The sequence below is a fragment of the Ursus maritimus genome, unplaced genomic scaffold, assembly GCF_017311325.1.
Source record: "Ursus maritimus isolate PB19 unplaced genomic scaffold, ASM1731132v1 scaffold_12, whole genome shotgun sequence".
Taxonomy (NCBI): Eukaryota; Metazoa; Chordata; class Mammalia; order Carnivora; family Ursidae; genus Ursus; species Ursus maritimus.
The window spans coordinates 54,792,443-54,864,531 of NW_024423564.1; the positions used below are offsets into that span (position 1 = coordinate 54,792,443).

Consider the following 72,089-nt stretch of genomic DNA (forward strand, 5'->3'; position numbering starts at 1 on the left):
GGAGGCAACATGACAAAGTTTCTTATTTTGTAGACTAAGAAAATGAGGCACAACAGAGAGAATTACCTGGAATTACCCAGCTAGTTCTGAGTTCTCCAACCCAGAGATCCAAATATTCAGTGCCTCTATTTGTCGCTGTATCGCCTGTTTCCCAATGTTTGCAGAACTGTGTTCTGAATTCTGTAATCAGATGGATTCAGATGCACGTGAGACCCTGCCGTGGCCGCCTCTGCTGATTGTGTTATATACCTGGCAGTTATGTCATTGTGCTTTACTCACAATGTTTTACAGACAGAAATGGAGGCATCTAGCAAAGCCCTTGTCTTGGATCAATGGGAAAGCTAGGGACCAGTGTCCCGGGTAGGGTCCCCCCAAACAAACTTTGATTCTCATGTGAGACTTGTGGAGATTTGTGTGTAAGAATTTTATTAGGGTGGCTGTCAAGATCAATGCCTACAGAGAAGTAAAAGAAGGAGAAGCTACAAATCCATGCAGTCCCCACAGAGGTCTAGGTAATCCTACAGGGAACCCAGAAGCTGGAATGGCCCTGCAGAACCGTTCCAAACTGGACAAGGGGGCCACGCCTTTGTACTCATGCAATGACTAACTGGTTGTTGAATGTGAGCCATCTCAGGCAAAAAGAAGGGACTTTCAGCTAGACGGACCTTTCAGCCAAAGACAAAATCCAGAGGGTTTTGCAGCTGAGAGCTGTCAGGCTCCAATATTCCTGATAGCCAGAGGGCATCTAGACGGTGTGCCACAGGATCCATAGGTACCCAGAGAAATCAAACAGCTTGTGTAAGGACACCTACCAAGGTAGTGGCAGGCTTGGGCCTGGAATTAATGGGTACCAGTCCATAGCTCTATTAATTTCTCAAATGACCAGGAGAAGACTTCATGTCCTATTAGAGCAGAATCTACACAGTATATCCAGGAGCACCCCTTCTCATTGAGACACAATAGGGGGCAGGGAAAGAAAGCCAAGACAATGAGGATAATGTTGGGCATATCTTGGCTTTTTCTCCAGTTGCCCAGTGGCAGGTACATTCCTTGTCATATATAAGAGTTCAGGGAATGAATGAAGGAGAGATTTGGAGTGTAACTCTATACCCGTGCAGTCAGGTCTCTGTATGAACCACCAAAAAGTGTCTTGGTAGAAGTATGTGTTGGCAGCTCCCTGGGGCACTGTTTCAGTGGAGAAGAGAATTTGGGTGAGAATCTGGAAGCAAAAGGTAGCAGTGGAGTGAAAAACTGGTATTTCTTAGTCCCTATATTTTCATCCCAAAGTAGCTCTTCCATAGAACACCTAGTCAAGAGAAGAAAAAAAAACCCCAAATCTTAAGCATTATGATGTGGGATAATTAAATTCTTTGCTTCAGAGGAGAGTGTTGGAGAATAAATCCAAGCTCCCATAATCTTTTAAAAAGAACGAATTTGCAAATGGCAAGATTTCATTCTTTTTGATGGCTGAGTAATATTCCATATTATTCCATATATATAGTGACTTAGTAATATTATATATATAATATTGTATATATATATTATATATACTTTCCATATTTTGGCTATTGTGAACATTGCTGCTATAAACACTGGGGTGCGTGTGCCCCTTTGAATCACTGTTTTTGTATCCTTTGGATAAGTGCCTAGAAATACAATTGCTGGGTTGTAGGGTAGTTCCATTTTTAACTTTTTGAGGAACCTCTATACTATTTTCCATTTGCAATGATGTGGGTGGAACTTGAGGGTATTATGCTAAGTGAAATAAATCAGTGAGAGAAAGACAAATACCATATGATTTCACTCATATATGGAATTTAAGAACATAGGGGAAGGGAAGGAAAAATAAAATAAGATAAAAACAGAGAAGGAGGCAAACCATAAGAGATTCTTAACTATAGGGAACAAACTGAGGGTTGCTGGAGGGAAGGTGGGTAGGGAGAAGGGGTAATTGGGTGATGGGCATTAAGGAGTGCACTTGATGGAATGAGCACTGGGTGTTATATGCAACTGATGAATCACTAAATTCTATCTCTGAAAATAATAATACACTATATGTTAACTAAATTAAATTTAAATTTAAAAAACACCTCTCCAAAACCCCCCCAAATTAAAATGAAGTACAAATGCAATCCACTGGGAAAAAAATGAAAAAAAAATAAGAAGAATAAATTTGTTTAGAGCTGAAAGAAGGCTTTTAGCTATCTTCTACTCCATCTAATCCTGACTCTTTAATTTCTTTTTCCTTTACACCTTCAGTTGGATTCTTTATTTGCTGTAACATTTAAAATATATATATAAGAATATAACATATTTGAAAGAAACCATCTCGATTTTTGAGACATTGTCCTTTCTATGTTCCACTGACAGAGAATATGATGTAAATGACTTGGAAACCCACAGGGCACAGAAAATCTCTAAGCTGGTACCTTTTCCCTGGACCCTGATGGGACCAATCTGAGAGACTTATTTCTGCCTTGTTTTTCACTGTCCCAACACAATGGTCAACCATTTCTACAGGGGATCATGGACTGCCCCTCATGAGAAGCAGAAATGGTATTTCCACATGCACTTGGGGCACTTTTCCTTCCACTTCTCTCCTGATGGTTTGGTGTAGGCTCTTTCCCTCCTCTCCTGCCTTTCCATGTTCCATCACAGAGCCTGTGTTTATAGTTGAGAATTTCTTTCATTTGTCTGTCCTCCCTCCCTTCCTCTTGTCCTTCCTTCCAACATTTATTGAGCTCCTCTTATATTCCAAACACTGTGCTAGTTACTTGGCAGTTTCAATTATAATCAAGACAGGAACCTGCTTTCACGGCACTTGCCCTCAGAGCAGGTAAGCAAGCCATCCCAATCCAGTGTAATAGCCACTATGATGGGAACCTACAAGGTGCTCAGGGAGGACAGGAAAAGGGTACCAAACTTATCATAGGGCTGGTGGTAGGGGTGGGTTGGTTGCATTTCCTGCAAGAAGTGACAGTGACGTTTGGCTTGCAGAATGAAAAAGTATGGCAGACAAAGGCAGATGTTGAGAAGGAGGGTGGTGGCAGGAGTTTTGTACTGCAAAAGAATAACACAGCAAAGGCCTGAGGGAAAGCCTGGTAAACCAAAAATAGCCTACTGTGCCTGGAGAGTTTCACATTACCTGATCTTCACATTCTCTCTGTAGATGGATCTACAGCTCACCATCTGTTTTTATATGGTCCATAAGCTAAGAATAATTCTTACTTTTTAAATGTTTGGGGAAAAAAATGAAAAGAAGAATAATATAGTGTAACATATGAAAATGATATGAAATTGAAATTTCAGTGTCCATAATAGAGTTTTATTGGATGTAGGCATGCTCATTTGGTTGCATGTTGCTTATGGCTGCTTTCACACTACGGTTGCGGAGTAGAGTAGTTATGATGTAGACCATATGGCCCAAAAAACCTAAAATATTTACTATCTGGCCCTTACAGAAGAAGGTTTGCTGACTCCCGGCGTCGTGGTTGGGGGGTAGGGCTTGTAGTCCAGTGGGCTTGGATTCAGACCTGAGTCTTCAACTTCTAGTGATGTGACCTTTGGCAAATTTCTTAAACTGTCTATATGCCAGTTTGCTCACTTGAAAACTGGTAATAATAATACTTCACAGGCTTGTGAAAATGGAAAGAGATATTGCCGTGTAAAATTTCTGAGAATAGGAAATGCAGGAAAATAATTAAAAATAGTTAATGACAATTTCAACCACTTTAAGATATTAATAACATTTGTGATAAAATAAATATGATAACATTGTGAACTGCCATATTCATTGCCAGAATGATTGCTTTGGGAATTATCAGTTAAAAATAAATATTTTCTGTTAATAGATAAATGGGGAAAGAGAAAGTTACATTTGTGAGTGAGAAGAAGGAGCTGCGAGTTGCTAGAACTCCTCAAATAATTATAGCTAAAATTGATTGAGAGCCTGCTATGACGTGTTGCTAAGTACTCTACATGCATTGTCTCATCTGATCATCATTTCAGACATATGAGGTAGCAACTCTTGTCAGCCAGTTTTGCAGATGAGAAGACCAAGGCTTAGAGCAATTAAGTTAATCCAAGTCACACAGCCCGTAGGAGGGAGTCATGACTTGAACCTGAAGTGGTCTGATGTCAAAGTTTTTGTCTGAACCACTGTGCTTTTGGACTAATCTTCTGATGAGAACCAGTGACCTACATTTCAGGACCCAGAGCTGTGCCTGTGGCTGGCATGTTGGAGCATCGCTCTGAGCTGAACTCTGCAGAAATGCCAATTGTGGTTGCTACTGCCTAGGGTCCATTCTAAGGGTCAATTTCTCAGACGTCCCATGAGAACTACAACCAAGATTACTCATTGAGGATTGTCCTATTAGGACTGATCCCACATATAATCTCTCTGTTACTTGGGTATGGGGATATGGGTATGGCTGCACTTGGCATAGACAAACGAGAGTGAGTTTGCCTGTGTGATGGGGATAAAATGTTATGAATAACAAAGAAAATCTATTTGGCCTTCAACTATTATTTATTGACATGGGAATATGCTTACAAACTCTTCTACCAAAAACCAAACCCGTCAATGGTCTCAGTTTGGTAATAATGTGTGTGTGTGTATATATATATATATATTTTTTTTTTTTTTCAAAAAGATAGGGAAGGAATATGCCAGGATAATCAGTAGTTTCTCCCTGTGGGTCAAGGGAATAATGGTGAGTACTATTATTATTATTATTATTACTATTATTATTAATTATTTATCTATACTTTCCTTTTCTGGAATTCTAAAACAATGTCTGTGTAATTGTGCATAAATAATAAAATATATATTATAAATGATGTGGAACTATTTACCAAAAAACTTAAAAATCTTTGAATTCTTTAACGCCATAATTTTACTTTGGTACACTCCCACAAACATGGATCGCCTATTCTATATACAGATATATGTTCATTTTAGCATTATTTGAAATAGTAAAAAAGTTTTTAAAAAATGTTCTGCATGGCACAACTACTTTGAAGCATATTATGTAGCCATGAAAGAAAATATTTACAAATGGAAAACGCTTATGCTATTATATCGTAAATAAAGCAGGGTACAAAACTGAACATACAGTAGAGCACAGTTCAGTGACAGCTCAATGATCTATTCACTAAAAGACAGAAAGAAAACACATTCAAGTGTTAATGGTTGTGTATATAATTGGTGGGATTATATATTTTTCTCCTTTTCTTGCTTCTCTGCAATTTCAAAATCTCCTTTGATAAATGGATATTATTTCTATAATGAAAACAAATAGGCATTAAAAAAACTGTTGAAATTAGAAATCTGTTGACTGGTGCTTAGTTTTAAAAATGTCCCCCTCCCTCCGTGCCCCACTATTTGACCATTTATCTCTGGATATTTTCCAGGTTAATTTCAAGAGGCTTAATGAGAATGCAAAGAACATCAAGTTGGGAGCAGGGAGATTCTAGCTGGGGCCATGCCACTAACTCACTGCATACTCTGGGGTGAGTCTCTTTTCCTTTTGGGGTTGCAGGTTCTTCCTCTATAAAATGAGACGAGCTTAGAGTACATCAGGGTTTCCTAAGGGATTGGGCTCAGGGGGAGTGAGAGGTCTCAGTGACAGTGTGTGCTGTCTGAAATCTGGATTCCTCTCCTCCAACCCAATTCAATACAAGTGGTTCTACTTCTATCGTTTCCTTATTGAGTTTACTGGAAAAGTTTAAGTGAAGAATGATTCCAATGTTAATTGAAGTTTCAAAACCATTGTACTGGACAATCTAGACTGTTGATATCTAGATCATTGACTACTAACAGAGCATAGCTGCTGTTCATGTCTCTTTCATTTAAAATTTTTTTTATTGTGGTAAAAAATATATAACATGAAATGTATATTCTCAACAGTTTTATAAGTGTAGTCAGTACTGTGACTTGTACGTACACTGTTACACAGCAGATCTCTAGCACTTTTTCATCTTGCATGACTGAAACTCTATACTCATTAAATAACAACTTCCCATTTCCCCCTTCCCACAGCCTCTGGCAACTACCACTCTGCTTTCTGGTTCTAAGAGTATGACTACTTTCAATATTTCACATAAGTGAGATCATGCAGTATGTATCTTTCATAATGTCCCCAAGTTTCATCCGTGCTGTAACAAATGACAAGAGTTTCTTTCTTTTTAAGGGTTGAGTAATATTTCATTTTATGTATACATTTTCTTTATCCTCTGTCGTGCTGATGGGCATTGAGATTGTTTATACTTTTTGGCTATTATGAATATTGTTACCATGAACATGGGAATGCAAATATCTCTTCAGGATCCTGATTTCAATTCTTTTGGATACATATTCAGAAGTAGGATTGCTGTATCATGTGGTAGTCCTATTTTTAATTTTGTGGGGGTAACTCCATTCTGTTTTCTACAGCAACTGTGTCATGTTACATTCCTACCAACAGGGCACAGGGTTCCAGTTTCTCCCTATCTGCACCAGCACTTGTTATTTTCTGTTTTTTCTCTTTCCTTTCTCCTTTTTTTTTCTTTTAAAGAATGGCCATCCTAACAAGCATGAAGTGATATTTCATTGTGGTTTTGATTTTCATTTCCCTGATAATGAGTGATGTTGAACATCTTTTCATATTCGTGTTTGTCATTTATGTGTCTTTGTTTATTCAAGTTCTTTGCCCATTTTTTAAATCAGGCTACTTGTTTTTTGTTATTATGTTGTATGATATAATTGGATCTATTTTGGATATTAATCTCTTATAAGATATATGGCTTGCAAATATTTTCTCCTATTCTGCCAATGCCTTTCACCCTGTAGCTTATTTCCTTTGTAGCACAAAAAGATTTTGGTTTGATGTGGTTCCACTTGTCTATTTCTGCTTTTGTTGCTTGTGCTTTTTGCATCGTATTTAAAAAATTATTGCCAAGACTGCTGTTATAAAGCTGTCTCCTAAGTTTTCTTTTAGGGGTTTTATAGTAGGTCTTATTTAGGTCTTTAATCCAATTTGAGTTGATTTTCGTATATAGTGTAAGGTAGAAGTCCAGTTCCGTTCTTTTGCATGTAAGATGTCCAGTTACCCCAACACCATTTGTTGAAGAGACTATCCTTTCCCCATTGTGTAGTTTTGGCATCTTTGTCAAAGACCATTTGACCATATTTTCAAGGGTTTATTTCCTGGCTCTCTGTTCTGTTCCATCGATCTGTATGTCTGTCATTATGCAAGTACCATAGTATTTTGATTACTATCGCTTTGTAATATGTTTTGAGGTGAAAACATGTGAAGCCTCAAGCCTTGCTCTGTTTTCTCAAGAATATTTTGGCTATTTGGGATCTTTTGTGATTCCATATGAATTCCAGGATTGTTTTTCCCTATTTTTGAAAAAAATTTGGATTTTAATGGTGCTTGCCTTGAATCTATAGATTGCTTTGGGCAGTATGGATGTTTTAGCAATATTAAGCCTCCAATTTATGAACTTGGGATCTCTTTCTGGTTAATTATGTCTTCTTTAGTTTCTTTTAGCAATATTTTGTAGTTTTTAGAGTATGAATTTTTCATCTCCTTCGTTAAATTTATGTGTAAGTATTTTATTCTTATTAATGCTATTGTAAATGGGATTGTTTATTTAATTTCCTTTTCAGGTTGTTTGTTGTTAGTACATAAGCACAGAACCTATTTTTGTATGTTGATTTTGTATCCTGCAACTTTGCTGAATTTATTACTTTAACAGTTGTGTGTGTGTGTGTGTGTGTGTGTAATCTTTGGGGTTTTCTACATATAAGATTATGCCATCTGCACACAGAGACAATTTTACTTCTTCCTTCCTAACTTGGATGTCTATTATTCCTTTTTCTTTTCTAGCAGCTCTGGCTAGGATTTCCAGTACTATGTCAAGTAGAAGTGGTGAGATTGAGTTTTTTTGTCTTGTTCCTGATCTTAGATTAAAAGTTTTGGTTTTTTTTTGTTGTTGTTTGTTTGTTTTTGTTTTTCACCATTGAGTTTTTCACTATAGGCTTTTCATATATGGCTTTATTATGTTGAGGTAATTTGTTTCTGTATTTAGTTTGTTGGCTGTTTTTATCATGAAAGGATGTTGATGTTTGTCAAATGCTTTTTCTTCACCTATTGAGATGGCCATGTGATTTTTATCCTCGTTATAGTAAGTGTTGTGTCATGTTGGTTGATTTTTGTATGTCGAACCATCCTTGTGTCCAGGGATAAATCCCATTTGGTCATGGAGCATTATTCCTTTAATATACTGTTGAATTTTATTTGCTACTAGTTTGTAGAGGATTTTTGCATCTATATTCAATAGAGATATTGGCCTATAGTTTTCTTTTCTTTTAATGTCTGTCTGTCTTCACTATCAACATACTTCTGGCCTTATAAAATGAGTTTGGGAGTGTTCTCTCTTCTTCAAGTTTTGGAAGAGTTTGAGGAGGGTTGGTGCTAATTATTCCTTGAATGTTCTCTGTGGTCCCCAGGTATCCAAGGTCTGCAAGTTCCATAAGCACTCTAAGTCAGGCAAAACAGAAACCAATCCTTCCAACAGCCCCTGAAAAACTGTCTTGTTGGATGGACATTTCACTCTTTTCTTTCCCTCTCAAGGGAGATGCTGCAAGAGTGCTTACTTCTGATCATGGTGAACGGTGCTTGTTCTGTCTGTTCCGTGGAGTTCCATAAACTGCTGAGCTCTCTTTTGTTCTCTGTGGCCCCCAGGCATCCAAGGTATGCTGGTTTCCCATCAGCATTCCACATCAGGCAAGACAGAAACCAGTCCCTCAGGCAGCCCTGTGAAAAGCTGACACATTGGACATACATTCTACTCTTATTTTTCCTTTCTAAAGGAGAAACTGTGAGTTGGACTTTTCATCTTAATTGCAAACTGTCCTGGCCTGGGGAGGGGCAGATGTGGTTCCAATGAAATGGCTTTACATACCCACTGCAATGTAACTGTTCCTGGCTTTGAGATAGCCTGGGGGTATTGTGACTTCCTAACTGATTTCTAGAGCTCTCATAGAGGCTTTTTTGGATCATATATATTATTGTTAAGACAAGAAATGAGGTCTGGGGCTTTCTATTCTGCCATCTTGCTGATGTTGCTTTCTCACGTGAGAAGTGAAAGCTTGCTCACACTACACTCATATGTGCAAAGACACACACCTCCCACCCCAATTCTCCTACCTCTGGCCCCCCTCTCATTTCTATAATCCTTCCACCAAAGTACGCTTTCCCCCAAGATTGCCTAGCCAGTTACCTCTGAGGGCTCATGAATAGATTTTAGTGCTACCTGTAGACCCAAGTCATAGGGAACCCCTCTCTGAACTTTGCTTTGGAGGGCTGTGCATATCACAAATGAAAAAGACAGATATGTTCTAGAACACATGGGTACCCCTGTAGCTCAGGATCTGTTGTTGAGGGCTGACACCCACAACCTTTAATTCTATATATCTGCTCTCATAGCTAATACTTTTCAAACCTCAAAGAAAAGCTCCTCTACATCTCTTGCTGTATGTCTTCTTTAAAGACTTGCGGTTTGCGCCATTGCAATATCTCAGATAATCTTCATTTCAGAATGTGGGCATATTTATTTTTTCCCAGTTTTATTGAGATATAATTGACATATAACATTGTTAAGTTTAGGGTGTGTAACATAATGATTTGATATATGTATATATTGGGAAAAGATCACTGCAATAAGTTCAGTTAACATCCATCACCTCACATAGTAATTAAGTTTTTCTTTTTTCTTTGTGGTAAGAACTTTTAAGATCTATTGTCTTAATTGCACCAAAACCCATAAGATATCTAGGAAGAAACATAACCAAAGAGGTAGGGGATCTGTACTCAGAAAACTATACAACACTCATGAAAGCAATTGAGGAAGACACAAAGAAATCGAAAAATGTTCCATGCTCATAGATTGGAAGAACAAATATTGTTAAAATATCTATGCTACCTAGAGCAATCTAAACATTCAATGCAATCTCTATCAAAATACCATCAGCTTTTTTCACAGAGCTGGAACAAATAATCCTAAAATTTGTATGGAACCAGAAAAAACTTTGAATAGCCAAAGGAATGTTGAAAAAGAAAACCAAAGCTGGTGGCATCACAATTCTGGATGTCAAACTATATTACAAAAGTATAATCATCAAGGCAATATGGTACTGGAGCAAAAACAGACACATAGATCAATGGAACAGAATAGAGAACCCAGAAATTGACCCTCAATCCTATGGTCACCTAATCTTTGAAAAAGCAGGAAAGAATATCCAATGGAAAAAAAAAGACAGTCTCTTCAACAAACAGTGTTGGAAAAATTGGACATCCACATGCAGAAGAATGAAACTGGACATTTTCTTATACCATACACAAAAATGAACACAAAATGGATGAAAGACCTAAATGTGAGATAGGAATCCATCAAAATCTTAGAGGAAAACACAGGCAGCAACCTCTGTGACCTCAGCCACAGAAACTTCGCTAGACACAGCTCCAAAGGCAAAGGAAACAAAGGCAAAAATGAACTATTGGGACTTCATCAAGATAAAAAGCTTTGCACAGCAAACAGTCGACAAAACCAAAAGACAACTGACAGAATGGGAGAAGATATTTGCAAATGTCTTATCAGATAAAGGGCTAGTATCAAAAATCTACACAGAACTTATCAAACTCAATACCCAAGGAACAAATAATCCAACCAAGAATTGGGCAGAAGACATGAATAGACATTTCTCCAAAGAAGACATACAAATGGCCAACAGACACATGAAAAAATGCTCAACATCACTCAGCATCAGGGAAATACAAATCAAAACCACAATGCGATACCACCTCACATCAATCAGAATGGCTAAAATTAACAAGTCAGGAAATGACAGATGTTGGCAAGGATGGCGCAGCCACTTTGGAAAACAGTATGGAGGTTCCTCAAAAAAGTTGAAAATAGAGCTACCCTACAACCCAGCAATTGCACTACTAGGTATCTACCCCAAAGATACAAACGTAGTGATCTGAAGGGGCACCTGAACCCCACAGCAATGTTCACAATAGCCAAATCATGGAAAGAGCCCAAATGTCCATCAACAGATGAATGGATAAAGAAGATGTGATACACACACACACACACACACACACACACACACACACAATGGAATACTACTCAGCCATCAGAAAAAAAGAAAATCTTGCCATTTACAGCAATGTGGATGGAACTAGAGGGTATTAAGCTAAGCGAAATAAGTTGATCAGAGAAAGACAATTATATGATTTCACTCATGTGGAATTTAAGAAACAAAGCAGAGGAACATAGGGGAAGGGAGGGAAAATTAAAGCAAGATGAAATCAGAGAGTGAGACAAACGATAAGAGACTCTTTTCTTTTTTTTAAGATTTATTTACTTATTTATTAGACAGAGAGAGACAGCCAGCGAAAGAGGGAACACAAGCAGGGGGAGTGGGAGAGGAAGAAGCAGGGTCCTAGTGAAGGAGCCTGATGTGGGGCTCAATCCTGGAACACCAGGATCACGCCCTGAGCCGAAGGCAGACGCTTAACGACTGAGCCACCCAGGCGCCCCAAGAGACTCTTAATCATAGGAAACAAACTGAGGGTTGATGGAGGGGAGGTGGGTGGGGGGATGGGGTAACTGGGTGATGGACAATGAGGAGAACATGGGATGTAATGAGCACTGGGTATTGTATGAGACTGATGAATCACTGAACTCTACCTCTGAAACTAATAATACACTATAGGTTAATTAATTGAATTTAAATTAAAAAAATTAAAGAAAATTAAAAAAGATATATTGTCTCACCAACTTTCAAATATACAATACAGTATTGTTAACCATATTCATCGTGCTGTACATTATATTCCCAGAACTTATTCATGTTATAACTGGTTGTTTGTACCTTTTGACTATATCTACCAATTTCTCCTACCACCACCACCTGCATTGGGAAACTACCAATTTGCTGTTTCTATGAGGTTTGTTTGTTTGTTTTTTGTTTTTATATTCCACATCTAAGTGGGATCATATAGTGCTTGTCTTTCTCTGTCTGACTTATTTCATTTAGCATGATGCCCTCAATGTCTATCCAGGTTGTTACCAAGGGCAGGATTTCCTTCTTTTTTATGGCTCAATAGTATTTCACTCTTTTTCTTTCTTTCTTTCTTTCTTTCTTTCTTTCTTTCTTTCTTTCTTTCTTTCTCTTTCTTTCTTTCTTTCTTTCTTTCTTTCTTTCTTTCTTTCTTTCTTTCTTTATCCATTCATCCCTTGATAGATACTTCCATGTCTTGACTATTGTAAATAATGCTGCAATGGACATGAAGGTTCAGATATCTCTTTGGGATAGTGATTTTGTTTTCTTTAGGTATATAACCAGAAGTGAATTTGAGGGATCATATGGTAATTCTATTTTTAATTTTTTTGAGGAACTTTTATACTGTTTTCTGTAGTGGCTGTACCGATTTATAATCCCACCAACAGTGCACCAGGTTTCCCTTTACTCCACATTCTCACCAGCACTTGTTATCTCCTGTTTTTTGACAGTAGTTATCTTAACAGGTGTGAGGTAATATCTCACTGGGGTTTTGATTTGCATTTCCCTAATGATTAGTAATGTTGAGTACCTGTTTATGTACTTTTTGCCATTTGAATGTCTTCTTTGGAAAATTGTCTATTCAGATCCTCTGCCCATTTTTAATCAGATTATTTAGGTGGTTTGTTTTGTTTTTTGTTTTTGTTTTTATTTTTTCTTTTCTTTTTTTTTTTTGCTATTGGGTTTATAAATTCCTTATATGTTTTGTATATTAACCCAATATCAAATGTGTGGTTTGAAAATGTTTTCTCCCATTTTGTAGGTTGTTTTTTCATTTTGTCGATTATTTCTTTTGTTGTGTAGATGATGTCTGTGGGGAACAGCAGGAACACTTAGATGAAGGGAATGACAAGTTAGTCAACTTGTCAGATCTTTCTGTTTACATAACTTAAATGTGATAGATTGTTGCTCAATAAAGAATCATTTCCTAGTGGTGTAAAGCATCCGTTTTCTTGCACCTCTGTCTTTTGTTTTGTTTTGTTTTTTTCCTGAATCAATTTTATTTTATTTATTTTTTTATAATAATTTTTTATTATATTGTGTTAGTCACCATACAGTACATCCCTAGTTTTTGATGTAAAGTTCCATGATTCATTACTTGCGTATAATACCCAGTGCACCATGCAATATGTGCCCTCCTTAATACCCATCACCAGCCTATCCCATTCCCCCACCCCTCTCCCCTCTGAAGCCCTCAGTTTGTTTCCCAGACCCATAGTCTCTCATGGTTCATTCCCCATTCTGTTTACCCCCCCTTTCTTCTTCCCTTTCTTCTCCTACTGATCTTCCTACTTCTTACGTTCCATAAATGAGTGAAACCATATGATAATTGTCTTTCTCTGCTTGACTTATTTTGCTTAGCATAATCTCCTCCAGTCCCATCCATGTTGCAGCAAATGTTGAGAAATCGTTCTTTTTGATGGCTGAGTAATATTCCATTGTATATATGGACCACATCTTCTTAATCCAGTCATCTGCACCTCTATCTTCTAATGGGGTTCCAGAGCCACATCAGTGTGGTATTTGTGAGTTATTTGTGACAGATGAAGAACATTTTATAATAGTTAAAATTCACATTACTTTTAAAATTGTATATAGATAGGTCTAGAAGTAGTATGTATGAAATGTGACATTCATTCTTTACCTTACTACATAGGTTTAGATGTTGTTTTAAAAATGGTAAAAAAGAAAAAGGGGCCTAAAGGTACAAACTTCAAGTTATAAAATAAATAAGTCACAGAGATGAAAAGTACAACACAGATTATACAGTCATTAAAATTGTAATAATGTTGAACGTTGCCAGATGGTAACTACATTTATCATGATGAACATTGAATAATGTATAGAATTGTCACATCACTATGTGGTACACCTGAAATGACTATAACATTGTGTGTCAATTATACTTCAATGATAAAAATAAATAATTAAATAAAAATGGTGAAAATGACGTGATAATTTATACAATGGAATTAAAAATTTGTAAAGTTTTCTTTGATATTTTATCATATGTAATCCCATTACCATGTTTGAATATTATACCTAAAATTCACAAATCTTTGTAAATCTAAATATTGCTTTAATAATTTTGTTGACAATTCCAGCTGCTACTGCCTCTAAAGAGCGAGGTTTCTCTGCATTGAAATAAAAAAAAATGATGTGGGAACTATAGTGACCCATGAATGAGTGCATCACAATTAAAGAATAAAAGTTATGTGACAATCATAATAGCATAGCTAAAGTTTTTGCCAAAACAAAGAAAGAAGAATTAACTTTGCAGAATTAGTATATAGCAATTTACAAATTATGTATGCTTTTTCTTTAATACTCAACAAACCTCAACTACTGATTAGTAGAACATTCAGACATACACAGTAATAATTCAATTCTGTTATCTTTGATTTTTTGCTTATTTCCAGTTATATAAAAGCAGTAGTTTTACATATATTTTTAGATTTTTGTGTTTATCGAAATATATTTATTAAGGTTGGGAAATAGAATACATTTTATTTAACATTTAAATGTCTTGATTATGAATTTCAAATATTGAGTCATATGGTATGTGGGCCTGTAGGTGTATCTTTCTCCTGAACCCACAAATGTTTGGGGGCTGGTTTGAATAGGTTATGGTGTGATAGCCAACACTTGCTGGGCTATTGCGGCATATGGAGTGTGGATGACCATGTGCATTACAATGTGGAGCTACACTTCCGCAGCTTGCTGATCATGAGTCTGGAGCTATTTGAGGAGTCCTCCAGAAGCACAGTGCTCAGTTCACAGATGGATGGCAGGGAGGGGAATGGGCTGAAGTTTCTGTTATCTTCAGGTTGCAAAGCATTTATCTTCAGTTACATGAAGATCTTTTTGTCCTCTCATGACTGTTGCCTTTAATTGGTCAAGCAACTGTAGAATGACTAATCATGTAAGCCCATTTGTAGGCTCATCACTGTTTAAAACAGTGGGTTCGAGGTGCACCTGGGTGGCTCTCTCCATTGAACATCCAACTCTTGGTCTCAGCTCAGGTCTTGATCTCAGGGTCATGAATTCAAGTACCAAGCTGGGCTCCACACTGGGTGTAGAGCCTAAAAAAAAAAAAAAAAAAAAAAAGAGAGAGAGAGAGAAATACTGGGTTTGAGAAAGTTTGAGAAATCTATACCAATTCATGTTTTTAAAATAAATTTCAACACTATCTTCGTCAATGAAAGAGAGCTCTCAGAATCTTTATGATTTTAACTGTTGCACATTTTTCCCCCAACTATCATCTTTATTCATGGAGGTAGAAGCATTTTCTTTTTTAATTTATTTTTATTTTTATTTTTTTTATTTTTTAAAGATTTTATTTATTTATCTGACAGAAAGAGAGACAGCCAGTGAGAGAGGGAACACAAGCAGGGGGAGTGGGAGAGGAAGAAGCAGGCTCCCAGCGGAGCAGGGAGCCCGATGTGGGGGTTCTATCCCAGGACCCTGTGATCATGCCCTGAGCCGAAGGCAGACGTTTAACAACTGAGCCACCCAGGAGCCCTGAATTTTCTTTTTTTTTTAAATTATATTTAAATTCAATTAATTAACATACAGTGTATTATTAATTTTAGAGGTAGCGTTTAGTGATTCATCAGTTACATATAACATGTTGCACATTTTGAAAGTTTTAAAAATAGTTTATATTTTTTATCACTTGTGAAAGATAAAATTTCTTCTTGTAGTAGTTAAGTATTTGAAGAGATTATTAGTTTAAGAACCTTGATCAAAGACTACATGTAGGTTTTTCAAACATAAAAAAATCTGATAATGAAGATTTAGTTATAAATGCAAAATCCAGTCTTGCATTATAATTTGTGAAAATAATTTTGAAAGTTTTCTATAAATTCTAAATTTATAATCATTAATATTTTCAAATTTTTATATCATACCTATTTAATAATGAAAAGATATTTTTTAAAACCAATACCATACTCCCATATACCAAGCCTTTAAATCTCCTCCAATATATTCCAGCATGCTTTACATATAGGCTATTTCTATATGTGCCATGACATAAAAAAAAGTTGGAATGCATATTTTATCTAATAAACAACCTTGGCTGTACTTTGAGGTCATCAGATGAACTTTATAAAGCACTTGGCCAGTACGCTGTCCAACCATGAAATTCCGATTCGATTGGTCTGGTCTGGGGTGGGAGTTAGAAACTCAAGTGTTCTATTTGTTCTGGGAGTAGATCTGAATGTTAGAGTGGCCAGCAGAGCTTAGAAAATGCAGATGCTTGAGCTTCACTTCAGACCATTGATTCAAAAATATCTGGACCATGGGATCAGGACACCATATTTTTTCAAATGGTTGAGGTGGTGGTGTGCCCTCTCTTTGCATCTGACAACAAGCCTCATTGCTCAGCCTTCCAGTCAAGACTGTAAAGTGAAGAATTGAATGACATTGGTTTGAGGCTTACAAAATATTATCTGCATTACATCTGGTGAGTTGGGGCTTGGGTTGCAAAGCATGTAATGGCATTGAAAGCCCTCTTTTAAGCGATGCAAGTTGTACAATACTGGTGGTCTAAAGAGTAGTTTTCAATACTGGCTATATGTTAGAATCACCTAAAAAGCTTAAAAAAGGAAAATAAAACAAGCATGACTGGGCTTTACCCCAGACCAAATTAAATTGGAATCTCCAAGGGCCAGGCCCCTATACTGTCTTTTTTATCCCCCTAAGCTTCTCAGATTATTTTAATGAAAAGCTAAAATAGAGAATAATTGACTTAAAGAAAAAGTACAAGATTTGTTTTCCAATTACTTCCCTACTTCTGTTTCTTGAGTCACACTGGTCTACTTAGTGTCCAGTGTCCATACCCATTCTTGACTCTGTCTGTGGTTCTTATTAACAGCGTGATTACCCATTCTGTCTTCTTTCATTAGCCCTCTCAATTTTTCTCACCCAACAAATGACTTACATTGTCTGCAGAACCTCCCTTTATTGCCCCAACTTTCAGTGACTGCTGCTTCTGTAATTTCCTGTAATTTTAACACTACACCTATCGAGATAGCAGGAATAACGTTGTACCCATCCTTGTGTCCCAGCAGAAGCAGTGTCTATTCACAGCGATATTTTAGGAAATACTCTTGCTAACTGTGCTTCCCTTAGAGAAGGTGGACAGATTCCACTTTGTGGAGGTAGTGAAGAGCTGAAGGAACTCAAACTCTTCATCTGTTTTCTCTGTTTCCATTTGAGGCGTCTTTAGAGTGCAGGTGTGAAGTCCAGCCCACTGGAGAAGAATCCTATATTGGCACCCTTACTCCACCCCATTCCACTTCCATGCCATGGTGAGAAGATGTTAGATCAGGTGCAGTGTTCGTTATAATGACAAACGGCTTAAGCCAGATATCACTGCCCTGGTGAGGCTTGGACGCTTGGACTAGACCATAGCTTGGAAATATACCCCTTGATCTTAGATCTCCTGTGGCACCTTCTAAACATATCTTGATGGTCTCTTACTTGGAATAGGAATCTTAACTTTGTCCCAAAGCTCGTGTGAACCATTTTGATCTTCATCCATCACTTCTTCGTAACTCATCTGTTGAGTACCTTGTGTGCCAAGCCCTGCATCAGGCCCTGTGAAACCTCTGTAGAGCCAGTTAGTTAAACACCTTCAACTTTCAGAGCTGGGGTTGAAAGAGTAACAGAATAGCAATTTCTTACCAAGTTTCCCCCCCCCATTAATTCTATTTTTAACTCCTTTTAATTTATTAGTGAAACACTGTAGCTAAATTATGCAGGCTAAGCACATTTAGAAAAACGAAACTTTTACCTGAAATAAAAGATGTAATCTTTGCAAATGTTTACGAATGCAAGGTAAAGAGATCCATATGCATGCAAACACAGAACTATAAATATAAGGCATGTGCATATATGATATGTGTTGCTGATGCTTATGCAGACCCTTGTAACATGTCCATTTCGACACTAAATATTTAAATTCTCCTTAAAGATGCCAGTAAGTTGCCAATCCATGATAATTTCATTCTACTCTAAAACCTTACAACAGTTCTAAGTATAACTCGTTCATAATTTCCAGTGCTGATATGAAGCCCCAAGTTAGGAATTGGATAATTACTGTGTAATTACATGGTTTTGGTATCTATACACACTGGCTGAAAAGACATCTTAGTTCATTTTGCACATTTATAAATTATTAACCTGTTCTGCTGGAGTTCTTGAATTTGCAATCATATATTCAAGTAATCTCTCATTTTATGAGCATTTGCCCATGGCTGAAAAATAATTGTCTAATGAAAGCAAAACCAAGTCATTGGTCTTTGCTTTACAATGTTTCTGAGAAGTGAATCTCATTTTAGAATTGTCATTTCTACTCTCTAGATCTTTTGGTGAACTAACCAATTCATTTGAATTTTGGAACTTGAGCCTTTTGTTTTGTTTTGGTTTGTTTGTTTAAGATTCTGGGACTGTGACTTCGTCACTACATGTATAATTCCAAGAAAACTTTAAAAGGAATTAACACAGAGCTCTACTAGAAAAATAAGCAAAGCAAATTACAGCCAGTTTTGATGGTATCATTGGCTTGTATAAAGGATATCAGTAGTTTCTGCTTGCTCATTACCCTTTCTACCTTTGGGAAATCATTCTTCCATGGTGTATTGTCCTGGTGGGAATGCGAACAAGGTTCTCTGCCACCCCCAGCCAGAAGAAAAGGCAGGTCTCACTAATCCAATCCCAATGTTATACTTGGGAGTTTGAATAATGAGTGGGATTGTGGGGGGATGAAAATTGGGGCTGAAACATTGTGTAGAGACCACCCTAATGCTTACATTCCCCAAAAGACTATGATTACTGGTGTTTCCAAAGTGTTTTCTTAAAGTTCTCCTTAGACTGGATGACTTTTTACATCCTTTGAATACATCCTTTTTTTCCAGGGAGTGAAGTCTAACGTTACACTGAGTTTGTCTGTGATATTTGTAATCAAAGAACCCTAAAAGAACTTGGAATTTCTGAGATAATCATAGATTCATAGAGATTTTATATCTAGAATACACCCAAGAGATCATTCAATCCAACCATCTCATCTTACAGATAAATAAATAGAAGCCCAGAAAAGATAGCTGACTTATCCAAGGTCACATGGATATTTGGTGGCAGAGAAGGAAATATAATTAAATTTGTTCAATTGTACCCAGTGTACACTGTTGGAATTAGATCCACAGATTTTAAAGAAATAAGAAAACTTAAAGGAGAGCCTGGGTGCATTTACCCAATTTAGACAACACATTATCATTATCTTATAGGTGAGCTGAGACTCTGAACATCTGCGACTTGCCTGGTTTTGCAGATACAAATGCCCATTTAAAATGCATGCCCATTCAGATTTTCCTTTGGGGAACTATGTCTCCTAAAATTTCAGTCCATGTGGTTTCAGTAGGACTGACCCTACTTCTAGGAATAGATACATGAACCAGGTCTGGCTAACTAAAACACTTCATTTCTCTGGCTACAGTTGTTGGTGATCATATGACTAAAGCTATACATGACATGGAAATCAAGGAACGTGATCTCTGAGGCTTTTGCTACAACTATTGAGAAAGGTGAGTTCTCCTTTCAATGGTCTATAAATTAGTGTCCCAACAAGAAAGAAATGACACATATCAAATTAGATGATTCAAGGAAGGTCTACTTACAAAAGGACTTGTAACAAGAGTATTACAAGAGATACTGCAGTATCCTGAGGCTAGTAAGAATGGAAGTGCTGTCTCCCTCAGGTAAAGTGTTGATGGGAAGAGTAGTTATAAGTAATTAGACAGGAACAGTCATGTAGAATAGATCACTTTGGTCATGGGATATAGACAATCCAACCTGACTTTGAGGAAGGGAGCAAGATGAATGAATACATTGCCCTCATTCGCTTTCTTCTCTCCTCCTGCCATGGCTTACTATTGGTCAAATCTAGCCAACACACAGGAATCTTTTGATGTCATTGATACAAGACAGCCTTCCAGGGCACAGAGCAGGGTGGATAAGGGTGGAGGATAGATATAAAGGGGCAAATTGGAGGATATCCAGTGCAGATGATTTTTTTCTTTTTTTCTGAGGAATCTCCTCAGGTTTTCCCCCCTCCCCCAGCTTCTTTGAGGTATAATAGACAAATTAAATTGTAAGATAGTTAAAGTATACAATGTAATGGTTTGATATACATACACAATGTAGAAGGATTCCCCCAGCCGTCCACCGAGTTAATTAACACATCCATCCCCTTACATATTTATCCTCTTTTTTTTCCTTTGGTGAGAAAATTTAAATTCTACTCTCTCAGCAAATTTCAATTATGTAATTATGTAATACAGTGATATCAGCTATAATCACCATGTTATACATTAGATCCTCAGACCTTATTTTATAAGTGGAAGCTTGTACCCTCTTACGAAACTCGCCCTATTCCCCCCACCCATCAGCCCCTGGTAATCACTTTTCTACTCTTTGATTCTATGAATTTGACTTAAAAAAAAAAGACATTCAACATATAAACAATACTATACAGTATTTGTCTTTCTCTGTTGGACTTATTTCATTACCACAGCGCTCTCTACATTTTTCCATGTTGTCACAAATGACAGGATTTCCTTCTTTTTGAAGGTCGGATAATATTCCTGTGTGTGTGTGTGTGTGTGTGTGTGTGTGTGTGTATGTGTGTGTGTGAAAATAGACTCTCTGCCTTGATGTAGGAACTTCAAAGAGTTTTAGCCATTTTATTTTTTCTACCTGCATAGTCCCTTCCCCCTTTTTGATTACCCATACATCAATTTTGGGTAGCTGTAGCACATGTTCCCCAACTCCAGGAGCAATTGTAGAGAATTTTAAGGACTGAAAGAGCCTCAGAGAACTTCTAGTATAATCCTTCGATTTTATAGATAAGGAAACTGCAGACCAGAATGACACAGTAGCTCCATAAAATAGGTATTATTATTTCATTTTACAAATGAGGAAAGACAGATTCATAAAAGTTAAGCAAATTGCCATAAACCACACAGTCTGTTGGAGGTAGGGCTGGGCTGAAACCCATATGTGTCTGCTTCAAGTGGTCTTTTAGCTAAATCATGTCAGTTGAACCCCTGGGATGTCACTTCAACTCCTGACATGCAAGAGTCGTGTTTCATGCAGTGCTAAAGATCAGCCCACGAACCCTAATGTTTGGGGTGGCAAGAGTAAAGATGAGCACTTCGGAAGTGTTTACTTTCCTCCCTGTTGGAACCCTTCCCTTCTAAGCAACTTCCTAATAGTCAACCATATAATGGCTGACATGAATTCCATCTTGGTCACTGGATTATTGTCACCTATGGACCTAGCTGTCCTTTGAATGTTTGATGGTATCCTTACTCCTTCATAAGTTTTTGTGCCTATATTAGATTGTTTATTTTAGGTCTCTCTGAGGCCACTTTGATTCTAGTTTAGCAAGTCCCTCAGACAACTTTTCTGAATTTGAAAATTCTAGTTTGAAATTACTATGCCTTTTGTGAACATAGCATATCTCATTTTTTATTGTGATGATTCAATTAGTTTCCTTTCTATAGACTATGAATGCCTTTATGGCAGGGTTTCTGGTTTCCATCTTTGCTTCCCCAGGATTCAGACAACACCTGCCCCCAAATGTGTGATCATAACTATTTATCAATGTGAATAGACATAAAGGACACACTCAGTTGGAGTCAGTCTGGTAAATATAATAAAGATAGTAGTAGAGTACTCACCCTCAAGGCTCACACACTGTTAGAACTGCCTCATTCTATAGATGAGGGAACTGAGACTGCAGCTAAAATGAACTACGCAAGGTCACAAAGCTATATTTTAGCAGAACTGAGAATAGAATTTAGGATGGATCCTTCCTTGTCTTGTAGGACCTTTCAAACACCTTTTTGGCTATAAGAGTCTTTGTTGAAATAAAATGGGATTCAGCCCACTGTATCAGACTGTTAGAAGTAGAACTGCTTTGATTGCTATTGTGGGTGGTGTTGGCAGGGGGAGCAGGGGGCAGATAGGAGACTTGGTGCTGTGCCTGCTGCTCCCACCCACCCCATCCTCTACCTCTAGTCCTTGGAAGGGTTCCATGGAATACAGTTTGAAAAACACTGTGCTACACTCTGCCCCCTTGCCTTTTGATTTAGCTCTATAAATAGCTAAGCAAATTCACAAAGGAACAAAACAAAATTACACATACATCCACTGCCCACGGCTCCTCTTCTAAACAGGAAGTTTTGCCCACTTGGTAACCCCAGTGGGGATCAGAGGAGCAAGTGTCATTTTCAGCCCAGCCAAGTACAGAATGCCCATTCTTGCACGTTGAGCAAAGGCAGTGCAGCTGGGCGGGGCTCCCACGGCACATCTGCAGGGCTGTATCTCACAGGAAGTAGTGTAGCTCTTCAGAGATAAGTTTCACTGGGGAACAAAGAGGGATTTTGTTCACTGGCTCAAGAGTGATGCATTGAACCTGGACTCAGCTTTTCAATTCATGGAGCTGGAAACAGGGCAAAAATGACCCAATGTGCTCATTTTTTCTCCTTCCCGAGTCAGGCAGAGTGGCCACCCCTTCTCATCTTCCAAAGAGACTTAGAGGCCACTGTCTCTCCTTTTCTATACCAATCATTTTCACTAACCCACCCCACTCCCTGAAGTCAAGCTTGCACGTTTTATAATTGTGTTTATTTCACACATTTTTTCCCCTTTGGGAGTCCGGGCGGCTGAGCATGTTGACAGTAAGATGCTACAAATGGGGGAAGCTATTGTTCAGAGGTTTTGAACCTAATAGTTCCAGCAAAGTATCACAGTTGCAGTGTTAGAGCTTCTTCATTTTTGGAGAAACATGCTTCTAAAGGAAAAGGGAGAGGCTTGGGTTTGAAGTTCGGTTTCCATCAACTAGACCTTGAGCAGTTTCCTGACTTGTCTGTGCTTGACCTTTCTCATTTGCAAAATTGGAATGATGATAACCCTGTTCCCATTTCAAAGATGAAAAACTGAATCCCAGAGGGGTGGTATGTCCTGTGGAACACCCTGCAGCAAGTTAGTGCCAAAGGTACATGGGCAAGGCTCATGCTGTGCGCTCAGAAGCTGGCCTGCCGGCCTGGCAAGCACCTGACTCTCAGCTTTGTGTCTCCATCCTAGCTTCAGGGGCACAGGGCTGACCACATCTGACTTTCCAGAAGTTGTACATTTCCTGTGAGATAATGAGGTGTGGTATGGAGGCAGGCAGGATTTATATGGCAGTTAAATGTAGTTTGGTATCAAAAATATGATTGCATTATTCACTGTGGCATAGCAAAGATCACCTCTGCCCCCTTGCTTCTGGCTGGATCAGCAGATACAGGCGACGATTAAGGAAACACTGTCAAATATTTCTTTATAGTTTAATTTCCCTCTTACTCTCCACTGCCTGCAATGCCCTTGCCTCTGGTAAAAGTGGCAGAATAAACATGGCTTTTTTTTTTTTTTAAGTCAGTTTGTCCTTCCTGCTTTTAGGGAATGATTTAGGAATACCAGTTGGCTCTGGTGGTGGAATGTCATCTTTGGCATGTTGCATGTGGGAATGGGATGGCTAAGTAGGGACTGAGAATCTCCATCCAAAGCAAACTCAGGGTCTTTTGGCAGCTGAAAAAGCCCTGAGATGAGGAGATCACTGCCTCCTGAAGCAGGCCATTTCATTTCTGAAATGCTGTCATTGTTGGAAGCAAACACTTTCTAACAATCAGAGAAGTTCTGTGATAGGTTGGGTCAAATGTGGATTATGAGCTGTTAGTTCCAGGAGGTGGTTAAACATAAACTGAATGTTACCTTTTCAGGGAAGCTATCAAAGGAATTCCTGCTTGGAGATTAGGCAGTCCTGGGTTTAAATATTAATTATGCCACTTTATTCTCTAAATTCTGAGTCTCAGTTTTCTCCTACGTAAAATGGGGATAATGACGCTTACCCACTGTGTTGTTCTGGGGATAAATTGTGATGATCTATATAAAATGCCTAGCATAAGATAGATCATCAATCACTGTAGCTCTCTACTTGCTTACTTCCTCAGAGACATAGGGATTGGATCTTTGGAAGAGTAAACATCTTTACCAATGGAAAGAATTTGTAATGGAAGATTTCAGGCACTGTGGGAAATGGGTGGGGGAATCATTTTGGGAATGGTAATATAAGAGCATTTGTGTGAGTTCAAGTTTCTATATTAGAGAATAATTCATCTCAATGTTCTAGGTCAATGTGGGGTCATGTGAAGCTCAGGAGAGCATCAGTGGTCCAGAGAGTCAGAGTCTGTGTTGAGGATTGGGGTATTTATATTAGCTGTGATACCATGGACATGGATTAGATTGGATTGGGGGGAAGATATGAAGTAGTGAGAGGCAAGGGTCCAGGATTGTGTGAACGTGGTAAAGTCTTCTACTTTTGAGAGAACATCAATCTTCGGTATTCTTGCATTATTACACTCTTGATATTGACCAGTGTCTTCTCTACTAATCTGAAAACTCCATGAAGGTGGGAACAGCAGCCTGTTGACCTTTGTACTTCTAGCCTTGATCACAGTGCTTGATCCATAGGCACCTGATGAATTGCTGTTCAACTGCTCTGCAGGTCAAGAGAATGAGCTGGAGTGTTGAACTGTCTGTGTTTGCATCCTACATCTGCCACTTACTATGTAACTGTGAATAGGTTAGTCACTTAACCTCTTCATGCCATGGTTTCCTCATCTATAAACAGGGAACAATAATTGCAGCTATAGTGTTTGAGGACATAAGGTGATTAAATAATAGGTGTAAAACATTTAAAATAACCTGGAAAATAATGAGAGCTTACTAAGATTAGTGAGAATGTTGCTGTAATGATAAGACTCCAGAGGGCAGAACTGTGACCAGAGGTTAGCAGCAACATGAGGTATATTTCAGCATAAGAAAAGAACTAATTTTTCTAATGAAGGAGGTGGGTGTCTGAAGGCTGAATAGGCTGCCTTAAAAAGTTGTGAGTTATAGTAATCAGAACAGCATGGTAGTGGCATAAGGATTAACATATGTAGGATAGAATAGAAAAGAATAGAATGCAGAGGAATCTAGATATAAACCCATATACGTATGGTCAATTGATTTTTGACAAGGATGCCTGATCATTTAACTGGGAAAGGATAGTCTCTTCAACAAATGGTGCAAACAACTGTATACCTATATACAAAAGAATGAAGTTGGACCCTTACCTTACATCACATACGAAATCAACTCAAAATGGCTCAAAGACCTAAATATAAGTGTTAAAACTATAAAACAATGAAAAGGATACATATGGCTAATCTTCATGACTTTGGCTTTGGCAATAGTTTCTTAGACATGACTAGACAATTATAAGCAACATAAGAAAAAAATAAAGAAATTGGACTTCACCAAAAACAAAAACTTTATTTCATCAGAGGACACTGTCAAAAGAATGAAAAGACATCATGAGAAAAAATATTGGCAAATCATACACCTGATAAGTGTCTAGTACCCATAATATGTATAGAATTCTTACAACTCAACAACAAGATGACAAACAGTTCAGTCAAAAAATAGATGAAAGAATCAAATAGACATTTATCCAGGAAGATATACAAATGGTCACATCAAGCACATGAAAAGATGCTCAATGTCATTAGTCACTAGAGAAATGTGATCAAAAGCATAATGAGTTACCACTTCATACCTATTAGAATGGCTCTAATTAAAAACAGCAGAAAGTAGCAGGTGTTGACAAAGATGTGAAAAATTTGGAACCTTCATACATTGCTGGTGGGAATGTAAAATCATGCATCTACTATGGAAACAAGTTTGATGGCTCCTTAATAAGTTAAACAGAATTACCACATGAACCAGCAATTCCACTCCTGTGTATATATATCTTAGATAATTGAAAAGAGGTATTTGAAAAATGTCTGTAAGTATATTCACAGCATCACTATTCACAATAGCCCCAAAATAAAAATAACACAAGTGGCCATCAACTGACAGATAAAAAAGATATGGAAAATCTGTACTTTGGAATACTGTTCAGCTATAAAAAGGAATGAAGTATTGATATATGCTAGCACACGGATGAACCCTGAAAACATACTGAGTAAAAGAAGCCAGACACAAAGACCCCATATTGTATGATTCCATTTGTATGAATTGTCCAGAACGGGCAGATCATAAAAGACAGAGAGCTGATTAGTGGCTGTTGGGAAGGGGGAATGGGGACTGACTGCTTATTGGATATGGGGGTTTCCTCTGCAACTAGACTGTTGTAATGGTTGTACAACCTTGTGAATGTATTAAATGCCACAGAACTGTATGTTTTAAAATGGTTAAGATGGTGAATTTTATGTTACATGTATTTTACTACAGTTAAAAAAAAAAAGGAAGTAGTGAGATTCCTTTTGTAGCAGATGTTCGAACAGAGACTGAAAAGCCATTCACTGGGGGTGATGTCTGAGGAACTCCACAGGGTGATGAAGGCTGGACAAGATGACCACGAAGAAGTCAGTGACCTGTGAATGGTCCTTGACAAGAGCGGTCCTTTTTGGGAAGCCGGGGTGCCACATCCAGGCTCTGTGACCCTGGGCGCTACTTGCCCCTTTCTGAGTCTCCTCTGTAATGTGAGGACGATAATTACAGGGTTGCTGGAAGGGTATATGGTGAACGCGCAACGCCTGACACGTAACACTTAACAGTGTTCCATAACGGCCGATCCCTTTTCTGGTTTTGGGATTCTACAGTTCCTTAAAGGAACCTCCTAATAATCAAAAATACATTTTCAAGATAATCAAGAAGCGTTTGGGCCACTGTGGAAGACCCACAGAAATCAGGAAAATGTGAAGGCACATCCCTCCTTTCCTATCTCCTCCCTGAGAAAACCACTGTCACCAGACCCATTTCCCAGGCCTCAAAGGGTTTTGTTCCTCATCTTGGTCTTTGTTCTCTTTGCTTCAGCATCCATCTCTAAATGGGAAGGAAAACTGGACAAAGCCCCTGTCAAGCCCATGAGAACACCTTCTTAGTTCTTTCTTAACTTGTTTCTGGAAAGTGTTTCCATGTCTAGCTTGCTTTGTTGGTCCCAGCCCTCCCTGGTTTTGACTTCATAGTTTCTGTAATGCTTCAGTTTGTTAGGATTCTGACTGTAAATGGTCAGTCACCTTCACTTTCTCTAAGTAATCACATCCACAAGGATTTCCAAGGCTGAGATCAGCACTTCCACAGGCCTGTGTCATTTTCAGAGCTCACACTCATGGATTTGCCAGAAAGTTACAATGGGAGTTCAAAACATAGGCATTCCCTGGCCTCTGAATATCTAATTTACAAAGGTCAAAACTCCATGGGAGCTTGGCCCATGCCAGGCAGGGAGCTGGGGCAGATTCCCCTTCCTGTGGGCCCTGGAGAGGGAGGAGTTTCAACTCACCCATCCTGACTCCTTACTATGGATGTAGTGGCTGAGGGTTCAGGGAAGGGGGTTGGGACGTGGGGGAAGAGGTGTGTCCTTGAGAACTCTACATCTTCATAGATGGTGTGTCATGGTCATATATTCCAGAGTCTGGAATCAAGGAATCAGAACTGGATTAGAAATCTGGCTCTACTTCAGTTTCTTTAAGTGGAAGATAAATATATTTATCTTGAGGGGTCATAGCAAAGATTAAATGAGATTAAATATGTAGCACAGTACCAATAATAGCTGACATTTATTAAGCACTTACTACGTGCCCAGAACTGTTCTATTTAACCACAACAACACTATGAATATAGGCATACCTTGGAAATATTGCGGGTTTGGTTCTAGGCCACCACAATAAAGTGAATAGACCAATAAAGCAAGCCAAATGAATTTTTTTGTTTCCCAGTGTGTATAAAACTCATGGTTACACTATAGTGTAGTCTAATAAGTATGTAATAGCATTATGTTTGAAAAAAGTACATACCGTCATTCAAAAATATTGCTAAAAAATGCTAACCATCATCTGAGCTTTTAGCGAGTCACTGATCACAGATCACCGTAACACATACAATTATAATGAAAAAAATTGGAAATATTGAGAGAATTACTAAAATGTGGCACAGAGACACAAAGTGAGCAAATGCTGTTGGAAAAATGGCACCAAAGACTTGCTTGATGCAGGGTGGTCACAAACCTTCAATTCATAAACAAATAAATAAAAATTTAAAAAATGCAGTATCTGTGAAGCATAACAAAGTGAAGCAAAATGAAGTGGGATATGCCTGTACTGTCTCAGCTCCCATGGTATATACGTAGAAACTGAGGCACGGAATAAAGGAAGTACCTTGTCTAGTGTTCAGATCTAGTCGGTGTTTGGAGTCAAACCTAGGTAATGTAGTCCTAGTGCCTATGCTATTAAATATGGAGCATTATTGTCTTTTCAGATGCTATTTTTTTTTATACAGAGGCTGAATTCCTGCTATTACATGGCTTTCAAAATAGTTATCCCAGGAGAGAGGGAGATGAGCTGTGTTTCAGAGATTCCTAGGATCTTCTCACCTCAGTGCTGAAGCATTCTGTACATCCCCATCATGGCTGGACTTGGTTTTTGAGGGTCCTACTGGGAATCCAATTTTTTGTTCACAATATTGTTGCTTTGGAAAAAATGCATTTAATGTTCTAGAGGACAGATTTACATAAGGATTTTTTTCACTAGTACTTATAGTAGTGGAGAAGGTGTAGTAGTAATTTTCCTCACTCTTAAAGAAGGCCAATGTGCTTAACATCTCTTTTTGTATTCTTAAAATGTTTAGCATGAGATGGAGAGGGGAATTGGAAAATTGGTTGGGTTTTCTTTTTTGAAAGCAGAAAACAATGTAATTAGTGGGAAATTTACCCGTAATCTTGATCTTCAAAATCTTCCGCCCTTTCATTCCATTAAGATTGCTTTTTTTTTTTTTAAGAAAGGGAAAAAAATGCATAAGTAGCTAGGCTACTAAATTCTCTTTAATGACTGAAGCTAATAAGAAATGGCTCTGGTATTTCATCCAGCCTCTCAAATAATGGCTCTGTTGTTTTGATCTCAGAAGTGTAAGGGAAGCTTTAATTTCAGAGATGGGCGTCCCTGTCTCAAGCACCTGAGAGACTGCATTATATATTTGAAAACCATTTTACAATGTCCCTTCCCAGAGTGTGAGGCCATTGATGCTTTGATGTGGTTAAGTAATTTCGTACAATCATGTAATACATTAAATTAGATTTCAGCTTCCTTGACATTTCTGAAGAATGCACACGAAATGAGTGCATCCGTAATCTTGCAGCATTTCCCATTTTTCTGCTTTTATTTTTCCACAGTAAAATGCTGGTAGAGCAAGCAGCAGAGTCCCTTCCCTTAATCTTGAGTAGAAGCAAAAGAGAAATTGCTGAATTTTGTTCTGACGTATCCATGCCTGAGTGGGAGAAGAAATGATGAGGGAAGCAGAGGGAGACAATTTTTCTAAGACATAGAGGAAGAAGCTACTTTATTTTTCATAAGCTATCTGGTATATATTGGTGGTGGAGGGAAGAACAAAGATCTTGCAAGAGATTTATAAATAGGCAGATCTGAGTTTAAATCTTGATTCTACAATTTCCTTGTTTTGTTACTTAATCTTCCTGACCATGTTCTCTAATCTGTAAAATTGGAATCACAGTATTCAAGCTGAACCCTTAGTGTGGGATTAAACGAGATGATGCAGATAGAATGTCAGTCAGAATACCTGGAAAATTGTTCCTCTCCTCTGATTCCAAGTTAGTCAGTTAACAAATATGTATTGAGCTTTTATTGTGAAACATAGACTGTATGGGGTCCTGGATACTGCATTGAATAAAACATATACTATCCACTTGACATCTCTAGTTGGAGAATTTGGCATCACTCAAACCTAAAAGTTCCTGAAACGAACTCATGAGCTTCCCTTTTGTCAGCATCCCCGAGCTCAGCACAGGGCACCCTCTTCACCTGGCCATCTACAAAAAGAAAACTAGGAATCACTCGTGAAATCTGCCTCTCCTTCAGTCCTGACAACCATTTCATCACCAAGTCCTGTCAGTTTTCTTCTAAAATACTTTCAGATCCTTTAATTTCAGAGAAACATCTCCAATGTCAGTTTTGTTAGTCATGCCCGAACAATCTTTACCTTTCTGCCCAATCAGATGAACACTCCTGTTCTCTTCTCCCTGCGTTCACCACGGAACTTCTCCACCCTGTCCTTTATGGAGAGTGCTTTTATAAATGTGAGTCTTACCATGTTACTTCCCTGATCGAACACCTTTAATGATTTCCTATTGCTTTTATGAAAAAAGACAAAATCGGTTTTGTTCATCACCTAGCATGAATGTATTGCACATAGTCTTTTAAAAAAATTTTGTAAAATTAAATTTAATTAACATATAATGTATTATTAGTTGCAGAGGTAGAGTTTAGTGATTCATCAGTTGCATATAACACCCAGTGCTCATTACATCAAGTACCCTCCTTAATGCCCACCCAGTTACCCCATCCCTCCCTCCCCCTCCCCTCCAGAAACTCAGTTTTTTTCCTAGAGTTAAGAGTTTCTTATGGTTTGTCTCCCTCTCTGATTTTGTCTGATTTTATTCTTAATTCAATAAATATTTTTGAATAAATGATTTTTTTAAAAGATTTTATTTATTTGACAGAGAAAGACACAGCGAGAGAGGGAACACAAGCAGGGGGAGTGGGAGAGGAAGAAGCAGGCTCCCAGTGGAGGAGCCCAGTGTGGGGCTCGATCCCAGAACGCCGGGATCATGACCTGAGCCGAAGGCAGACGCTTAATGACTGAGCCATCCAGGTGCCCGAATAAATGATTTTTTTTAACAGTATGGTCTGGTTGCTCTTTGTAGGATGAAGTAGAGGAAATAAGAGGGCAATCGTTAGAAGATATTAAAGACTAAGGACATTAAGGCGTGAAGAGTTGGGGGTATTCCAGGGAGGGGGAACATCATGGGTAAAGGATGGTGTGTAGGTAACAAAGATAAGCAAAATGGAAAAAAATTTTGAAGAAATAGTGTAGGATTCTGAAAATTATACTGGGCTGATATATAAATAGCTTGTTGAGCATCTTTAGAGTGATGACTATCGAGCCTTAGTTGCGTACCACTTAAGCGAATATTTCAACTTACTGACTGTCCAAGATTTTAATGCTAATAAACAATCTGAGAGGAATGTAGAAAGATAAGTTATCATTTAGCTTCTAGTGAGAAATATGAACTTGTATGCATACTATAATATTATAGCACAATGTCCAATGACTTCAAGATAACTCAATAAATTAATTATATTAAGCTTTGTTAGTTGTTTTCTATTTGTTCCCTCTGATTGTTCCTCTTTTCCTCTGTTCTTTTTTTCTTAGTTTCTTTTGGATTCTTCGACTATTATTTTCAGAATCCGATTTTAATTTATCTCCATGTCTGGCAATGGCAGGTGCTTAGTACATATTTAATAATTAAATCAATGAATAAATAGTATAGTATCTGAAACATAAAATTCATAATAAATGGAAGCTTCTTGCCTTTCCAACCAATGGATGATGTGGTAGGAGGGATGGAGTTTGGGCAGACACTGGTCGGATTCACTTGGCAGATGTGAGAAGAACCTGGCTATCATTCAAAACTAAGGGTGGGAAGCAGATGGCAATTGATGTCAGGAGTGAAGAAGGCTGATCTAGACCTAGGGGGCTGGCCACAGGCAATATTGTGATAAATGCTCATCATTATTATTTTTATAACACCTTGCATAAATATGTTTCACATCTTTCAAAGCACTTTTTACACCTATGATTTTGCTTGTTTTTAGGACAGTTCTGAAGGAAAGACAGCAGGTATTTCATGGATGCTAATTCACTGTAGGTATGCGTGTATGTATACACATGTAAATTATGTATCACATGCAAATTCTACATATAGCACCTGATGCAATTTACTTGTATTTGCCTGCCAGTCCTACGGAGTATGCACAGGATTGAAATCAGAGAGCCTCAAGTTGTTTTTCCCCTAATAACTTTGAGCAACTCATTTGATGTTTATAGGAATGTTTCCTTATTCTGAATTCTGGTTCTCACTACTGAGTATAAAAGCTTGGAAAAGATACTTAATTTCCCTGTGTCTCTATTTCCTTATCTGTAAAATATAGATAATAGTATATATCTCATAAAGTCATTCATTCACTAACACATATTTATTAAGTACCTATATATACACCAGGCTAGGTTCTAGGAGTTCTCAGCACATTGGTAAACAAAAGAAATGGAGACTATTATAAGGTTGAAAGGAGTTAACACACGCAAAACAGTGCCTGTCATAAAAAGAACAATCAATCAGGGTGCTATCTTAAAAATGAACAAATAGTATTTTCTATGGTCTAGGCCAGCCTGAATTTTGTTATGTGTAAAGGGCACTGTTATAATTTAGATATTTTTTCTTCTCATAAATCGGGCTTTTAAGACTATGGATTTACCAAGGATTCAAGAGAGTCAGCTTTGAGTGGACAAAAGATCCATGTTTTTGTACATTGTTTGTTCTTTCCTGGGTTAATCTTTCTTGGTTGGCCTTAAATGTAGAAGGTTGTCAGAGAACATGATTTCCAGGGCAAAGTGATTTATAGGAGAATGAGAGATACATTGGTTTAATATCATATCTACTATATCAGGCACATAGTAAATGTTTAATAATTATTTATGATTATTTACCTTAGGGATTCCTAAAAATTTCTATACAAAAACTTAAACAAATGACTGGTCAGTGTCAAGACCCTTTGGCAATATAACTTAAAGTAGATGGAAATCATTAAGGGTAAGTAAATATTCGCAGGAAACCATGAAACATATACTATAAAGGCCAACAGTCCAAGTAAAATCAGGCTGTCCTTGGAAATGGAGAACACAATGGATTGACCAGGAGTGTGTTTGAGAGACAGAAATTTCACAGGTTTGGTGATTGTTAACAAATTGATTTTCCCTTCTATTTCTCCAGGCATTCTTGCAAAGCAGAGTTAAAGTCATTATTTTGGGATTCTCATTCATTTCTGAATAATTTAATATCCAAATGTAGAAAGATACATTTGAGTGTTTTCAACAATGGGAATTGAGGGATATAATCTAGGATGCACAGTGATGACGAGTTTCAGTGTATTTTTCAAATATACTGCTGGTTATCTGTACAGTGGAAACATTTATGATCTATGCATTTATTGGAATGCCATTAAATTTCCTAATGTCTCTCTCTTAGCCTGAGGGACTAGAGTTGGCCTGGTTGGTAGGCCTACTGCTATAGGAAGACGTTTCTAAGTCATAGCTGAAAATCTTGGCAGTTGAGCACATATAGGGTAGATTTGAGCAGATAGTTGGGTGTAATAAGTAAAAGAAGTCCCTGTATACTTGGAAACTGGAATATGATTCCGAGAGTGGGAGAAGTGTAGAGACCAATGAACACCAGCAGGTTGAGAACACGTAAGGGATTATTACAGATATTTTGTGGAGCAGACATTAGAGACTTTGTTGGCCTTCATGGATCTACTTCAGCTTGGTACCTGGGAAGGTAGTCTACATTTAATGGTCGAGACATGAAATGGACACTATAGTCATTATTCTTATTTAAAGATTGTCCATCCCACTATTCTTTACCATCAGCTAAAAACTAAATTGCAATCTGTAAGCCCCATTGTGCCTCTTTCCTCCATGATGAAATTAACATATTTGCATTTAAAAACTTTGCTATCACCTATGCATTGTGTTTATTTAAAAACAAACAAATAATCAAAAGTAAAGATCAGCCTCAAATCCCAACTGGCTGTGGAAAGCAAAGTCATTATGAACACTTGTGAACAATGCCTTATGCATGAAAGCTTCTAATTAGAATATTAGATGGCAAAATCCTTCCACTCTTGTTGGAAAATAAATCCAGTGTGGGATGGCTTTCAATGATTTAATGCAAATTAGCTACTGAAATCAGAGTGGGTGGTACCACAATTTTGCAGCATAGGTAGAAAAAGAGTTCCCAAACCTGGTTAAGCATCAGAATCACCAGTGAACTTAGTAAAATGAAGATGTCAGACCCAATTCACTGAATTAGTGTCTTTTGGTGCGAGTGACTCCTTAATTTGTAGTTTGAATTTTCTTCATATGTTTTGTTTTATTTTATTTTATTTTTTTATTTTTTAAGTAGGCTCCATGCTGGGCATGAGTTCAATGTGGGGCTTGAACTCAATGACCCCAAGATCAAGACCTGAATTGAGATCGAGAGTTAGATGCACAACTGACTGAACCACCCAGTGCCCCTAAATTTTCTTCGTATTTTAATCTGAAGCACAGAAAAGTTTAGGAACTATTGGGATGGTGCACTGGAATGATTTTTCTCCATCAGAGTTTATCCAAGTGTGTTCTGTAGTCCAGTTGCCTCTGAGTCTTGGAGTGGTAGAGTGAGAGTAAAAGTAAGGAAAGAATACACATTAAAATACAGATTTCTGGTCTTCAATGAAATCTGCTGAACCTGCATTTCTAGTGAATGCCTCAGGTGATTTTTTTTTCATTAAAGCTTATTATTTTTAGGTTTACAGCAAAATTGAGATGCAGGTAGAGAGATTCCCCTTATACCTCCTTCCCCACATACCTGTACAGCTGCCCCCATTATCAACATCCCCCACCAGAATGGTACATTTGTTACAGTGACTGAGTCTACACTGACACATCATTATCACCCAAAGTTCATAATTAACCTTAGAGTTCACTCTTGGTGTTACACATTCTGAGAGTTTGGACAAATATATAATGACATGTATGCAACATTAGGGTATCATCCAGAGTATTTTCACTGCCCCAAAGGTCCTCTGTGCTATATCTTTTCATCCCTCCCCACTCTCCCAATCCCTGGTAATCATTCATCTTTTTACTGTCTCCCTTGTTTTGTCTTTTCTAACATGTAATATAGTTGGACTCATACAATGATTTTTCAGATTGGCTTGTTTCACTTAGTGATATACAATTAAATTTCTGCTATGTCTTTTCATAGCTTGATTGCTCATTTCTTTTTAGTACTGAATAATATTCCATTAGTCTGGATGTGCCACAATTGATTTATTCATTCACTTATTGAAGGTCATCTTGCCTAATCCAAATTTTGAAAAGTATGAATGAAGCTCTATATTTATGTTCAGGTTTTTGTGTGGACATAAGTTGTCCAAGGATAAATACCAAGGAACGTGATTGCTATATTTAGGGTAAGAGTATATTGATCTGTCTTTCGAACTGGCTCTATCATTTTCCGTTTTCACCAGCAATAAATGAGTGTTCCTGTTGCTCTACATCTGCATCAGCATGTGTCGTTGTCAGTATTCTAGATTTGGGCTATTCTAATAGGTGTGTAGTGGTATTTTATTGTTGCTTTAATTTGCATTTGCTTGATGAAATATGATGTGGAACATCTTTTCATATGCTTAATTTGTCATCTGTGTATCTTCTTTGGTGAGGTATCTGTTGAGGTCTTTGATCCATTTTTTAATTAGGTTGTTTGTTTTGTTATTGTTGAGTTTTAAGAGTTCTTTCTGTATCTTGGATCAGTCCTTTATCAGATGTGTCCTTTGTGAGTATTTTTTCCAGTTTGTGACTTGTCTTGTTTTTTTTGATCAAATGATTCTTATGTCCAAATAGTTTGAGAATTACTATTGTATATTCCCCTATGAATGTACCGTAAATGGGGGAGATTCACATTATTTGAATTGGCCCTAACAATCAATGTGGTGGGAAATGTTTCAAAGAAATGGGGAAGGAAACAAGTTATACTGGGAACCTACTGAATCCTAGGCAAGATACTTGGTAATTTATCAATACAATCTGATTTTTTTCCCTTGGTAAGTATGTCATGAAACAGGTATTAGGATACTTAATTAAAGAGGGCCTTATTTGAAGTTCCAGATTTAAAAGAAGTAGGAACAAGATAGAAATTTGGGTCTAATCAACATTTAAGCCTTATGCTTCACTATACCGGCACGAAATTGCCAATAAATCTATACTGAATTATGTGTAAGTCAGGAGAACTAAACTGTAATTCCCACTCTGATAGTATCTATCTCTGTGGTATCAGCTATGTTTCTGGTCCTGTTTCCTCACTCTTTATAGCTTAAGTGTCATGTAAAGATATGGCTCTATTTTCTATAGTGGCGTTCCTTCTTAAATATCTAGTAGACACGGGACCATAGAAAGAATGTCCGTGGGAACTAAGCCTGGTATCTGAGGGTCACATACTCTCTTTTCTTCTAAGTAACTGTCTGAAGTCAATGTTTAAATGTTTTTAAAAAAGCATTCTTAAGAAAGAATTCTATTTTCTTCATATATGCAGGCAGCCTGAGACAGAAATCCAGTGTGTTGAAGATGTATTGGCATTATTTATTTACTTATATAATTTAGAATGCTCCCAGTCACCTGCCCTCGAAGTAAGGCCATATATATTAACACCAACAGAAGCTCAAGGGACTTATTCAGCAAAACTAGAAAAATAAAAAATGGTCTCACATTTGCTATGGCTATTTGCCTTCTACATTCCCGGATAAATGATGTCTAACCTCTGGGACCCTCTGTGTACCAGTAAAGGTTAAGGGCCTTTTTTTTCCTAGATGCCTATTCTATTTATAATGCAGTCTGCTTCGTTCTGGAACTAAATCCTGTGGGAAACGTTAGCAGTGGCATCCAGGCAGCCAGGAGATTTCTGGTGGCTCTTGAAGTCACCCATACCTGTGCCCACACTATCCTCACAGGCCAGTGGGTGAGCTGTGACATGAGATGCATGCTTGCGTGTCCTTCTATGCGACTAGACTTTTCTAAATGATTTCCTCTGGCCTCAACTCGTATTGTGTCAGAATGAGTTCTGTGACCCTCTACACTTAGCATTCATACCCCAGGTTTTCTCTAGGTCCTTGGCTTGACTTATGCTTTCATCTCCTTCTATCCAGTTTCCTTAGCAGCGGCTCCACAGGATGCTGTCCATGGCCAGCATTCAGCACTCAACATTTACGTGGTGACTGGCTTTGTTAGTACCCCCATCTCTCCACAGCTCCTTGACCACTGCAGGAGAAGATGAACAAGGACTTTAATGAGGATTAGAGTGACCACACACTGATTTGCCAGGAAACATCCTTGTTTACTTCCTTATCTCAGTATCAGTATAATTATTAATAATTTTCTCTTTCACTTACAAAATGGCCCAGGTTTGAGTGATTCAATTATATTGTCACTGCATGTATAATGTTCTCTATCCCATGGAAGTGGTTCTCTAGTGCCACACTCAAAACACACAGAATTATGCACCAAGTAAAAAGCTGCCTTGGATGAATTTTCATGTGTTTATGGAGCTTTTCAAAACAGAGCTGCTCCTAGCACCGTTCCTGGTGCGCCATAGGCATAAATACATGGAAGTTTCATATTATCAGTTCTGGTCACTTGTTGCATTACCCAGGTTAGTGTGGATAGTAAATGCACAGAGAATCAGTCCAGTGAAGCATTTGCACTCCCACAGGACATGTCAACCTCTATGTTGAAGGGGTTTCAAGGATATACTTTCCATTTTGAATCGAAGTTCTAAACTTCTCTAACCAGCTCATCCTTTCCATTTTCTATTGCCTGATTGCCTTACTTACCAGTTCTGTAACTCATTTTTAGATAAAGAGAAGTGTTAAAATGATAGAAGATGCTGTTGCAGAAAAGAAAGAACTGAGAGGTCTGGATGTAATAAATGTTTGTAGCTGAAGCAATCCAAGGTAAAGGAGGAAAGATAGAACATGAGAAACAAGGTCTACAGGGGTTTTACAAGTGACTATGGTTTTATTCAAAAAGAAGGGGGATTCAGGGTCAAAGGATGGGAAAGATTGGAGGGGAGCTCTAAAGGTCTTTTTTAATTATTATTTGCTTTACCTTGTCTGGCCACAGTGAAGGCCTCTGTGTTTCCTATGATGTAGGAAAAGTGCTCTCCCCTTCTGGGCCCAAAGGAAGCATGTACTCTCTGAAGCAGCCAGATTCCAGGTCTTGGAATGAATGGTAAGCCTTGGAGCAATCACATGTCCTTTGCTAGGAATGCATTCCTAGGGATTTGTGGTCTCCCCATCTGGGCTGCAGGTGATGGAGTGGCATTAGATCAGGGAGGGGGAAAAGGCCCAAGAGCGGATCTGAGACCCTGGGCTCCACAGGAGCTTTAGCTGGATTAACACGAAGGCTGCAGTCATGGCCAGGAAGTGAAGGAGAGCAGAAAACTTCTTGAGCAGCAAAGGTCAGAGGAGACAACTACATAGATAGGAGCAAGGATGAAGGACAAGGAGTTGATCATAAATAAAGGGACCTCTTCTGGCATGAAACTAGCGCTGAGTACTTGAGGGAAGGTCCAAGTTTGTGACCCTATAAATACATGAAACAACTTGTAAGTGAAGGCCCAGGTTTCTGAACAGAAGTACTATGTTTTATATATTGATTCAAGAGTGGTTGATGGAAAGAAGGAGGTACTTAAAAAGACTGGGTTCAAGTGCTAGGTCTACCCTTAAACTTCTCATATGTGATTGGACATGTTCCATTTTGCCTCCATTTCTTCACTTAAAAATTGGACTCAATATCTGTGCTAATATGGTAGCTACATATGATGACTCAAATTTAAACTAATTTAAAAAATTTAGTTTTTCAGTTACACTAGTCACATTTCAAGTAGTCAACAGCTACATATGGTGAGTAGCTACCATTTTGGACAGGGCAGATATGGAAGATTTTCATTACTGCAGAAAATTCTTTTGAAAATTTTACCAAGATTATCTTTGAGGCACCTTCTAGGCTGGATTTTCTCTGAGTCAGTTTTGAAACTGTAAAGAAAGTCACTGTGTGTCAGGGATGATGCTAGATGCCATTTCTGCCCATCCCAGGATTCTCTGAACAATCTTTGCAATGAAGCTCCCTCGGAGCTGGTGGAGACTTTCTCAGAGTTGAACCACAGTCTGAGGCTCTTTCTGCCCAATCCTGTCTACCCCTCTCTTTCCACAGTATCAGATCTGCATCACAGCTTGCCTACCACTGCTCCTTCTCCCTTTATCTTTTGCAGTCATTGTCCTCAATAAATCACTTGAATTTTTTCTTTTTTTTACTGTTTTATTTTTGTTTTAGAAGTTTTTATTTACATGTCAGTTAGTTAACATTCAGTGTAACACTAGTTTCAGGTGTAGAATTTAGTAGTTCAGTACTTACCTACAACACCTGGTGCTCATCACAAGTGCTCTCCTTAATACCCATCACGTATTTAACCTACCCTGCAGCCCCCTCCGCTCTGGTAACCATCAGCTTGTTCTCTATAGTTAAAAGTCTGTTTCTTGGTTTTTCTTTTTATCCCCCCTACGTTCATTTGTTTTGTTTTTTAAATTCCACATATGAGTGAAATCATATGGCATTTATCTTTCTTTAATTCTTTTCCACTTAGTATAGTACTCTCTTGTTCCATTCACATCATTGCAAATGGCAAGATTTCATTTTTTATGGTTGAGTAATATTCCATTGTATTTATATACACCTCATCTTCTTTATACATTCATCATTTGATAGACATTTGGGCTCTTTCCATAATTTGGTTATTGTTGATAATGCTGCTCTAAACATTGGGGTGCATGTATCCCTTCAAATCAGTGTTTTTGTATCCTTTGGGTATATACCTAGTAGTGCAATTGTTGGATCACAAAGTGGTTCTATTTTTAACTTTTTGAGGAACCTCCATACTGTTTTCCAGAGGGGCTGCACTAGTTTGCATTCCCACCAACAGTGTAAGAGGGTTCTCCTTTCTCCACATCCTCACCTACATCTATTGTTTCTTGAAATCACTTGCATTTCTAATTCCATCTTGACATCTGCATTTTGGAGGACCAGAACTGACTTATGATGGAAGGTTCTTCATGATAGACAATTAAGATCACCAAAGGATATGAGTGCAAGTCCTGGTCTGATCAGGCGGCCAAGCTTGATTTATCTTAGAGTCCTTCCTAGCTTTCTTCTCATCCATAAGCTTCCTAGAGACATCCCATAAAAGATTTCTTGCCCTTCACCTTTTTAGTCTCTGCCTTCTGGGTTCTCTAACTCTGTCCTGCCTATTCTGTCTGAACAGGCTCTATACTTCAGAGCTTGTATAGGTTGGATCTCTAACCACTGTCCTGAGCTTGATATGTTTGACTACTTTTATTTAAGTACCACTCTTGCTCAGGATAGAGATCTTGATTCTCCTTTCCTCTGTACTCCATGGCCTTGGCCACCTAACTTATTCCCAGCCTTGGATTTTTGAATTGCAGCCTATGGAAATCAGTAGGCACCTTCTTGCCTGGAAGATAAGGTGGATAAGACAGCAAATGAAATGATGCAAGAAGGTGGGATATTCCAACAGGTAGAAGTCAGATGTGCCATGCCTGGGAGTCTAGTGGAGTTGCAGTAGGGTATCCAGGAAGGTACAGGACAGTCAATAGGATTCCTTGACAGTCTTTTGGTTGTTGGAGTAGAAACTTGGAAAATAGGAAAGGCTCCTAAGAGGGCAATGGTAGAATATATTATATCATTCATTCATTTTTTTCCTTTTAATATTCAACAAGTACTTGTGCTATGCCAGGTCCTGAGCTAGCTGAGAAATGAAAATCTGAATTATCAGCGTCCCCACCCCTGAGTGTTCATGGTCTAGACTGTAAATGTGAAATAGGGAATCGGGAACTCTTATCTGAGGCATATAACCAGCCAGAGAACTGGAAGAAAACATCCTAGTCAAACTATGGGCAAGAGAGTGTTGAAGCTAAATCCTTGGAGGTGGCCCTGGGGCTACTCAAACTCTCCTACCTCAGATAGCCCTGGGGTTTGGACTCAAGCAGCTCATGCTGGGAGGAGAAAAAAACAGTGGAGGGTGGGATCCAGGAAGAGTCCAACACTGGCCTCCCTAGATAGAGACTTTGTAGATTTCAGGCTTCTATGCCCTCTGAGTAACATGCAAACCATTGGACCACTCACAGAAGTACTCATTATTATAATTCTGATTATAATTCATCATTCCATGACAGCTTGTGTTTGTAGATGTCTTCTGTCTGACGTATTTGTCAACTGAAATATACAGAATTCATCCAGACAAATCACTTGCCCTATAGATAGGTATAAAAGGATATAGATATGGCTGCATATAATGGAAACCCAAGATAATAGAGGCATATGTGAGACAGACACATTTAATTTGTCATATAAATGTGCTGCTCCTAGGGTGGCTCTGATTTGTGAATTCATGGGAGAAGGGCCCAGGCCTCTTCTTTCTGGTTGCTGTGACATTTTTAGATGATGCTGTCAACCACATGGTCCAAGGTTGCTTACTATCATGCCTGGATTCCATCCAGAAGGCAGGGGGATGGGGAAAGGGGTAAACATGCCTTTTCCTTAAAGGCAGAGCCTGGACATTACACTTACACTCATATCCCACTGGCTAAAATTTACTCCCAGGCTCCCTGTAAGAGGCCATGTGCCAAGGCAAAGACAATGGATATTAGGCTATAAATTCCATCAATCCCATTTAATGTACAGAGCATGGACCATTTCTAGCATTGCCCAGGTGGGGTTTCTAAACCTTCTTTTCACCATCACCATCCCTCAGAATTACCTCTATTAATACCTTTTTTTAACTGTGGTTTCTAACTCGGTGTTTATTTGTATCTGGGAGCTTCTTGCCAAGCAAAAACTATTCATATCTATTATGTGCCAAGCCTGGCACAAAGTAGATGCTCAAAACACTGGATGTCTGGCTCAGTAAATGCTTGGTGAATGGATGAAATCCTTTAGAAATGAAATGTTACTAAATCTCTGCATGAAAAGAAACATTCAACTATAGGCACTTTTTTCCTCCCACGAGGATAGGCCAGACTAGTACAATTTTTTGTATTTTATTTTTTTGTTTGCAATTTTTTTAGATTAATTTAAAAAATCTATTCATATCAGGCATGATTTACTGAACAAATGACTGAACAGGTGTAGAAGTTACAGGTTTAGCATTCACAGATGCAAAAGTCACTGTGAACCCCGGCCTCTCCAAGCCAGTAGCTCTCTCCACTCCTCTGTGGATAGGAACTGGACAACCTTTTCTGGCTTGGTTATACCAAGTGGAAGTAACATCCTTTCCCACCCCCTGCCACATCAAAGGGGCCCTGGGAGCAGGGAGGAGTGTTATTGTGGCTTTTCACTTCAGGAAGCAAGCATAATGATGCTATTCATTGCGTTAACTGCAAAAATCTATCATTAAGTCTTTGAATGTCTTATAATCATGGGGAAGGGAACTAATACTTTGGAGCTTCAAATATGCCAGGCGCTTAGTGACCACCTTCTCTTTTAATCTTCTCAATATTTTATGAGAAAGGTAATTTGAATCCCCATTTTACAGATCGGAATCATCTCAGAGAGAGAAAATAATGTGGCCAGTGTGATGCCGGGGTTGAAACTAGGATCCATCAGTCCGAAAGCCTCCCCTCTTCCTATGATGCCAAATGGCTGTCCCTTATGTTCAGAGACTACTTTGTAATGCATAAAGCACCTTCATAACACAAACTTTCTTCACCTTGACAATTACCCTGTGAGGTGTGGGAGGCAGTGGTTTTTGGTCCCCATTTTGCAGATGATGAATAGAGGTTCACAGATTAGATGACTTGCCACATGTCACATTGCTGTTAAATGACAGCCAGAGCTAGGTCTTGGAGTCTAGGGCTCTTTTGCCTTGCCCACACTCACCCTATGCAGAAGTTGTGCAGTTGGCAGAAGAGAAAAGGAGTTGATTTCTTAAAGATATCACACACTGTCATGATGGAGTTGTGAAAATTAATGAAGGGAAGCTGCGTTAGGATGGAGTTGGGAGGTTTGGCAGGGGGAGCGCTCCGGTTCTACCACTTACGGGCAATTGCAGACACAGGGGAAGAGAGGAATTTCGCCTGTGGATACTACTTTACTAACCCAGCAGGAGGAGGAAAGGCTTTCCTCGTAGTCTGGCAACAGCCTAACCAATGAGAGACCGTCACAACTCAGCCAATGAAAAGCCACTATACTTCCAGCTCTCAGTTTAATCCAATGGACTTTTTGCTTATAACAATCCCTCCCAACTCCCTGCAGACTTTCCTATGGTTTTGCCACATCTGGCTTCTCTCGAAGGGCAATTCGTCGTTATTCCCAAATAAGCCCATCTTTTGCTGGTAAAATAACTGGCGGTTTTATTTTTAAGGTAAACAGAGTCTAGGAGAGGTAACCGACTTGTCTTGATTTTCCCAAGGACTTTCTTGGTTTAGGGAGTTCCTAAATCCTGGGAATACCCTTGGCCTTGGGCAGACTGGGACTGTTGGTTCCCTGATCAGGTAGGTTTTCTTGAATTTCATAGAAATCAGTAATTTTCTTTGACAGTGTCATGCCGGGAAAACAGCATCGTAATAACAGTAGATACATGAATAAAAATACGATCATCATTGGCTCAAAATTGTTTATTAAAAAAGTTAATTCTGGTGGGGAGTTCTAGCACGTTGGAGTTCAAGATGCCGCGTATGTGTATTTAGCTAGCAGTGGTTCTCAAAGTTTATGATCCATAGAATCACGTGGGGAGCTTGTTAAAACACCGATTACCCCAGCCCTAGCGAATCTGATTCAGTAGGTGTGGGCTGGTGCCCTGACCTTGTACCGCTGACGGGATCCCAGGTGATGTTGATGCAGCCAGTTTGGGGAACATACCTTGAGCAGCACTTGGTGAGTTCAGTCCTCCCTAAAGTGAGAGTACAAGCCATTGGGGTGCAGGAAAAAAACTGAACGTTTATGTGTATGTTTATGAAATTAAAAATTGTGATTTTCAAATAGTAGATAAAATAAGGTATTAATACAGTAGTAAAAGTAAATAATCTATGTGTAAATAAATATGCATAATTCGGGGGTGACTGTCAAGGAGATCTTGATAGAACGGACCAATTGGCTTTTCTCCAGTAGAACAGGGTGCACCTCCTACCGCGGAGTCCCCTCTGTGCCTCTGAACCTGCGTTCTGGGAGGAGGCGGGAACTGCATTTTCAACAGTTTTCACGAATTTGCTTCAGCTGAGCTGTATCTTGTGATCGCACTGCTGATCTGTCCTCATGTTAGCAGTAAGACCACTCTGCTGCCCTGGTGTGTTTAGCTAGCAGTGGTTCTGGTTGGGTGATTCTTGCACACTTACCTTTGGAAGCCCTGACTTAAATTCTGGGGCTCCTTCTCTGAGCCCGTGGTTCTCAAGGTGTGGTTCTGAAGCATTAGCGTCCTATGGAAACTTGTTGGAATGCAAATTACTAGGCCCCACCCCAGACTTACTGAATTGAATACTGGTTGGGAGGGGGGGAGAGGAAGTCCAGCCTGGAGTCCGGTTGAACAAGCCCTCTAGGCGATTCTGATGCCTGACAAAGCTTCAGAAACACTGCTCTCCACAGGAGACCTTTACGAAGATGGAGCTCGAGATTTAGCAATGGGTTACTCTCAGAGTCTCACAGTTTCTGACTTTTTAAGCTGCAGACAAATCTCTCTAGAAGCCGAGTTCCCTGAGAAGATGAATTCCTAGTTTCTTCTCTCATGCAATCAGAGATAAACTAGGTCATAGCCTAAGCCTCACTGAATCTTTTGATCTGGAAAATGGGCGAAACCTAATGATGCATTGATTGTAGAGAGCCAGTGGGATGACGGGTGAAAAGGAGGTTTTGCTGATTGTAAAGAACTGTGAAAATAGTATTTAATTTTAAATTTTGAGCCCTGTTTGAATTTGTTTCGCGGGGTTTGTTTATCCCTCTCGCCTTACTCATATCTAATCCATTCGCACTTGTATTTTCTTCTAGGCAACCCACCTGCTACTGTTTACGGAGTGCCTGCTGTATGCCAGGCGCTTCGTTCCTGCTTTACACACTTTACAGCTAATCCTTATAGGCCAAATAGCTATTCTCATTTTACAGATCAAGAAACTGAGATCCAAAGAGTTTACATAATTTTCCTAATAAGTGGCAGAGTTTGGGTTTAACTCAACTCTGACTACAAAACCCACATTTCTTGAATCCCAGCACATTAAATCCTCATTCTGATCTCATCATTAGAATTGATGTTTGTTTGTTCCTTTTGGGTCCCAACCTCCCATAAGGTAGCTTATCTCTCCTGGCCCCGAGCCCTGGTTTAGACACTGCTGCAGGGGGCTATCAATGGCCCCCTGGAGTCAGCTGATGCGGGGGGCACACAAGAGTCTGTAAATATCACCGATTCACCCAAAAGCAGTTGCATTTCTGGTCCTTCCTTAAACGTCTGAAAAGTCTAGCTTTTAAATACCATGGCTTTCTATTTTCAACACACACACTTAATGTAGGCTGCCTTAGGAGCTGTCCTATCTGCTCCCTTAGTATCTCAGGGATATATATTGTCTTCTCCTAAAGTAGTGAATCGTGTGCACTGGCACCTTCGTGGTGCTAGTGTCTTGTTCACCCAACAGCCATTCTCCTTCTAGTTGCAAGACTTTGATTTGCTCAGCTGCCTGCTTTTGCATGTGACTCAGGAGAAGCAGCCCATCCACCGCTCCTTGTTCTAGGAGAAAGTCATGATTGTCTGTTCATGCAGCTTGATTTCTCTTTTCAGTCATTGGTTTGGGGACGGGCATATTCCACAGTAGTGGTCAATGGCTGAGAGAAGAAGTCTCCTAAGGGCTCTGGGAGAAAGTTCTTTACCGACAAAGAGATCTATAAGAAGCCATGCCCCTGCTTCCTCTGTTGCATGATGTTGCTCTACATGTGGGTTCTTAAAACTATGGCAACCATGTTGGATCTAGAAAAACAGCTAGCGTGTGGCAGTGCCAGCGTGCTAGGGTGGAAAGGAACTGAGTTTTTACAACAGTATTGAGACCGGGTATAAAACATTCTTGAAGGAATTCTGCTGTCTGTCTGGGCTGTGATAACAAAATGCCACAGACTGGGCAGGTTTGTAAACCACAAAAATTCATTGCTCAGAATTCTGGAGACCAAGCATGGTTGTGTTTGGTGAGGGCTGCTTTCCTGGTCCATTGCACCTTCTTGCTCTGTCCTCACGTGGTAGGAGGAACTCAGTTCCTTCTGGAGCCTCTTTTATAAGGCACTAATCCCATTCCTGAGGGCTCCACCTTCATGACTTAAGCGATTTCCAAAAGCCCCCTTCCCAATACCATCACCTATGGGGGTTAGGATTTCAGCACATGAATTTGGGGGGACACAAACATTCAGAACATAGCACCTACCTTGAACTTCTTGTTGTGTGGGATAATAAAACCTCCATAGATGTAACTTCATGTTTTGAATTGGGGTTTATATGTCCGTTATTTGTAGCTGACAGCACTATAACTGACACCTTGAAACTATTTTCTTCGGTCTCTACACTGGAAAGTGGAGGTTTTATTTTTCCTGTTTAAACTTATATCCTTAGCATCTGGCCTATGACTGACACACAGCAGGTGCTCATCAAACGCTTATTGGCTGAATGAATAAGAGCTTTGTCAGGGAAACTCACTGAAAGTAGAAATGCGATATTCTTGCCTAGGAGGCAGCTTGAAATCAAAACTTGAGGTGACACTGTGTATAGACCAGGAAAAATTTCTGCTGGATAAAATACCCACTCAGAGTTAGATCGAATCCTTGAATATCAGAGCAGAAAGGGGTGTTGGACACAACTCTACCAAACTTTTTTTTTTTTTTTTAAAGATAAAGGAAAGAAGCCCAAGGTAGGCAAGCAAATTATCCAAGGTACCTGTTATGGACCAAATGTTTGTGTTCCGCCAAAATTCAGAAGTTGAGCTCCAGTCCCCAATGTGACTATATTTGGAGATAGGGTAAGGTTAAATGAGGTCATAAGGGGGTGGGCAGTCCAATAAGATTAGTGTCAAGAAGAGAGATCAGAGACAACCCGCTCCCCCTCCCCAACCAATGTGAAGACACAGTGGGAAAATGGCTGTCTAGAAGCCAGAAAAAGGGCCCTCCCTAGAAATCTAATTGGCCAGCCTGTGATCTTGGACTTCCCAGTCTCCAGATCTGTGCAAAATAAATTCCTGTTGTTGAAGTCAGCCAGTATGTGGTATTTTCTTATAGTAGCACATGTATATTTCTTGGCTCTGTTCCTTTATGCCAACTAGACCCTTACTTGCTGTGCTACTTGTTATATGACTGGGGCACCTAACACCTACTCTCTGAGCCTCTTTCTAGCATAGTAGCAAAGGGGTAATGATTCCTGTTTGCTCACTTCCTAGGTTCGTGGTAAAGATAGATGCTATGATAGAACTGGACAAGTTTTGCAAATTGTACAATTCAAAGCAAATTAATTTTGTTCTTATACTAGATATCAAATATGGGTACATGGAATGAAGTGAGAGAGCTATAACTAGGGTGCTAACAGGCTTTGGTGGTGGGTTCATAGGGAACATATACACAAAAGGGTTCAAATAGAAATGGAGGAGAATGAGAAGATGTTGGAATGCAAAATTGCTAGTTTTTGAGAGCTAGACACATGCATCCATTATTTTGTATGGTCATCGCATTAACCCTGAAAAGATGGTTTGGTTTTTACTAGAGAAGAAACTGAGGCTGTGAGAGGTTCATTGGGTTGTTGAGGTAATGGGTGGTCAGGCAAAATTTGTATCTAAATCACCTGGCTCAGCATCCATGCTCTCTGCCTCACCGTGGGCCACTCCAGAAACTTGAAGGTATCTGTCTGGATAACCCTCTTTGAGGTCCTTTTGCCTGTAGCATGCCAGTCCTCCCATTTTCCCATGGGTCGTGCCCTGACTGAGTAGTGGAGCTGTGCCAGTAAGGTGGCTTGGATAGTGAAGGTTCAGAGGTCATCGTGCAGATGATCATGGTGACCAGCCACAACAGCCTCCTCCTACTCCATCAGTCCACAAAAGACAGGAAATGGCATGGACGGTTCTTCATTTTTATTTCGATGTATAGGCCATGTAATTTGACTTTGCTTCGGTTGTGTTTGGTCTATAAATCTGAGCTCTGGGATGAGGGCAACAAGAACTAGTCGTGTGTGGACATTACTAGTAGGCATGGACATTACTAGTAGGCATGGACAATTCTTCATTTTTGTTTCGATGTATAGGCCATGTAATTTGTCTTTGCTTCAGTTGCGTTTGGTCTACAAATCTGAGCTCTGGGATGTGTGTGACTTCCAAGTCAGGCCTGGGTTCAAAGCCCAGTTACACCACTGCTTACCTGTTGGCCTAGTGCAAGTTTCTTCTAGATCTCAGTTTATTTACTTGTGACATGAGGATAGCACCTTACTTGTAGGATTATTGTGTATAGTGATGTTGAATGTAGTTTTTCTATGCAGTAGATACTCAAAATATGAGAGCCATTCCTTGAATTCATTTATAGAAGAAAGAGAATTTTTTTTCTCTCTAGTACTATTCCAGATCCTTAAAGTCCAGTTACTATCTTTTTTCTTTCTCTACACCTTTCTTGTTTGTTCTCAAATTAGCCTTTGTTTCCTACAATTATATTTCTGATAGGTCCTACCCTTCATTTTTTCTAGTTTGCCCTCCCAGCTCTGTTTATCTCTCCAAATGGATTCTTTTGTTTTCTGCCTCTCTTCTTCTGTCTTCCTGCCCCCCCCCTTTGTCCACTCTGCATCCCAGACTTGCTACATGTAGTAATATAGAAAGCTGTGTTTGTCCTGAGTTTGTTTCCAGCTCCATTCATTATCTGTCTTGCTCCAGGAATTTTTGAGGCCAAAACATTTGGCTGTGGAAGTGACTCCCTGTGGCATCCGTTGAGGTGCATCTGGATTCTGCAGCCAGCGGCCTTTGAAGCCCTAGAGTGCATCTGGTAGAAAATGTTTTTGGCCAACAAGGAGCTCAATTATCTATGCGCTTCCCCCCAATCTCTCTTTCAATCTGTTAAAAACATCCAGATTTCTTGGGTTCCATTTAGAATGGAAAACTATAACCACTTGGGAACTCCAACAGTAAAAACCTTTGCTGGCTCCCCATTGCCTATGGAATGAATGCTAAAGCACTCTGCAGGCAATCAAGGCCCTCAGAGTCCAGCCTCACAGCCTTTAATCAGGGGTTCTTAATCTGGGGTTTGGGAATCCCTTGAAGTTCCAAGCACAATTGTTTGTATGTACTTCCCCCCACCCCCTTCTGGATAGAAAGTTCAAAGCTTTCATCAGTTTCTCACAGAGATCCCCAAATCAAAATGATTAAGTACCCATCGATCCATGAGGCTTGCCCTTGAATCAAGTAACTGACACATCAAGCTATCATTTTCATAGCCTTAGTTCTGACCTTCTTGCCCTTCTGTGCCCCTGCCTACTGCCTTCCTAGCCCACATCTTAAAACTTCTCTCACTTTCCTACTTACTAGCTTCTCTCCCCTGATTTGTCTTGGTAGCATTGTCATGGTCTTCAAAGCTCACCATTGGTTTTATTTTCCTGATGATGACTGTGTCTTTTGTGATCATTTTTCTTACAGTGTCTTAGTTTGGCTTGCCCTCAGCAACAGACCCTGACACTAAGTCAGATGTAAATGGTATGTTTTGAGGGTGGATCCTAGGAAACCTCAGTAAGAGAGTGAAAAAGTAAGACAAGGCAGAGAGGGAAGCTGGTAGAGAATTATTATCAAAGAAGTTAAAAACGTGGGCAGCTGGAGCCTAGTTCTACAGAGCAACACATGTTTCAGGGTTTTCCCACCTGAATTAAGTGAAGAGAGGCATTTATTCACCCTTAATCCTTGCTTGGGGAAGGGAGAGAGCAGACATCAATTCTCTAGCACTCTGGACTGCTCGCATGCAGGCAGAGTGGGCTATGGTAGCAAGAGAGTCCTGGATGGTAGCAGTGGAAGTTGGGCTGGCTTGTACAGAAATGGTGCATGATGAAGGGATACAGATGGGGCCGCAACAGTGTCTGCTACGTGACCTCAGCTGTGCTTAATTTACCTGCTTCTTCTGACTACCTAGACTTTTTGTAGCTCTGGCTTTTTGTAGCTCCCAGTCTAACCCAGTCCTTGGGCTACCTCTCTTTACAGGAGGCGCTTCTTTTGTGTTTGTTGCATCAGACCTCTGGAATTCCCAGGTGTAAACACTGTCTTGTGCCTGTCTGATTTCTTATTTTGTTCCTTTTGCCTATGATGTCCCTGTCATGTGCTAAAGACTTAATCATAATTCAAGGCTAAGATAAAATGTTCTCATTTTTACAAGTCCACCTAAGTTAGAATCAAACACCCCCTCTCACTTGGTCCCTTAACATTTCATGTTTGCTTCTATGAGGTTAGCAAAACATTATGGGTAGATGTATTGTCTCTTTTCCTAGGAAGTGGAGTTGGAGGTCAGGTATTGGTTTATTAATCTTTGCATGTCAGAGATGAATCAAATGCTTGGCATACAGTAGGTATTTGAAAAAGATTTGCTGAGTTGAAGTTCACAATATCTAAGAATACAGTTCTTGACTGTATCACGCCATTGGACATGGACTGTTTTGTTCGGTCTCTAAAATCTAACTCCATAAGTGCTTTATTTGAGGAATGATCTTTTTTTCTTGCATTAATCTATTGTGATATCCTCATCTCAGTTGCCTTTCTGGAAATCAGTGCTTTAGGATTGCCCTAAAATTATCCTATAGAGGGACATCTGGGTGGCTCAGTTGGTTAAGCTGCTGCCTTCGGCTCAGGTCATGATCCCATGCCTTTCTGGAAATCAGTGCTTTAGGATTGCCCTAAAATTATCCTATAGAGGGACATCTGGGTGGCTCAGTTGGTTAAGCTGCTGCCTTCGGCTCAGGTCATGATCCCAAGGTCCTGGGATTGAGCCCCGCCTCGGGCTCCCTGCTCAGCGGGGAGCCTGCTTCTCCCTCTCCCTCAACCCCAACACAACAAATATTTACTGAGCGTTAACTATATTTTAAGTACTGGAAATACTTTCAAGGAACTCTCAGGCTTACTTCACCACTTCCTGGTCATATGCACTTGGACGCGAAATTTGTCATCAGCTGCCTCAGTTTTCTGAGAGGATTAGATTCATTATCTTTAGAGGAGCCTACTTCTAATTCTGTGATGCTCAGACATTTTGGATACTAATGATAAAGATAATCTTTTTGACCCTTTCAGATCCTGCTTCTTCTCCTGTATCAACACTAAATTAGGACTAATATAGTTGGAACCACAGTGTCTAGCCTGTATTTACAGTCTTGGAGCAATGCCTGTATCTGTTTGTATGCATGCAGAACTCCTCTCCATGACTGGATTGTAAAGTCCTTGCAGAAGTGTCCAAGTCTCCCTGCCCCAGAACATGTGTGTGGGACTGGGTTATTATAAAATAATGGTGGACTAGTGAAGATCTTTTGGGTAGTTTCAGGCCCATTTCCATAATTCTTACTCAGCGCTCAAGGGTCAGTTCAGATGTGTCCTTCAGGAAACCTGTGAGTGTTCAGGTTGGGCTAGGTGCCCCTGCAGTGGTCCTCTAGCATCTGGTGCTTGTCATATAAATATTATTATCTGTGTTTCCACCTAATTGACTGTCAGCTTATTGAGGTCAGGGGCTGTATTTTGTTTGGCTTCTTCTCGAAAGGAGTGTCTGATATAAAGAAGGTCTCCATCACTCCTTGTAAATGGAATAGAACTCACATGTACATATTTTCTTGTTTTGGAAGGAGAATCCATGGTAATTCCGGAGATGGGTGATTTTCCCAGCAGTCTTTTCTCTAACATCCTCTTTTTCTTCTCATGCATTCAGTCTTCCATTACCTTCTTGAATGATTTATAGGGTGGGTTACATACAACTCCTACAGTGAAGCCAGACTTTTTTCACAGTACTTCTGGGGCTAGCTTCTGGAGATACATGTTCACTCAGGCTCTTACTTCACCTTTTCATTCCTTTGTTCAGAAAAGGAGGTGTTTTATGCTTTCTGGAGGGTGAGAGAGGCTCCAAGTTATTTAAGTTAATTAACATAAAAATTTGGTGAATACAGTGGGCAGGAACATGCCATGTCTGTTTTCGGGGAGTTATTAGTAATTGTAGAAAACCATTGGATAGATTTTAAACTCTTGACGTGTCTCATCATTTTTATGGCCCTTACCAGATATTTTCTTTGATTTTAATTTACTTTCCATGGATTTTTCCTTCCCCCAAACATTTTAGTGCTGTATTATCAGAATGTAGCTTCAGGAGTTCAAGGGTATGTCCAGTCTTGCCCATACCAAAGGATGAGATTGATAAGAGTCCTTTCCACAGGGAGGCAAAGAGGCCTAGGGCTGAGAAGCAGTTTCAGTTATCCAGAACAGCCAAAAGCAAGGTAGCCGAGGGGGGAGGGGATTAGGGGGTGGTGGGGGAGGCAGAGCAATCCGTGTCCAGAGCAGCCTGGGTTCTACACTATAAAAATGCTGTAAGTGGAATTAGGAGGGGAGACAGGATGCAAACATGAAAAAGTAGGCCACTTACTAGAACACTCTAGATCAGAAGAATGTGAGATGTGAGCTATAGAAAATAGAAAATGGTTAAGGAATGAAGTCAGTAGAAGAAGCCACAACACCAGCTGTTTTAACTGATGCCTCATGTATAATGTAGGGACAGGTGCAGCACCTTAAAGAGATTCCAGTTGTCTGGACAGGAGATACAGACAAAAGGTCCCTGTTAATAGCGTTTTGCCTTTACCTATAACACTTTCCAGTCCCTGAAAACTTCTAGAGTAGAATTGTACTATCCGTGGAGAGAGTAAACATCTTAGGAAGTCATGCCTTTTATGATTTTCCTCCTGGATCTATTTCCATTCATTTGGACTTTACTTAAAAAAAAAAAAAGTCATTCCACTGACCTACCATGCCTGTACCTCTATTGTGTGGTATGAGAGCTTGTGGGATAGCTATGAAAAGTCAAATATAAAACAGGTGTCCAAGCACTGGAAACAAGAGAGAGCAAGACCAAATTAATTCCAGTACCATGCAAGAGACACCCCCTATCTCAGTTCAACCCTAAATGCTGCCTCTGTAGCCACCATCCCTCTTGTTGTGGCTTCAGATGTCCCATGCATATGCCATATATTATGGAGTTGCGGCTCTAACAGGAAAGGAATGGTTTCCATGCAGTTCAGCTAACAGTCCCCCTTTCTCCTCTTACACTAATGCCGACCTCTCCACCTAAAGAATAAGTACACTCTCTCAACCCAGATAGACCACAATGCCATATTACTTTTTAAGGTTTAAATTCCCTACTCACAAAATGGTTGCCAAAAAGCAAGCAACCCTTACGCTCATTCACTACAATCTTGGTGGACTATCCACTGAAATTAACAACAATTAGCTATTTAATTAAAGGTACACATTGAAGTCTAATTACTGAAAACCATGGACTGAAATCCAAGACTCTCAATTCAATAAGTATCTCTTGGTTTTATAGTGGAATTGAAAGAAATGGAAAATTCATGTCTTTCTGCAGGAAGCTTAGTGTCTAAAGTGATTCAGTCCACATCTTCTGAAATTGACAGCGTTTGGTTCCATGAGGACAAGATATATAGTTTAGACATCGTTCCTGGTCCTAAGGAGCTCACGGTCCAGTGAGAAAATTGTACGGTCTAGGGTACAATCTGTTGATATAATATGATTAATTCTATCCCTTTTGGAGGTACAAATTAAACATCTCCAAATCTCAGTCCCATTGACTTCAATGAGGTCCTTCTTTGCAACTCAGAATCACTACTGTGATTGAGTCATTCTGAGGAATTTGTAATAAATTCAGCGGGTCAGTCCTGATAACTATTGCCCTGCAGAGAAAAAATGAGAAAATTTGAGCTGTGGCCTACATGGTCCTGTTCTCTGCTGTAGTTGTTCTCGCAGGGTGTCTACACTCAGAGCAATTGGTGAATAGCTTGACCATTGCTGTGAGTGCTGCAGGGTCCCAGACGCAGTCACAGAGAGCAAGTGTACCTGTTTGCGGGGAGGTCAGGCATTGACGTGCAAGGAACAACTAAAAGTAAAGGCTTGCCCCCATGTCCCTGCTAGTAGTGGCCAAAAGGGCATAAAGCTGTCTTTGGTTTAGAGTTCAGACATGAGATGGTGGTGTGTTTGATATGTTTTCCAAATTAATGCTTGAGATTCTCAATTTGAGAAGATATTGGGATGGAATTGCTGGGAGTTTTATTTTATTTTAAAAAACTAGAAACACCAGAGAAGGGTCAGAACTGAGGGAGATAGTCATTAGTTCAGCATTGGTCATGTGGATTCTGGGACCCCTGTGAAACACCTGAGAGCAAATTTGGAATAGGCATTTGGATATAAAGGACTAGAGCTATAGGAGTGGCCAGGCCAGAGATATAAATTTGTGTACCATCATCATATTATTAATTCTACATTGTAAATGAGGTTAATAACTTGCCAGAGTTTCGTCTCTTGCTGGTTCTGTGTCTCGCTCTCATTCCTGTATCCTTCTGTGCCTAGAGCTGAGTCTTGTTCAGGGAGATGCTCAGTAAATATTTTCATATATCCCCAAAACTCCTGAGATAGACATCTCAAATCCACTTAAAATCTGCCGGCGACTCTTGTCATTTGGAAGAGTGTGCTTTGAAACCGTGAGCTCTCTGATGACTGCACTCTGGGAGACAACAGGCGAGGAAACGCGCGGTGAGACTGCTAATTGCATTTACTGGACCACACGCCTTCCCTGGCTCTCAGAGGAATACACGTTTCCAAGAAATATGGGGTTTGTCTGAGGTCCAAGGGCACTTAGACAATGGAGAAAACAAGTCCCTCAGGTTGTGGTTATTGTCTCTGCCTGTCTCAAGACCTGACTCCCTGCTGTCTTATTTATGTCCGGACAACCAGGACTTCGGGATATTTGTGTTTAGATTTTGTGTGTAGAAATATAAGGCTTTTTTCTTAGTTTGGGTGGATAACACCCTGTCCAGTGTTTTCACTGCTTTTCATGTGAATTGCATATGGGGTTCTAGATTTGGAGACTGAAGTCTGGGCTCTGAAGGTTACTTCTGACCCCTAGAAGCATATGACCTTGGGCAAGTAACTCTGATTGTCTGAGCTCTGTTTTCTTTACTCATAGTGGGGGGGTTAACATTCCCTGCTCCTGGGGTGGTTGCAAAGATTTAGTGAGGTGGCCAGTGTGAAATTATGTTCATGTTCATCAAAAAATACCTGGTGGGTGTTAGCAAAGCATACTCCTCCAAGTCTTTTGGGGGCTTAAGACTTCTTGCCCATCTTCAGTTGGGGAGACCCTCTCATCCCACACTTCACCCCATCTGTGGCTACATGGTGCTACTCTGCTTCAGAAAGCAGCCCTGAAATAATATTTAAACCACTGTAATATATGCGAATTGCTTTGTCTCTCTAGACTAGCCCCTTCTCTTGGGGTAAATTGCTCTTGCTCTAATGATGTGTTCTGGTGGAGGCTGCTTATCGTAGATCCTGTCCTTAGCCAGAGAAATTGGCTCGAGGATTAAGCCATTCTTAGACCTCCAGTCCTTGAACAATAGTTATTAACCTAGGAATGTGCACAGTATCCAATGGGGCCAATATCTTCGCTTGAAGTTTAAATGAAAACTGATCCTACAAGGGACAAGTTTTCTTTCCTGTTAATGTAGGAAGAGAAGTAGAGGCAACAAATGGGGAGAGAGTTCTGATAACAAAATCAGTTCCAGCTTCAGCTCCTGCTTTTTCCAGATGCATGGGCCAATAGATTTCTTCTTTTTGCTTACACTAATTTGGTCGGAGTTTTGCACTTGTAGCCGTCATAATTGTTCCAGTTATTTATTATTGCATGACAGACTACCTCCAAATTTAGTGATATAAAAGAAACACTGTAAATTGTGTCTTGGATTCCATGGGTCGGGAATTTAGACAAGGTACCAGGAGAATGGTGTTTCCCTGCTCCATAATATATGAAGCCTCAGCTGATAAGACTTAAATAGATGGGGTGACTCAAACAGCTCAAAAGCTGGGACTACCAATGGAACCAAAGGTTCTCCACTAAGATGGCTCCTTCACCCACATCACTGGCACCTGGCAGTCCCAAGGAGGAGCATTGGGAGAGAAAGTAAAGACAACAGGTGAAGCTGCATGATCATTTATGGTCTAGATTCTGAGGTTACAAAGTATCATTTCTGACATACTCTGTTGGTAGAAGCAATCAAGGAAAGGGGACATGACCCAACTACTTGATAGAAGGAATCTCAAAGACTATAAGGCCATTAAAAAAAAATACAAAGAAACATAACGATCTTAATTAAAAAACCTGTCTTCCTTTTTTTTGTATTCCGTCTCATCATTCTAGCCCCTCATCTCTGTCAACCCTTACACTGATGCCTTCAAAGCTTACACCTCCTCCAGGAAGCTCTCCTTGACCTTCTTTATTTTACTCAGAACTGCCTTTTGATTCTTTGTTAAAAGGCAAAACATTTATTTGAACTAAAGAAAAACCAGAGTATCCTTATTAATCATTGTCTCCTTGGTACTGATGATGGTCATTTCTAGTATATTCTTAGGTACATCTATGCATCACAGAAATATAGATGTTGAAAGCTGAAAGGGATGTGAGAAATAACCTAGTTGATACTTCTAATTATGCATATTCAGTTCAAAAGACCTTTATTAAATTCAACTCTATGCCAGCTATTGTGCTTGGTACGGAAGATAAAAAGTTGAACTAAGCGCACGGAATATCCTTATAAGAAGTTTATAATCCAGGGAAGCATTTCCCAAAGCATCTTCTGAAAAGTTAGTTTCCACTGAATGTTAAGCATTTTATGAAGAATAAAAGTTATGTTAAATATTTGAGAAACACAGTGTTTAACAAAATTAAACATGCTCTTCATAAGATTTTTTTTTTTTTTTAGGGCTTCTAATATGCATCTGTTAGCTTTGAACAAATGTTTGTCAAATGAAGATTACTGGATGAAAGTACATCGTAGATCTCCAAGGTAGGGGTGAAGTTCTCTGACCTCATAGCCCCTTTCCTTGAAACTTACACCCAAACTGTTCTGCTGTGGAAAATATTTTGGGATTGACAACAGAAAGAGAAATCAAACTAATTCCTTTTCCATTCCTCTCTTTGTCTTTCAAGTTGGATTTGTGCACGGCCTGGGCTTCTGCCTCAGTGTCCCTGTGTGCATTCCTAATGCCCTGATGAAGTATAGACACATCCCCCACAGTCTGCTGGTTGGGAAACTCCAACAATCTAGCCTCACTCTTGCTAGGACTCCCCTCTGGGAGTTGTGTCTAGTGCCAGACACCTGATGGGCAGACATTCTGCTTTGAATGGACTAATGTTTCAATCCATGATGCCAGTATTTGCTAAATTTTGGGAATTCCCCCATCCATTAGATTGAACCTAAAATGCTTCCTGACAGAAACATGCCTGAATCAGTTGGCCTCCTCTTGGCAAGTGATAATAAGACTAGTTACTATTTACAAGGGATTCACCTAAGACCAGGTCCTGGGTTAAAGTATTCTCAATCCTTTTATTGGGTTGAACCATACCATATTACCATTTTTGTAGGTCAGACCAGTCAAATATTGGCAATCATGTGGTTGTACCAAATATCACTTAATCTTTACAATGTTTCTATGAGTTAAGCCTTAGCTGGGCCAGGACAAGGCACATGGACATCATGGCAGCTGAATAATTTGTGCTCTTTCAAACTGACCATCTTTAAATTTCTAGTACTTATAGAGAGGCTGAGGGTAGTGTGGGGGAAGTGAATAGAGGGGTTCCTGTTGACCAGCCAGCCATTCTTCTATTTATGGGAGAATTACACTCTGGCCCAAGATTTCATAAAGTACTCTGCCAAACAAAGTCCTACTATTAATCAGATATACCTATACTTAGAGGTGATTTAGCAACTATTTATTTATACTTAATATTGCTCTCCCTTCCCCAGCAATTGATTAAAATATTCCTCCTAGCTACGTATTCCATTCTTTGTGAAAGAAGTTCTGGAAAATACTTTTCTCCTACTTCATTTCATTTTCAATAATATTATGATGCTTTACATATAGCTGCTTGGATCCTGGTAGATTTCATCTGGCTCTAGTTATATTCTCTCCATTTTTCAGATCAGGAACTCAAAGCTCAGATAAGTTAATAAACGTGTTAAAGATCACACTGCCAGTGTGGGCTAGAGCTGGGGTTTGAATTCAGATCTGGATGACTCCACATCCAGTTGTCTTAACCACTACAGAGTCCAGCTCTTGTTGCCCTCAGGCATAATTTGCCTAGTTAAGTTAGCTAAAAACATAATGCTTAAGAGTGTGGCCAGCTTGGGCTTGAATGCTGCTTTGCCATTTACTAGTTGCACATGTAGGGTAAATTACTTAACCTCTCTGTTTCAATTTCCTCATCTGTAAAATAAAGATAAAAATGCATCCTTAAAGATGTTGTGAAGATTCAGTGACTTAAAATAGTAGCTTTTGCTATCATTTATTATACCCTATCCCCATACGGTTAATTTCTATCTTCCTTGCTTTTCCATTGGCCTGTGTTGCTGAAGACCCAGTATGTCTTGGGCTAGAGTTTAATTAATCTGGAGCCAGCCTATTTAAAAGTCCACAGAATCTGCATCCTCCACTTGGAACTAGTGCCCAGAAATTCTAAATGACCAACATTAGGGATTAAATGGTACAAATTTAAAAGCCACCAATAATCCCCTAGTGTTAGATATTTAGATTGTGCCAAACTTTTGCAATTATAAACACAAAGAGCAAGGACAATTAAAGGAAAATGAAATAGAAAATTTAAAAGGTCAAGAGACTGATTATATGAACAGACAATGGCCAGACCATATATGACAATAGAACTCTGACCTACGACCTCTGCAACAAACAACCTGGAAAGGCCAACTATACCTCTGCAGCAGTCTGCCCAGGGTTTGGTCAGTGATTGCCAACTGCTCTATTCTGTGCTCTTACTTCCAACTCAGAACTAAGCAGAGAAAGCCAAATATGCTCCCCAAACTGATCACATAAGGTGCCTTCTAGTTAGCCTGACTCCAGCTTCCTCATGCCAACAACCTCCAATTAAAGCATACCTGAAACTTTCCCAATTTTCCTTCTGAAAGGTGTTCCCACTACCCTGCCTGCCTTTGAATTTCTACCAAATGTAGGTAAGAGCAACTAAGTCCTTGCTACAGCAAGCTCTGAATAAATAGCCTCTGCTTGTTCTCATTTTGGTGGTCTTTGTTGATTTCTAGCTTTCTGGAGGTTCCACTGAGATATGGTCTTCACTGCCCATTACATGGACACCAGCCTTCGAGCAGGTGCAGCACCCACAGATGCCCCTTGTGCCTTGCTGTTCACAGCTGATTGACTCAGCGCTTATATGGTGAGTGAACCCTGGGTCTGAACTCCATACTCTTGCATTGAGATTCTTGGCTCTCTATTCTCAGTGTAGTAGGTGGGTTTTGTTATTAGCTCTCATTTGTTCAGCATCCTTGATGGAATCAGGCCATTCCTTTTTATCCCTTTGCTCTCTTCTGTGCTTTTGCTTAGGCCTTGTAGGCCTGTTGTTTGCACCACCCCATAGACTGGTGAGTGTGAGGTTCTTACCCATACATATTTTGCTGTGGGTCCCCAATGGGTAAGGTTCTCCTTCCATCTAAATATTTTGTCCTAAGAGCTTAGCTTTGATCCAGAGAGACTGTTGTCTGTCTGTATTTAGAGGCTGCCAACTGTCACATTGGGGCCCTGAGACACAAAGTGCACAAGCATCAATTTCAACTGACTGTTGCCAGCTCTCATGGGGTTGTTTAAGTATAAATCCTTTCCAAGTCTCGGGAAAAACTCCTGTCTTATATGTACTCTCATTAGAATCCTATTTTTTTTCAATTATCTCTCTACATGACACAACTTCACCAAAGATTATTTAGGCTTTCGGTGGCCACTCTAGGGAATGTTTGAACTTGAACAAAATTATTCATTTGAGAGATGCTTTGGAAGATAAAAGGAATTAATATTTCTCAGGCCCAATGAGTAGAATTTTTTGTTCGTTTGATTGGTACACAAACAGAACTCTGATTAAAAGAATTGCTTTACTAAAAGGATGTTTTGCCCAAAGCTAATGAGTCATTTGACAAACCTAAGTAACAGTAATACTATACTTGTTTTCTCTAGTAAATAATTTCCTTCTTTGTCCTCTGGTTGCCTTCCTATATCCAGTTCTCCTTCTCTCTATTCTTCAGACCTGTCTGGTTCTGTACCTCTGTTGACTCTTCTCACCACTATACCTTGACAAGATGCCCTACCTTTTCCCAAAGACCTCGTTGAAGACCTCAAAATGTCAGTTGCCTCTAAACATCCATCTTGCTTATGAACCAGATATGCTGGCTACAGAATTGAAATCATGAATCCAGCCTGAATTAAGAACTATAAGGATTTCCCTAAACCCAGACATAACCAACCGCTATTCTTAGAAGAATTTAGAATCCTTTTGAGTGCATAGAACCCACAGTTGCCTGACCTATATCAACTTTTATACAGGTTGGTTGGAACCTTAAATGGTAGATCTTAGATGGCAAAAAGAATTGAACTGACCCAGAAAGGGACCTACAGGATCTCTCTTTCCACAGTAAGCCTGAGGGTCAAAGAAAGCCCTGAAAAGTAGGGTAAAGTCTCCTGAAAGTTCCTTCTTAAACATTTCCATTAAAATTAATTGGATCACAATTTGATCATGCAAATAGAGAAGAGAGGAAATATATATATATATATATATATATATATATATATATATATATATATATATATGTCTGTATGTGTATATATATTTTTGTTTTAATTTTTTAGAAAAGGGGGAGTTATAGGAGATTTTGGGATAGACTCTGACAACATCTGAGAGTTAAAGCACTAACATAACAGCAGCCCTTTTATTGAAGACTTACTAAGGAAATAGAAATTAGAAGGGAAATAGCCATTTTACTGAACTACAACACCTGGTAGAACATTTTGAAAGTGCTATGGTACACAGAGGAAACAGGACCTCAAATAAACATATAGTCATGCAGAGCAATCAGTTGGGTGGCCTACTTCCTAACAGACTACCTATTGACAAGAATACCTGTAGAAATTGTTAACAGAAGGAACAGTGGAAAATAGATTATCCCACCTTGGAAAAGAAAAACCAAGACAAAGAAAAGTTTCTCAATTCAAATCAATGAGATTGGAATGAAAGGATTGGAGAAAGGAATGAAAAAGTGCCCAATATTCTGCCTAGACTAGTCTTAAACATGCAAGGTGAATTCATTATGCATATAAACAGTCAAACCTCCACTATTTCTGGTAGATAAGCATGCTATTCTTTCTATGTTAAATTCTGCCACCTTTGATCAACCTCTTCCATGCAGTAAACATACCATACAGATGTATTTCAAATAATTCACAGATTCCTTATCTCCTAGCCCTTACCTATACCCTGTTCTGTGATACTGTCTTTGCAAGTTTAATAAGAAGAGACTTAACTTTGTAAATGGAATTGTAATTAGCATATCAGAGGGACAATTTCCTGAGGTCCGGAGGTCTCCTCTATTTATAATCAAGTTGTGTCTGCTTTGGATATACCTTTGCCTTTTCCATTATAATTGATGTATATCTCAGGTAAAGATCTTGACAATTGATAAATTAAAACTTTAACTGACATAGGAAAAATAATTGGTGCAGAACCTATTAAAGTTCAGACAGATCCTACCAAACTGTTACCCAAACTTTCCCAATATCCCTTGAAACCAGAGGAAAAGAAGGACTTAAACCTAGAGTTTATGGCTTTTTAGCCAGATGTCCCTTTATAGCCTGAACTAGGTCTTGTAACACTTTTATCTTTCCGGGTAATAAACCAAATGGATGAAAATATTGACTTTTAAGATCTCGGGACCATCAACAAAGTTGTAATTTTTTGGGAATACCTAATCCAAGTATCATCCTTAAGCCATTGGAGTCACTGTAGTGGACCTTTGTTCTGCCTTTTTCAGTTTGCCGCTTGTAAAGGACAGATAAAATTTTTTTGCCTTTATCTGGGGAGAACAAAAAAAGATTCTGCGGCAGTCAGTTCCCCAGTGGTTCACTGAAGCATCCTTCTGTTTTCCACAGGTCCCCAATAAAGAATTAAATGATCTACATCTGAAACTAATGATGTACTATATATTGGCTAATTGAATTTAAATAAAAAAGAATTAAATGATCTAAATTTTAAAACAAATAATTGAACTAAAAAAACAAAAAGCAAAATCAGACCTATAAATACAGAGAACAAAGTAATGGTTGCCAGAGGGGAAAGAGGGTGGGGAGATAAGCAAAATGGGTGAAGGGCAGTGGGAGATACAGGCTTCCAGTTCTGAAATGAATAAGTCATGGGAATAAAAGGTGTACAGCATAGGGAATATAATCAATGGTATTGTAGTAGGATCGTATGGTGACAGATGGTAACTACCCTTGTGTTGAGCATAGCATAACCTATAGAGTTGTTGAATCACTATGGTGTGCATCTGAAACTAATGTTACATTGTGTGTCAACTATATTCAAATAATAAAAAAATCTAAATTTCCCCGATGATTTAGTTCTGAGACAGTATGTAGATGATCTCCTACTTTGTTCAGAGAACAAGTAGGCCTGGAAAAAGATTCTGTTTACTTCATCTTAGTCCAAGCAGAAAGAGACTTAACATTTCAGAAGATAAAATTACATTTTTGCCAAAACATAGTCCATTATTTAGGGTAAGGCCTATTCATAGAGAGAAAAACATGATCTTCCAATTGACTAAAAAATATGCAAACTTTCCTACATCCCTCACAATATAACAATTGAGAGCATTTCTCAGTTTTAACTGGATGTTGCAGACAGTGGGCACCAAGTTTTTCTGAAATCGCAATACTTGTTTATGAATTAAGTCCTCAGTGAGATACTCGCTTCTCTGGGAGCCCAAACATGAACAGGCCTTCCGGAACTTGAAAATGTTTCTTCAATAGCCTCCTTCCTTAGGCACCCGTAACTATGAAATGCCCTTTGTCTGTTCATAGTGAACAATCTGGACAAACCCTTGAGTTTTAACTCAATTTTATAGGATAAATAAAAAACCTATCACTTACTATAGTTTCATTCTTAATCCAGTTACAAAGGCTTATGTCCCTTATCTCAGGGCAGGAGCTGCTGCAGCGAAACTCATCCATACTTCCGAACAACTTAGTTCTAGGTTTCCTGCTTGACCTCTTGGTTCTTCACCCAATATAGACACTATGACTGACTGAGAACACTCAACACTTTTTAGTGATCAGATTAACCTTTTAGGAGAGTATCACTCTCTCCCTCTCACATTACTATTCACTACTGCAAAACCCAGAATCTTTCCACTCTCCAGAAGAAGGACCTCATCATCTTTCCCAGTTAGGGAAGTGTCTTCAGCTCACTGAAATTTGTAAGAGTTTTCCATTCAGAACTTTGTTCTAAAGTTATTTTTGATGAATCATACTCAAAACAGAAACTGGTGGTTATCAAGCAGAATTTGCTATCTCTAATTTAAGTTATTCTTTATAATACAGCCCTCTACCTAAGGCAAAACCAGCCTGGATAGCAGAACATAGTGCATTGATTAGATCTTATAAAGACCTAGCGAAAGACCAGAGTGTAAATGTACACACACACACATGCCCAAAGAGCAGATACAATTTTGGAGTAATACCTAACTTTGAGATGCTTTGAAAACAAAGGATTTATCACCTCCTCTGGAACCTTCATCCAAAATGGACAAGTTAAAGAACTTTTAGATGCTACTTCTACTTCTTAGAAAGATAGCTATTATGAAAGTTGAGGTCCATGAAAAGAGAACTAAATTTTATCCAGCTTCTACCCTCCATGGGTCTACATATGTTTTAGTTATTGTATGTCTATTTTTGGGATGTACTGATGTTGAAATATTCCCTTGGCAAAAACCTACCATCCTTACAGTTGCTAAAAAGCTGCTTGATTTTTTGTTTGCAAGCTGGGGTACACTAACTTTTATATTAGATGATTGAGACACACATTTTATGGGAACCTTTATTAAAAAGCTTTGTAAGTTGTCACCAGAAATTGCACTGCCCATGCCATCCAAATCTTTTGTAAAGATTAAGAGAAACAATGGCATTCTTAAAATTAGCATAATTATCAAAACCTTCAGTAACCCTTGGTCAAAGATACTTCTACTAGGTCTTAATTAGTCTACTCCCTTGGGGACACATTTAGTTATCCATGTATGAACTGGTATATGGAAGGCCTGTGCATTAAGGGATTTCACCTCTAATACTAGAACCTGCCCCATTACACGAAGACATGGCAGAATATTGCAAGGGACTCATACGTTATCGCCAGTTCTTTCACCAGAAGCTTAGGGCCTCCTTCCCACAATGTCTGCCTAAACAATCTTTTCGTGATTTTCAACCAGGGGATTTCATCTACTGGAAAAGACATAAGAGGAACACCACTTGAGCTTCATTGGAAGGCACTTTAACAACAAATAGACTGGTGAACTTGAGTCAATCCTTGGAATTATGTTTCACAAATAAAGAAGCAACACAGAATTCCACACAATTGGGAAGCCACTTAAATAAGACCTTGAGAAGGGTTTTCATGAATCCTTTAGAAACAACTGACCTATGGAAGTAAACAGTTGTCCCAAGACCTTTACAACAATCCGATGACCTCAGATAATGGTCAGCTTCCACACAAGATGTTAGACCAATACGTCTGCATAATCCCTGTTTTGTTTTCCATCTGCTTGCTTATTATAGCTTGTCTGGCCATTTTCTAGAGAGTCTTTTTTGTTCGTTTTGTTTTGTTTCAAGTTTTATTTAAATTCTGGTTAACACGTAGTATAATATTAGTTTCAGGGATAGAATTTAGTGATTCATCACTTACATATAATAACCCAGTGCTCATCACAGCAAATGCCCTCTTTATTGTTTTCTGCCATAATGGTTCTTTTTTCCTTTTCATTCCTTTTCATTGTTAAGATTATTATTGAGTTAGATAATTCTGACCTAACAGTCAAAAGACAAACTCTAGAAGTTATTGATGATACCACTCTTGCCCAAGATAGAATGCAACTTATTGGCATGAGTAGTAGACTCACTGTTGTAGATTTTTTTGTTGGCTAGTGGTATTTGTGGTATTTGTGTCATTGCTAATAGTTCTTGCTTACTCAGATCAATGAAATCAGCAAGATACAGCAAGTTATATACATCATCTTAAAAAGTGACTTGATTTTTCTGATTCTGATCCTCATGGCCTATGGCATTTGTTCTCTTTGCCTAGATTAGGCAATTGGAATTCACTGCTTGACCATCTAAAAGGAACTATTAATTGTTCTTGTTTTTGTCGTAGTGGTTATAATGCCGGTTCATTTCATTCCATGCAGACTTGTACATGCTTCCATGTAGCAGCTCTCATCGAATGGCTGCTATCATGATACAACAATAAAAAGGGCAAAAAAATCTTATGATACAGTTGACTATGGAGACAACTAGACAGTTCCACATTAGGGAGTTCTGGATCTCTTGTCCCTCTTGAATTGATGAGCCTTTTGTAGGTGAGAAAATGATCAAAAGGGGGACTGAGGGACTGAATATACAAATGGACAATGGCCAGGGCATATATGACAATAGAGCTCTGATGACCAAAGCTGTAAATATGGAGTTTGGACTTGGATAGCTTAGATTAGGGGTCAACAGACCTTTTCTGTAAAGGGCTAGATAGTAAATATTGTAGGTTTTGCAGGCCATATGATATCTGTGGCAACTAAAACAATCATAGACAATAATAAATGGGCATGGCTGTGTTCCTGTAAAACAGAAGTGGGCTCATCTGACCTGCTGGCTATATTTGCTTGACCCTTGGTTTATTTCTCTGTAAGGGAGAAAGTTCCACCCTTCCTTAAGAGGGGGGAAAAGGAAAGAAATCAACATTGATCAAGTTCATACTATGAGCTAGGCACTGTACTCAGGACTTTTGTATTCATCATACCATTTAATCCCCACAATCATATCCCTATGCTATAGAGAAGAAAATGGAGTCTCTGAAAGCTAAAATAGGTTGTCCACAATCACATGGCTGGTGGGAAGCAAAACCTTCTGACTCTAAAGTGTTCTTTCTTCCTCATCATCATGGATTTTTTATATTTCTCATCCACATGCCTTCTCCAGCATCTCCGGCCATCTTTGTTTCCAACTCTGCAACAACAACAATAAAGAAATAACAATAGCAGCTAAACTTCACTGTGTGATATATTTATAATGTATATTCTCTTTTTTTAAAGGTTTTATTTATTTTATATAGAGAGAGACAGCACAAGCAGGAAGGGCAGAGAGAGAGGGTGAGAGAGAGAATCTCAAGCAGACTCCACACTCTGGGTGGAGTCTGATGTAGGGCTCGATCCCAGGACCCTGAGATCACAACCTGAGCTGAAACCAAGAGTTGGATGCTTAACCAAGTGCACCACCCGGGCACCCCTATAATCTATATTCTTACTCATATTAAATAATCTTATATATATATTCTCATGTAATCTCCACAAAAATCCCAGGAAGTATATTTTTCCTGTTTCATAGGTGGGGAACACCAAGTTCACAAAGCTGGAAATTGGCAAGTCGAGCATAAGAACCCCCATTTCCTAATTCCTAATTCTCTAACTAGGACTTTATATCCGGTCAACATTTGTTTAATTAACACAGAATAATATTTTCCTTTCACTGAACCTCTCTAAGTACAGCTGCCAAGTCAATTCTGACCAACAGAAGTAGCTGAGACTAGATTAATGGTTTTGGAGGGAATATCAAGTTCATTGAAATGAAATCCTGTTAAAGCAATATAGATTGGTGTCCAGGAAATATCAGAAACTCTGGTGCTTTGTCAACAACTTGGCTATCAGGCTGAAGGCCACCTGGATTCCTCTTTAAGGAGTTCCCCAAATGAAAAATGGCTTGCAGAACATCTAACTCTTAGATCTCTCAAAGTTCTGGGCAGGGAGAAGCCACTGTCTTTGGCTGACATTTCCCAAAATAAATACAGAGCCTCAAGGGTAGGAAATCTTTTTATTTTTTTAAAGCTGTGTATTGAAAGAGAGAAATCAGTATATTCCCAGATGAAACTACTGGAAACTCTTCAGACTTTTTCCTTTTGTAGCCCCATTGTAGGCAGTTTTCTGGTTTGACTTGAAGGAGGAGCTTCTGAAGGAGAAAAAGTGTACCTGTCTCCAGTCTCCCCATTCGACGCCCCATTCTTTGGTTGCCTGTGCTAACAGGTTGTTGGAGGCTGCAGAGCAGACTTGAGGTGAGGCTTTCAGTGGAATTGGTCTAATGAGGAAAGTAAAATGTGAGCCCTAACACTGCTCAACTGTGTCAGGATCTGACCTCGCAAGGTCAGATGCTGAATGCCATTAAGGAGAAGAGGGAAGAGAAGAGGGGAGGGGAGGAGACAGCAGAGGGGAAGAGAAGAGAAGAAACATATTTACTTATGTTCCTAAATCCTGGTCCATACCTGGGCTTTAGATGTAAACAAGCTGGCAAAAGCAAGTATCTAGCATTTCTGCCTCTATAAGAAGAAGCAGTTTTATCTTCCAACAAGATCCATGCTAAGTGGCCATCTAAATGACTAATGACTAGGAGGCTGTTCTGCCCCAAAGCCTTGACCTTCACAAATTCTTGGTTTCCAAGGAACCCCATAGCAGCTCTTCTCTGGAGGAGATCTGAGTTCTGAACCTTTCCCTCTTCATCTCTCACTCCTTGGAGCCCTTCTTTCTTACAGTGGGCTTTGTGTATAACCCCAGAATGCTAGCATCTCTGTCATAGAGGCACCAAAATGGTCACCCAGGCCAGTGTTTTCAAACATGATGTGGGGAGCCATAGAGCTTCCTCAGATACCCCACATGGGTGAAGGCCCTTTCCCCCTTTCCCACCCTCCCCCTCCATATGCAGCCCAATTCAATTTGGAGGAGCTCAGCTTTGAATTGTTTGCATATTGGACTTTTCTTTTGAAGGAAGACTCGAATATTTATAGTCACTGGTGTAGCCTAAGGCCCTCCTCATGTCTCATTCATCTTTGTAACCCTGGTGCCTTCCACACAACCTGGCACAACAGAGGTACTTAATAAATATTTTTGAATGCAAACAAACAAATATTTCATTTGTTTGTCCATTCATGTATTCACTGGAGAAACACTTGTTCAAATCCTGTTGTGTAGCGAGGACCATTTGCCCATAATTTCTGTGACTCCATTGACTGCAGGTCTTCAGTTAGCCAGTGTATATGGCTAGAAAGTGTCCCTTTTCCCCCTCACTGCACCATCTCTGTGCAACCCATGCTGTATCCCAGGCTGAATCAGCCTGAGGGTTAAAAGTGAGGTCATATTAACAGTAACAGACATTATTTTTTTTTGGCTTTACTCCCAATCCGTTATTACACATTTTCTTTCATTTGCTGGCCTCATTTCTCTTTGAGACATGCTTTGCTGTAAGCTTTGTCTCCTTACTAACACACAGGGTAGAAGTGGTGGGAAGAGCCTTTTGCTGCAAAGATTATGGAGCTTTAATAGAAGATATATCTGAAAGTACTTTGAGAAAGGGAACCCGCTCTCCAAGGGTCAGAGGTTGTTATTAAGTAGGGCTGCCTGCCAGCCAGCTGGGTACTTGTAAGAAATTTAGGATGCCAGGGAGAAGATACTCACCCAGAATAATTGATGCTGTTGTTAAAAAAGCACTTTGCGGTCAAGTCTCAGACAAATCTTAGTCTTTCCCATGGGGAAAAGCCACAGCTTGCTGGTGGTGTTTCTATTTGGTACTAGCATCATTCTGCCAGCTGTTTGAGCTACACTGTGGCCCTTTGCTTCATTCAGCTAACATTTATTGAGTACCTCTCAATGTTTACTTTGTGCATGCACTCATTCAGCCATTCATTTAATGATTCAGTCAACAGATACTTACTATGTTCCTACTATGTGCTAAGGGCACAGCAATAAATGAAACAAGAATTCCTGTGTTTTAGAGTTTATATCCTAGTGGTAGCAACATATAAGTGAAAAGAGAGGTGAAGATGTAGAAATATATGAAGTATCAGATCTTGATAAGTGTTGAGGAGAAAAGTAAAAGCAAGAAGAGAGGGAGTGTTGGGGGGAATGGGATCACCATTTTAGTTGACATGACTTAGGTGAAAGACTTAACAAAGATGATGGCAACTCTATGAGCTAGGTGCTAGTTCTATTTTTTATTTTATTTTACTATTTTATTTTATTTTTTTTAAAGATTTTATTTAACACTTAACCAACTGAGCCACCCAGGCACCCCTGACTAGTGGTCTGTAACATTCCTTTAAGTTCTAATATCCATTGAGTAAAATCCAAGAAACAGTGTGAGAACAACGAAGTGTCACAAAGTTTAGTGCTGACTGTAAGAGCAAAAAGGAATTACAATAATTCTTTTCCACTCTCTGTGCTTCCTACAGTGTCCATCACAAAAATGGTGTACAATGTGTAAAAAGTAAATAAATGAACAAATACTTTTGAATGTGAGAAGTGCAAGATCCAACAATGATTTGAAGGGTCCCAGAGAGTAATGTGACGGACTGGAAAGAGCATGGAGTTGGGACTCTGGTGGACCCACAGTCTAATCCCAGCTCTGCTCCCTTGGTAGATGAAAGACCTTAGAGCTGTCACATAACAATTTCCTCATCTGTAAAATGGGGAGAATAACATAGCATGAAGTTTTTGGTAAACACTAAATGAAATATTCTATGAAATTAGCAAGCATATTGCTTGATGAACAGCAGATTCTTCAAAAAAGAACTTCCCTTCCCCACTCATTCATCTCCCTCCCTTATCAAAATGTAATCCTACAATGTAGGAAATAAAGCAAGACAATACACACACACACACACACACACACACACACACACTCTGACCACAGGGAGCGGGGAAGCATCTGTGCGAGGGCTGTGGTAGGAGCATTGAGTTTAGAGCCAGGCAGAACTGGGGTCTAATCCCAGGCTGGCCACTGTGTAACCCATGGGCAGGTTATCCAAACCTGTAAATCTTAGCATCCTTGTCTGTAAAATGGGAATAATAATACTATTTCATACAGCGGATATGAAGACTAAGTGAGACAATACACTTAAAACACCTGGCACAAAACAGCAGCGGTGCCCCACCTGCTGTGTCCTTGCTCCTTCCTGTGAGTTACACAACTGACAGCTGAGGCAGTGACTACCTGCTGACTGCCAAAAATTCTCTTCAGTAAGACTCTGGCCTGCAGGGTAGAGAATTCTAGCTGTCTGATCAGAAGAGGTGACAATAGGAGCCCCATCCCACTCTACTTTCTTCCCCGACCTCCAATCCTTCCAGCCACGTAGACCCCTCATTGCAGTACTCAATCATATGCTGTCGTATATGGTGACTCAACTTGTTGGCGTGTTATGCTCTACTCACCAAAAGCACCTTGTCTCCTGCTGTTCTTTTATCTCTCAACGCATCTCTCACTGAACTGAACCCAAAGTCAGCAAGCAATTAAATGCTGTAAATCAGGTAATTTTAGGGTTGGAAGGTTACGGAAAGGTGTGATATGTGAGTCCTTTCAACTACAGTTGATTAACCTGTTTGAAAAATCCCACTGCAAGATTCTACTTCTCACCACCGCCCATCTCACTGGAATGCTCCCTCACGCACCAGGTTTTTGCATGGCTCTTATTTGACCCTGGACCATTCTTCCCCACTCCCTCTCTTTGCTTTTTTTAGTCCTACTCCTATGATACTAAAGATCTCAGAGCAACTGGTGCTTCCTGTAGGAAGCCTTCCCTGATCCCACACGCTGATCCCCTGATCAGCATCACCCTACAATACACCATTATAACTCTCTGCACTCGTCCTTATTACTCTTATCACAGTTGGTAATTGCTCACATTTGTAATCATTTGAAAAATAAACATCTTACTCACTAGGGCATAAAATCCGTAGGGCCAGAGACAAGTCTGTTTTTGCACATTGTATTATCACCAACACCAGGACTTCACTGGGTCTATGGTTGGTTCTTAATAGATGTTTTTCAAATTAATTAGTTAATGGATTAACCACTGTTAAATGCCTCCCAGTAAGGCTATATTTTTACACTCTCTGTATTATCAGATCTCCACCTCAGCTCAATCATGAAGTAAGTTCCAGTCCTTTTTCCCTCTTTCCAAATATCTTACCTAAATGGCAGACAGCTTACCACTAAGCATCTCCCATTTGATCCGCTACCTGGGAGAAATCTATCTTTCCCTTTTCTTCCAAGTTAGCAGTCTACTCCATCCCACTCCCACCCCACCCAGGTGTGCACATCACACACACACAGATACACACACACTAAGCGTTCTCTCCCCACAGACTTTGTCTGTGATTCTGGTAGGATGTAAACACTTTTTTTCCATTTAAGTGTAATGTGTATTAGACAGTCATAAATCCTAGAGTTCTGTGCAAGGCTCAGGCCAATTTGTATTCAGATCCATTCCTTGCCCCTCCTCCGCTCCATATCATATTAGGACTCATATCCCTAGCCTGAAACTCCCAGGAGAGATACTTAAGGGACTGGAGCAAGAAGGAGGGGTCCAGAGTATTGTCCACCCCTTCTCTATGCTCAAGAGTGACATCATTTCCTTAGCTACAGATGCCATCTGACAAGCTGGTCATGGTCAAGCTTTGCCCAGTGATGCTAGGTTCCAGGAACACTTGCCTCCCTTGGTCCCTCTAAACGACAGGGGTGGGGGCTTCTTGCTGCCACAGATCTTTCGGTTGCCTTACTGTCCCTTGCTGGTGTCTCATCTTTTCTTTCACCTGTGTAACCAATTCCTACATTAAATTCCCTCAAAATGGTTTTTATTTTCCTAGTTGGATGGGTAGAAATGAAGATAAAACAGAAAGCTAGAGCAACTGTGCTATATATTGCCATTTCGCTTTGTGATTATTTGTGTGCCT

At 39.3% G+C, this 72,089-nt stretch overlaps 1 long non-coding RNA gene across 1 annotated transcript; it reads left to right on the forward strand.

Moving 5' to 3' along the window:
* Window positions 1-5,418: 5,418 nt before the first annotated feature.
* On the forward strand, window positions 5,419-59,462 carry LOC103663079. Its single transcript, XR_568669.2, has 4 exons — window positions 5,419-5,511; window positions 19,614-19,701; window positions 56,979-57,062; window positions 59,331-59,462. It is a non-coding gene; the product is annotated as an uncharacterized LOC103663079 (long non-coding RNA).
* The last annotated feature ends 12,627 nt before the right edge of the window (window positions 59,463-72,089 follow it).